We start from the raw sequence: 60948 nt of genomic DNA, 5'->3' as shown, positions 1-60948 counted from the left end.
TTACGTCTCTCTTTTGGCCCCTGGGACTTCAAACGATTAACAAGTTTTGTTAAGAGTCAGGTAGATTCTACAATCAAGCCTGTGGAAGTCCATTACCATCGCCTCGCCACAGAAGAAACATCTGCCGCTGACCCACCAAAAGAACAAGACAACCCCCCATCTTGACCCTTAGACTTTACCTCCCTGCAAAGATCCACCCTGGGGTGGAAATTTTGGCCCCACCCCTCCGAATAATAACTCAGGTCTCCGCGACCCCTCATATAGTATTTGGCTACCAAACATATTTCCTCCAGGATCCTTATGGGGTTTTGACGGTCTTGTTGAGAGCAAAATGCGTTACATTTCCACAAAGTGAGTGGTCTGGTAAGTCAGCGACGGAACAGGTGGCTAAGTCTCGACCCGCCTAAGACAGGACGACCTCGCCGAGAGGAGGCCGATCCAATGACGGGTAAGGGTCCAGCACTGCCCTTCTAACAGGCTCAGACCCCATTTGTGCCCCTTGTTCTAAGGTCAATCCAAATGACTTTATCGAAATCAATGACCTATGAGTAACAACGCTCAACCTACTCTGGGGAATGCTCGCCTCTCTGATGTCAGGTTGATGTCAGGTTGCTCCTCTGGATCCATTTTTACTCTTCAACAAAAATAATCAGCCACAAAACAAGCCCTTCTTTGGGACATCATCAGGGGGTCGCGGTAACCTCCCTATCCTAGTCTTTGTATACAGAAGAGGGGGAGATGTTAGAGACAAGCCCTGAGCAACTTTTGCCCTGAGCAACTTCTGACCTTTCCTCATCCCCCCACCCCACCACACCTAACTGATTCCATCCCACCCCCCCCGCCACACCTAACTAATTAACACCCTGCCTGGCAACTGCAGAGACATGAGAACTGTACCGTGAATTCTCGGAATAACCGCAAACTGTCCTAGGCCAAAGGCCAAGAAGATTCTGTAACTTTCCACCACCTGCCTCCTCCAGCCCCCCTCTCGCCCAAAACCCTAACCCTAACCCTAACCCTTCAAAAGACGACTCCGGCTGAATAAAATTGGACTCTTGACAAGTGTACATTTGCTTGAGTCTCTTCCTCTCTCTCGCCCATCTTATTTCAGGTTAGGGTCCTCCTCGCCCCCATGAATAACTAGGTCCCGTGGAATGGGACAGTACCCTTCCTTTGGCTCTTGCCTTCTTTCTGTCACCTCCTCCACAATGCAACATGAACCTTGGAGGATGTGAGATGTTTCAGTGCTGGATGTGGCCTTTTGGGTCATCCCAATGGTCATCACTATCTGAAAAGAAAAGCTTCTCTAATCAAAAGGGAGAGTAGCATTAATATATGAATACGAACACTAAGTGTAGTGCAAATTCAGGGCAATTTGGTAAGAATAATATATGCATATGGGCATGTGCTACGTTGCTCACTTGCCTCACTTATGTGAATCTGGCTTATGTGGGATATGGAGTGTTAAATCTGTGACCTTAGGCTTCACGTGAAATGCCTTAACCACTAAGACATCTCTCCAGCACGCTGCTTATTTTCTCATACAATTGGCTTTTTGATTTAGGAGACTTCTGATTTCTCAAAAACAAACAGCCACGCCTAGGACTGGCCTGTCACTCAAGCTTCACATGATGAATTCATAAAGCAGTCACTTAATAGATTCTTAGAAAGAGCAAAGGCTTTCTCATGTGTTGTGGATTTTAAAACGTCAGTTGAGATGGTTTCTTTATTCCAATGTAAGGCTGAGATAGCAAATGTATCCCCTATCATATGTATTTATGCATGTAATTAATTTAGGAAAAAAGATAGATTTCTTTTCTAAAAATATATTTATTTAGTATATATAGAGAGAAAATATGAATCATCACCCCAGGGCCACTATGTACTGCCAACAAACTCCAGACACATGAGCCACCTTATGCATCTGGCTCTATGTGGGTCATGGGGAGTAAAACATAGGTCCGTAGGCTTCAAAGGCAATCTACTTAATCACTAGGCCTCCTCTACAGCCCAAATAGGTGGATTTTTAACAGACAAATTGACTGTATACCCATGTATATGTATGCGAATAATTCATTTAGGGGAAAAATGCTTTTGTTAACAGTAGGATTATGTTGGTGGAAATTTTGTATCCTTCCCACAATGGGTATGCAAGGAAATCTATAATAAAATGTTCACCTCATGATATGGAAGTAAATTTTTTTTTAAAAAAGTAAAAAATTAAAAAAAAAACAACAACAATGAGGGGAGCTGGGCTTGGTGGCACACACCTTTAATCCCAGCACTTGGAAGTCAGAGGTAGGTGGATCACTGTGAGTTCAAGGCCACCCCGAGACTACATAATGAATTCCAGGTCAGGCTGGGCTAGAGAGTGAGACCCTACCTTGAAAGACAAACACACAAAAAGGAACAAAGAAACAATGAGAGAGGCTGTAGGATTCCCAAATGCAATTAAGTTTATTTTTATTTTTTAGAGGAGAGAGAGAAAATTGGCACACCAGGGCTTCAGCCACTGCAATAAAACTCCAGATGCTTGCACCACCTACTGGGCATATGTGACCTTACACATGCCACACTTTTGAGCATCTGGCTTATGTGGGATCTGGAGAGTCTAACAGGAGTCCTTAGGCTTTGCAGGAAAGTGCTTTAGCTGCTAAGCCATCTCTCCAGCCACCCCCAAACACAATTAAAGCTCACTCCTTAATGGTTCTGACCTCTATCAATAGCATGAAGATGTTGGGGTACTCTGATGATGTCAAGCACATGACCTGCACACCACCTCATTTGTTTGTCAGTGAAACCTCAACACTCTACAAATGCAGACACTATTCCACTAAGGCAATGGTACCAACGGCAAAATCCTGGATATGGGTCTGGAAAGATGGCTCATTGCTTAAGTTTCTTGTCTGCCAAACCTAAGGACTGAGATTTTTATTTTCTGTACCCATGTAAAGCCAGAGGCACAAGGCAGGGCATGTATATGGAGTTTGCTTGCAGTGTCTGGGGGCCCTGACACCACACCCATTCTCTCTCTCTCTCCCTCTCTCTCTCTCTATCTTGCCCCCCTATTGCTCAAAATAAGAAACTAAATAAAACATTTTATTAATCAATATTTTTGATATAAAAAACTATGTCTAGTAATTAAATTCTTTTTTGTTCTCATGCTTGCCCAGGCTCACCTACTATCCTTCTCTCAATTACTTCTTAGAAATTACACCATCCTAAATCTTTGCAATCTAAAGATCCTAGCCAATGCTCATGACCGAGCCTGACACACAATGGTGAGGGAGGTGAGCCTGTGCAAGGAAAAGAGAGAGACGTTTCCTCTTGTAAATCAAAAGTTGTGCTCATGTACATATACCTTGGACAGATGATGATATATTTTCTAAAATTATTTTTAAAAATTGAGTATGGGCTGGAGAGATGGCTTATCAGTTAAGGTGCTTGTCTGCAAACCCTAAGAATGCATGTTTAAATCTCTAGGTCCCATGTAGCCAGACACACTGTGACACAGGGGTGCACAGGGGTGCACACATCTGGAGTTTGTTTGTAGCAAGCTGAAGGTCTGTGAGTGCCCATTCTCTCTTTCACTCTTTCTTTCTCTGTCTCTCCAAAAATAAAATAAATAAACAAAAATTTAAAAAACAATATTAAAATAATAAAAATTAAAATTTAGTATAAAGCTTGCTTTCTAAGTTAATTGAGGCCTTGGAAGAGACCCTGATTTAAATCAGCATGAGTACATAAACACATGGATGAACAAATTAATGAATTAATTAATAGTTGGAGGCAGAAGAAAGGTTTTAGTGGCAAGAGAAGAACAGTGTCACTAAGGTGAAAGAAATCAGTAAACATTGTATGCATGTTTTAAAACGTCAAAACTAGGGCTTGAGAGATGGCTCTGCACTTAATGCCTTTGCCTATGAAAACTAAGGACACAGGTTTGATTCCCCAGTACCCACTTAGGCCAGATGCACAAGGTGGCACATGTGTCTGGAGTGCTTTGGCAGTTCCTGGAGGCCCTGGCATGCCCATTCTCTCTCTCTTTCTCACAAATAAATAAAAATTTTAAACTATTAAAAAATGTCAAAACTAAATTTGATTTTAAAAAACTAAATTTTATTTAGGACATGCCAAAATTAAAATGATCATCCAAGTATTTTGTGGTGATTTCTTTTTATCTTATTCATTTCACTACAAAGGTCCATCAGAAAAAAAAAAAAAAAAAAAAAAACATATGAAAGCATGGAGAGATTTCTTAATGATTAAGGCACTTGCCTATAAATTCTAAGGACATAGGTTTGATTCCCTAGTACCCATGTAAAGCCAGATGCACAAAGTTGTGCATGCTTCTGGAGTTTATTTGCAGTGGTGAGAGGCCCTGGTGTGCCCATTCTCTGTCTCTCAATCAGTACATAATTGAAATATTTTTTACAAAAACATGTGAATACTCAGGTAAGTACACACCTAACTTTGTTTGTTTGATTGATTGTTTTATGGTATCATCTCACTCTAGCCCAGGCTTACCTGGAATTCACTCTGCAGTCTCAGGGTGGCCTTAAACTCACATAGATCCTTACACTTCTACTATTGGATTAAAGATGAGTGCCATCCCCCTCCTCCACAGGTCTCACCCATGTTGAACACAAGCAAAGGTGATGATATGAATACTCACATAACAACACACCTCCAGAATGAACTTCCAAATATTGATGGCTTGGTATTGTGAAAGGCTTGTGATGATAATGACATCTTCTTTTTCTTTATATTTGAAAGAGAGAGAGATGAATAAATAATGAAAGAAAGAAAGAAAGATACAGCTAGACAGTTAGACAATGGGTGGGCTGCAGAGATGGATCAACCATTAATGTGCTTGCCTGCAAAGGATAAGGACCCATGTTCAACTCTCCAGATCCCATGTAAGCCAGATGCACAAATGTCAGGCAAACACAAGGTCTCATATGCCCACTATGTGGCACAAGAGTCAGGAGTTTGATTGCAGGGGCTAAGGCCCTGGTGCACCAATTCTCTATATATCCTCTCTTCTCTCTCTCTCTCTCTCTCTCTCTCTCTCTCTCTCTCTCTCTCTCTTAAAAAAAGAGAGACAGAGAAAGAGAGTGAGAGAGGGGAGACAATGGGAGCACTAGAGCCTTCAATTGCTGCAAACAAACTCCAGACACGTGCAGCCACCTTGAGCATCTGGATTACATGAGTCCTGAGGAATGTAACCTGCATCCTTTCACTTTGCAGACAAGCTCCTTAACTGCCAAGCCATCCCTCCAGCCTGGGAATGACATCTTGAACAACACAATCAGAGGTGACCATGTTAACACTCATGTGACATCACACCCATCTTGAATACAAGCAAACAGAGGTGATCACTGCCACACTGGTGCACTATATCTGCTTTTTTTGTTGTTGTTGTTGAGGTAGGGTCTCAATCTAGCCCAGACTGACCTGGAATTCACTATGGAGTCTCAGGGTGGCCTCAAACTCATGGCAATCCTCCTACCTTTGCTTCCCAAGTGGTGGGATTAAATGTGTGTGCCACCATGGCCAGCTCTGTTTTTTTAAAATATATATATGAAATATATATATAACATTTATACATGGTTATATGTATATTATATATATATTAATTATGGGAAAGAATTTTAAATTATCTTGGAAAGCCACTTCCTGTAACCAAATTTACTTGTTTTATGTATTTATTTGAGAGAGAGAAGGAAAGAATGGTTGGGCCAGAGCCTTCAGCCCCTGCAGAGAAACTACAGATGCATGCACCACATTGTGCATCTGGTTTTATGTGGGTACTGGGGAATTGAACCTGGGTCCTTTGGCTTTGCAGGCAAGCACCTCAACTGCTAAGCCATCTCCCCAGCCCTATAAGCAACTTTAAACATGATTTCATAGCCCTCCACTTGCAGGTCTTAGATTCTAAGAATTAATTGAGGGCATTTGAAGCATATTAGATCATCCCAGCCACTTCTCCAGCATTTTGTTCATCACAGTAGAGACCCTCAGAAAACATTCCAACAGAAATAATATCCTTCCATGTTATATTCATCATGTAGGCATAAGAGAGACCCTGTCTTTAACATGCCATAAAGTTTTCCATACCTAAAATGTTGTGAAAAGAATAGTATAAGAGGCAAAAGATGAAGACATTTAGTTTGGGACACTATCTTCCAGCTTCATGCCTTCCCAGAGGTACCATTACCTTCACAAGACTTTCATGATCACTATGCCATCAACATTTCCATGTGCAGGCTGTAGGAGGGCAAAGCAACAACAACAACAAAAAGGGTCATCAAGGGCTGGAGAGATGGCTTAGCGGTTAAGTGCTTGCCTATGAAGCCTAAGGACCCCGGTTCGAGGCTCGGTTCCCCAGGTCCCACGTTAGCCAGATGCACAAGGGGGAGCACGCGTCTGAAGTTCGTTTGCAGTGGCTGGAAGCCCTGGCGCGCCCATTCTCTCTCTTTACCTCTATCTGTCTTTCTCTCTATGTCTGTCGCTCTCAAATAAATAAATAAAAAATGAACCAAAAAATTAAAAACAAACAAACAAACAAAAAAAAAAACAAAAAGGGTCATCAAATCAGAAGAGAAACTAGCTGGAATAAAAAAGAATTTCAGTTAAAAGGAGGAGACAGTAGGAGTGCAGATGTGGGAGGATCTCTGTGAGTGAGAGGTCAGCCTGAGACTACACAGTGAATTACAAGTCAGCCTAGGCTAGATTGAGACCCTACTTCAAAAAAAAATTAAATTAAGAAAATAAGGAGAGAGATAGAGCTTGAAAGAATGCATTTTGATCAAATTGTGTTATGCTCCTGTTGAGTAATAGTCATTATTATTGTTTTTTTTTTTTTAAGAAGACATGTAAAATATATTCTTTTGCCAGATACATGCCTTTAACCCAGCAATTGGGAGGCAGAGGTAGGGGGATCACCATGAGCTCAAGGCCACCCTGAGTCTACATAGATCAGCCTGTGCTAGAGCAAAACCATACCTCAAACAAACAAACATATATATATATATATATATATATATATATATATATATATATATATATATATATATATATATATATAATTTTTTTTTGAGCATGATGGCTTCATGCTCAATAGACCTACCTGAGAGGCATTGGGAATTCGAAGGACAGGAGAGGAGGAAGACTTGTGAATTGCACACTGACTTTGAGGCCATTTGAAGCTTCCAGAAGCAGACAACTTAGAGGGAAGGGTTAGTGGGATTCACTAGGTGTCATGCCCGCCGGTGTTGTCCTGTCCTGTTACAGGGCAGTTTGCATGGAAGGGGGAGGAGATAGCCAGGTTTTGCATGAGGTTGTGGCTGGGACTGTGATTTCTATAGTGATGGGGTCCTGTTTGCAAAGCACCTATTGGCTGCAGGCTTTGTAAATTCCCCTGGGTTTGGTCCAATCGCCAAGGCAGAGCTGCAGAGTCAGCAGGACCTTTCTGCTCCTCAATCTCTCTTTCTTGCTGAGTCCTTCTCCCCTTTCAGCATCTCCTTTGCACAGAGCCCTCTTTCAACACCCTCCCTGGCTCTGTCCTTCCTGCTCCCATTTCAGATGCTAGGGCTTCTTTTTTTCCCTCCTCCTTCTTCTTCCCCTTTTCTTTCTGGCCACCATCTATTGAGGACAGAAATAAGGGGTTTCATGCAAAACCATAGTCCTTGCATTTCTTCAGATGAGCAGATTTTCTGCTGGAGTACATGTAAAATACACACATCATCCTGAATCATAGCTTCTCTGGGGGTGTGGAGAAGAAACAAAGAAATTACATATCTGTATGTCAACAGAAAACCCCTTGCAGCCTGGCATGCAGCCTTCCTGGAAGACCTAAAAATATGTGCTATTTTCAGCTGCCTCTCTGATGTCCCTCGCCTCTTCTCAGATTTTTTTTTCTTTTGCTTTGTTTTTTTCCTTCATTTTTCAGCTTTTGAAAGTCTGCAGCTGACCCTTGGTCCCTTGCAGATAATTGCACACACAGCCTCACTGACTGCAGACCTCTTGTCTGTGCTTCTCTTCTGACATTACAGATTTTTCTTCTCCTTCTTCTTCTGCTGCTTCTTTTTTAAATGTATTTGACTTGTGAAATCTGGACACAGGACCATTTTCCATTTGTTCATGCATGTCTGTGGTGTGGATGGCTGTGTGTGGACATGGAGGATGTGAATCTGATTGTGGCTCAGTTGGATCCTTAGCTCCAAAGAACCTTGGGTTTATGATGAATGAATGTGTGTTTGGGGGTGTGTGTGTGTGTCATTGTCCTGCTCCTGGTCTCAGTTATATGAAAGGCTTCGGAGCTACCTGTGTGTCATATGTAGGGCTGCCTGACATTCAGATTCAGATAAACGGAAGTGGTGGAGAGACAAAAATATATCAATCTATATATCTATAAATATGTGCGTCTATCTATCTATCTATCTATCTATCTATCTATCTATCTATCCATCCATCTATCTATCTATCTATCATCTATCATCTATCTAGACATCCATTCAAGACAGGAGAGAGATCAGAGCCCTCCTTCTCTGTAAGCCCCAAGGACGTAGAGATGAAGACAGGAAACTTGTGTGAGTCAAATTGTAATCAATTAGGGCTTTCATTTATCTTTTCTTTTATTGCTATTTTTTTCCGGATTTAACAAAATTGTCAGATCTCACTGCCTGCCTGCCTGATGGGGTGCTTTGCAGTGGGGGTGATGTGGTTAACCAGACAGAAACTAGAAAAACAGGCCTCACTGGATTTGCATTAAGCAATTATTTCTTGCTTGCTTTCTTTTTCTTTTTCTTATTTCCCTCATCCCTCCTTCATCTGCTGAGCTGGGATTAAATGAGGGTTTGTGTGATGTAGGAAATAATGGCACACATGTCTGATGCCTTTGCTCTTTCTAAGAATCTATTAAGTGACTGCTTTATGAATTCATCATGTGAAGCTTGAGTGACAGGCCAGTCCTAGGCGTGGCTGTTTGTTTTTGAGAAATCAGAAGTCTCCTAAATCAAAAAGCCAATTGTATGAGAAAATAAGCAGCGTGCTGGAGAGATGTCTTAGTGGTTAAGGCATTTCACGTGAAGCCTAAGGTCACAGATTTAACACTCCATATCCCACATAAGCCAGATTCACATAAGTGAGGCAAGTGAGCAACGTAGCACATGCCCATATGCATATATTATTCTTACCAAATTGCCCTGAATTTGCACTACACTTAGTGTTCGTATTCATATATTAATGCTACTCTCCCTTTTGATTAGAGAGTCTTTTCTTTTCAGATAGTGATGACCATTGGGATGACCCAAAAGGCCACATCCAGCACTGAAACATCTCACATCCTCCAAGGTTCATGTTGCATTGTGGAGGAGGTGACAGAAAGAAGGCAAGAGCCAAAGGAAGGGTACTGTCCCATTCCACGGGACCTAGTTATTCATGGGGGCGAGGAGGACCCTAACCTGAAATAAGATGGGTGAGAGAGAGGAAGAGACTCAAGCAAATGTACACTTGTCAAGAGTCCAATTTTATTCAGCCGGAGTCGTCTTTTGAAGGGTTAGGGTTAGGGTTAGGGTTTTGGGCGAGAGGGGGGCTGGAGGAGGCAGGTGGTGGAAAGTTACAGAATCTTCTTGGCCTTTGGCCTAGGACAGTTTGCGGTTATTCCGAGAATTCACGGTACAGTTCTCATGTCTCTGCAGTTGCCAGGCAGGGTGTTAATTAGTTAGGTGTGGCGGGGGGGTGGGATGGAATCAGTTAGGTGTGGTGGGGTGGGGGGATGAGGAAAGGTCAGAAGTTGCTCAGGGCAGAAGTTGCTCAGGGCTTGTCTCTAACATCTCCCCCTCTTCTGTATACAAAGACTAGGATAGGGAGGTTACCGCGACCCCCTGATGATGTCCCAAAGAAGGGCTTGTTTTGTGGCCGATTATTTTTGTTGAAGAGTAAAAATGGATCCAGAGGAGCAACCTGACATCAGAGAGGCGAGCATTCCCCAGAGTAGGTTGAGCGTTGTTACTCATAGGTCATTGATTTCGATAAAGTCATTTGGATTGACCTTAGAACAAGGGGCACAAATGGGGTCTGAGCCTGTTAGAAGGGCAGTGCTGGACCCTTACCCGTCATTGGATCGGCCTCCTCTCGGCGAGGTCGTCCTGTCTTAGGCGGGTCGAGACTTAGCCACCTGTTCCATCGCTGACTTACCAGACCACTCACTTTGTGGAAATGTAACGCATTTTGCTCTCAACAAGACCGTCAAAACCCCATAAGGATCCTGGAGGAAATATGTTTGGTAGCCAAATACTATATGAGGGGTCGCGGAGACCTGAGTTATTATTCGGAGGGGTGGGGCCAAAATTTCCACCCCAGGGTGGATCTTTGCAGGGAGGTAAAGTCTAAGGGTCAAGATGGGGGGTTGTCTTGTTCTTTTGGTGGGTCAGCGGCAGATGTTTCTTCTGTGGCGAGGCGATGGTAATGGACTTCCACAGGCTTGATTGTAGAATCTACCTGACTCTTAACAAAACTTGTTAATCGTTTGAAGTCCCAGGGGCCAAAAGAGAGACGTAAAAGGAAACCTACAAAAGGTCCTAGCAGACTGGGAAGCAAAGTGGTTAGCCATGTAGATGTGGAAAACCAATTTTTATACCAAGATTCTTGTTGTTCTTGAGTCCTTTTTCTATCCTCTAGATTTCTTTTAACTTTATCAAGACTATTTTGTACTAGCCCAGTCTTATCTGAGTAGAAACAGCATTCTTCCTTGAGGGCTACACAGAGTCCCCCTTCTTTAAGGAAGACTAAATCTAATCCTCTCCGATTTTGAAAAACTACCTCAGAAAGGGAAGCTAATGAATCTTTAAGATCTTGTATTCCCTCCTGTATGAGGCTGAGATCTCTATCCACTAAGGCACTGAGATGTGAAAAATGTTGTTGGGAGGTAACCATTGAGGCAATACCTGTCTTGCCCCCTGCAGCACTAAGCCCCAGGAGCACAGTCAGGGTAATAGCAGTTAAAGGCTCTCTTTTTTGTCTGATGGAGATACCCTGATGCAGAGTGGATAAAAATTCTTCTGGATTATGGACAAGGAATCGCGGTAGCACGATAACTACAACGCAGTAATCTTTATTATTAATAAAATCCTTATTGACTATAAAAGGAGTCAGACCCGAGAAGCAAGCCAAGTAGGTGTTATTAGGAGCCTTAGTATAAGTGGATGTTCTGTTGATAACAATAGTCTGATTACAGACTGATATGAGTGAATGGGGGGGGGGGAGTAACATTTTAGGGCCAACAAGACAGAGTCCAATACCTGAAATGGAACTAAGAGTAAGGCCTCCATCTGGGGCAGCATGCCAAGGCAGGCCATCTGTGTCATTAGTAAATATAGGGGTCATAAGCATTGCAACACCCTCATAAAAGGGAGGTGTAGGAGAGAAGCAGATCCAGCATTCTTGATAATCGGGATTGCTAGTATTATGAATAGCTTCTAGGGAGGCGTTTACTAAAGAAACAATGAGATCAGCCGAACTTGGGGGTCCCTCAGGGATGGTGGGTTGGAACAAGGTATATTTTTGAGATAACTGAGTAACAATAGGGGGTGTGGTAGACCTTGAGATAACTGTTAATTTGGGTCTGGCTGGTTTGAGTAAGACAGGGTTTGGTCCCATGGCTGCAGAATTTTTATTGGGAATAGCTTTGAGTAATTTGATTTTAAAAGTGAGCCCAGAGTCTTTTCTTTCTCTATAGATTCGGAGTCCCCATTCAAATCCTTGGCTGGTCCAATCGTGTTGTCTGGCTCGGGAATTGAATTGGATTAATAGGGGACTATACCAGCCACCTGTAGGGGACTGGTTGGGATCACAGAGTCTTACTAAGTCCCAAGGGGAGTGGTTGGGTGTTGCTTTAGGGTGTACCCATTTTCTTTTTACTGAGATATAATCCCAGGAGGAGGAGGGCTTCCAATAGGTGTCCCCAGTAGTTTTGCAACCCCAGGAGGCACAAAAATAATCACCAGCCCATCCAAACTTGTAATTAAGGGACTTATCTCAGTGGGCTCCTGGGCAGACATAAACACCTTCCGCTGCACCATGAAGGTGGCTTCTTTCGCCAGTGTTTCTACAGCCGGGGAAATCAAGGCTGCGTCTGGCCAATTCAGGTGCCTTGTTGTTGGGCTGAGGCCATAGTTCCTCTGCCGTGCCCCAATCAGGGTGTGCTCCAAGGGCAAGGGCGCAGAGATCCACTTCTAGATGCGGCCATTGGGGCTGGGATCCGACCGAAGAGCTAGAGTTAACATTATCTCCGGCCTGGTTTTCAATGATCCAAGTGTAGTTATAAATTTGATAAGGGGAAGGGGCACTTACCACCAGCCGGGTTACAAGTAGAAATGAAAGAATGCCAAGGCTGAGCATCTTTCTGTAATTAAGCACAATTAAAATCTTTCTCAGGGGTTTCCCTGGGAGAATTAATCAATTTTATTAGTCTCTCTGGGAGCCATCTAGCATTTTGTTCTTTAGAGTCATGTATGCAAGCATGTCCTTTCCCCCAGATTAACACAGGATATGGGCCGGACCATTTGTGAGTTAATGGATCCTTCCATAATGCTTGAGCATAATTATTTGATGTAGAAGGGTGCCAAAATCTATCAGTCATGGATTTACCATCTTTATCAAGGGTCAGGAAATTTAAAACAAACAAAGCATGGTTTAATAATGTTTTGGGACTTGCTGCCTGGGAGTATAATATTCCTCCTGAGTGTTGTAGCTTGGAGAGCATATTTTTAAGAGTTTGATGTGCTCTTTCTACTATACCTTGTCCCTGTGGATTATAGGGAACACCAGTAAGATGTTTTATTTTTAATTGAGCACAGAATTGTTTAAAGCTAGTGCTGGTATACCCAGGGCCATTGTCTGTTTTAATAACTTTTGGCAATGGCATAAAGGCAGAGCAAGCAAATATATGATTAATAACATTTTTAGTAGCTTCCCCCGTCTGAAGGGAAGCACAAATAAATCCACTAAAGGTATCTATAGACACATGGATATATTTTGATTTGCCAAAGGGAGAATGATGGGTGACATCCATTTGCCATAATTCCCCTTGTGTAAGACCATGAGGATTAACTCCCAAGTGTGGCTCAGGCAAAAATGTTATACAGCCCTGGCACTGGCAGACTATCTGTCGGGCCTGTTCTCGGGTGATAGAGAACATCTGTCGGAGAGTTTGGGCATTAAGATGGTGTAACCGATGTGTCTCTTGTGCCTGAGATATGGGGTCAGGTGGGGTGACCATTCCCATTAGGATAACAGAACTATTTTGAGTTGCCTTATCCACAAGGTCATTTCCTTTACTTAAGGGTCCAGGAAGACCAGAATGTGCTTGAATATGTCCTACAAAGAAAGAGTGAGTTCTGGCCAGGATTAGTTGTTGAAGTTTAGCAAAAAGAGGGGAAGCATTGGTAGAGGGATGGATGTAAGGGACCGTCTCAAGCAAAGGGACTGAGCTGGCTACATAGGCGCTGTCAGTATAAAGGTTAAATGGGTGATTGGAGAGAGTCTCAAAGACCTGTATAACAGCAACCAATTCCACAAGCTGTGCTGAAGAAAGTCTAGTTTGGACTTTGGAGATTTTTCCATTGACGTTAAAGGCTGCAATTCCAGATGAAGAACCATCAGTAAAAACTAACATGGCTCCAGGAATGGGAGAAGTTTTAGTCTGTTTTGGGAAAACAATGGACTGTCTATAAAGGAATTGAATTAGTCTGTCTGAAGGATAATGATTAGCTATTTTGCCTTGGAAGGAAACACAATCAACAGCCCATTCATCAGAAGACTGTACTAGCCATTGAACCTGGGAGGCGCTATAAGGCACACTAATGGTGTCTGGGTCTTTTCCAAAAAGTTTAAGAGAACTTTCTCTCCCATGTTTTAAAACCTGGGCAACCAGGGAGGGGTAGGTAGGCAGAATTTTGGGGGGAGGGGTAGCAGGTAAATGGATCCGATATAAAGGCTTAGTTTGCCATAAAAGACCGGTGGGTGTAAAGGTTGTAGGGAGAATAAGTAACCATAACGGGCAGGTGGGAGAGAAGTATTCAATCTTTTGTGCCTGAATGGCCTTTTCAACAATTTGTAAGGAATTTTTAGCCTCTGTAGTAAGCTCTCGAGCAGAGGAGGGGTCAGAATCCCCTCGCAAAATATCAAACAAGGGTTTAAGTTCTCCAGTAGTTAATTTTAAATAGGGTTGTAACCAATTAATGTCCCCCAAGAGCCGTTGGAAATTGTTAAGTGTTTTTAAAGAATCTTTTCTTAACTGGATTTTTTGAGAGAGGATTTTATTGGAGTGTAATTCAAATCCAAGGAAAAGGTGGGGAGGATGGACCTGAACCTTCACTGGGGCTATTTGTAGTCCGAATTTTTGGAGTATAAGGATTAATTCTTGTCCCACCTCATATAATTTTGTTGTCTCTGGGCCTGTTAATAAAATATCATCCATGTAATGAATGCTATATAAATTAGGATATTCAAACCGAAAGGGATCTTTTTCTAAGACACTGAGTAGGACTGGCTTGTGTGCCGGCGGACTGGATAGACCGGGGCCCTGCGAGAATTTCCTGGGAAGAAGCATCACTGGAAGCTTTGCTGACAACCAAGGATGGCAAGCAAAGGGCCCTTGGCCTCTGCGTCTCCTGAAAATTCCAGCTCAGGGGGTCCCAGCGGGACTAGTAAGGGCCCTGGCGAGAACGGAGGGCAGGAGAGCACCTTTGAGTGCAACGTATGTCTGGACACAGCCAAGGACGCCGTCATCAGCCTGTGTGGCCACCTCTTCTGTTGGCCGTGTTTACATCAGTGGTTAGAGACCAGACCTAACGGGCAGGTGTGTCCAGTTTGCAAAGGGGCATCAGCCGGGACAAAGTCAGCCCACTCTATGGCAGGGGCAGCACCGGTCAGCAGGACCCCAGAGAGAAGACCCCTCCTCGTCCTCAAGGCCACAGGCCAGAGCCGGAAAATAGAGGGGGATTTCAAGGATTTGGATTTGGAGATGGTGGATTCCAGATGTCATTTGGAATTGGGGCATTTCCATTTGGTATATTTGCCACAGCACTTAACATAAAGGATGGACGGCCTCCCCCAGCTGTCCCTGGGACACCCCAGTACGTGGATGAACAGTTCCTGTCACGCCTTTCCCTGTTTGTAGCCCTGGTGATCATGTTCTGGCTCCTGATTGCCTAGGGCTGGGCTCCGTCCTGTCTGCACCCATAGCAAAGCCTCTGGACTGGTGATGTGCCACCCCCGTTCCTGGTGTTTGGCTTCCTGGCTACTCCTGACCCCAGAGTCAGATCAGAAACACGTCAAGGAGTCTGTCCTCTCCCTTAGAGCTGCGGAACTCAAGATCAGTTGATGAGGACCCCCCAGTGTCACCACTGCATAAACAGTCCTTTTGTCACCTTGGGCCTTGGTGTTGAGTCCCCTCTCATGGGCGGCAATGTGAGTCGACACAGGGAAGTGATTGGAAAGAAAGAAACAGAATGTTTTTACCCTGAGTTTTATGTTACGGAAACAGAGGGATGAACTAAACGGTATTTATGGAAACTTACTTTTATCTCTTTAAATACCCCTTAATAAGTGGCCACCAAAGTGGGCTGCTTCTACAGAGACGGTCCCTTCTGGATTCCAGTGCTGGTCCGTCTGTCTTTCCCTCTCTCAGCAGAGACATAAGAAATTGCTTGGGCTGGAGAGATGGCTTAGCGGTTAAGCGCTTGCCTGTGAAGCCTAAGGACCCCGGTTCGAGGCTCAGTTCCCCAGGTCTCACGTTAGCCAGATGCACAAGGGGGCGCATGCCTGTGGAGTTTGTTTGCAGTGGCTGGAGGCCCTGGCGCGCCCATTCTCTATCTCTCCCTCTATCTGTCTTTCTCTCTATGTCTGTCGCTCTCAAATAAATAAATAAAAAATGAACAAAAAAATTAAAAAAAAAAAGAAATTGCTGACCTGGGAAGACCATAATTGCATCAGCTGAAGCTGGAGTTGCTTCATGAATTTACCCAAGACTCAGGTCTTTTACTTACCCAGGCTTTGCAGGTTTCTTGGCCCTACAAAGCCGCTTGAATGATCTCCTAGCTTCCCGGTGGAGATTGTCCCTACTGAGACATGTCACTCCACTCAGATTTCCCATCAAGTTTCCCCTCAAAATTAAGTGCATCTGCCTCTCTCCTCCCGAGGGAAGAGAGCCTAGACTACTGCTAACCTGAGACTGGCTGCTCTGCTTCAGAGTTCCGATGAGATGACAGAGGAACAACCAAACAAGCAGGCCCTGCCCCTAGGGCGCAGAAGTTCTGATTACATCTCCCAGCACTCACCCAGAGAAGACTGGAGGCTCTGTCAGGGCCACCCAGTGCATGTGCAAGAACACCAACCTCAGAAGCCCAGTTCTCCTTTTAAAGAGACAGGGAGTTGGGGTACCCACCTGTGATCCTGATTTTGGTATGGCTCCATAGAGTCCCTGAAAACTTGTACGTATGCCAAAGCCAGGAGTAGATGTGAATCAAGGAGAGACTATATTTTCCAGGTCTGATGTGTTTTTCAGTTTCCTAACGTGCTTCCTCCAGATCTGACCACGGCAACGTGGTGCTGGGCAGGTGAGGCAGTTGTTGCGCTGCCCACCAAGCTACATCTTGGAAACTAGCTTCTCCCTGGAGCTGTCAGTGGTGATGTGAGATGGGCTTCTGCTGGGGTCTCTTGCTCAATCCTCCAGCCCACACTGCTCCTGGCTTGCCTGCACCAATAACCACTAAACGGAAGAAAGCCTTACCTGGCACTTTTCCCACATCCAACTATATAATGTATGGAAACCAAGACCTTGAGGATGGTGAGGAAACCCTCCTTCCCACTGCATAGTCCCCGCCCCTCTCCACACACCTGCCGATGCCAGTGTTCAGACAAAACTGTAAAGTATTGAGTAGGTGGGTTGGTTAGGCAAATTCACTTGCTAGGAATAAGCCACCAACTTTATAGTGTGCCTGACAGGTTTTTAACATTCATGGGCATCCCCTCAAGTGTTCTCTTTGTCACCTAGAAATCCCCAGTATAGGGGTCCCTAAGGTATCTCTGTTCTAGAGAAAATTGGTAGGTGGTCTCGTTGTAGTGTGGCTCTAACTAGTACAGGGAAAACTTTAATCAGTGTATTTTAAGATACGAGTTTCCAGAAGAAAGATTAAAGAAGAGTTGTGAGTAGAAAATATTATTTGGACATTTTTGAAATGTGGTGAGCCCAGGAGAGCTCTACCAGCAAAGACATCTGGGAACACACTGCTAGTAAAGCTGGGGTGGCAACATGCCTCTTGTGAACCTTATAGGTCCCCACGCACCTCCGACCAGGAGCTGGGCAGGAGAGCCAGCTTGGGAGCCCCCTGCCCTCGACAGGGTAGCCTCCATAGGATCACCACTCACCCTCGGCCACAGCAGCTTTTCTTTCTTGTGTTGTGTGTTGTGTTGTGTGTGTGTGTGTGTGTGTGTGTGTGTGTGTGTGTGTGTGTGTGGTCTTCTCAACCTCTGTCCTTCTGCCACCCTCATGGATAAGGACCAGGTCCTGACCACAGTCAGAACATGGCAATATGTACAGCAGCACACCTTTTTTTTTTAATTAATTAATTAATTTATTTATTTGAGAACGACAGACACAGAGAGAAAGACAGATAGAGGGAGAGAGAGAATGGGCGCGCCAGGGCTTCCAGCCTCTGCAAATGAACTCCAGACGCGTGTGCCCCCTTGTGCATCTGGCTAAAGTGGGACCTGGGGAACCGAGCCTCGAACCGGGGTCCTTAGGCTTCACAGGCAAGCGCTTAACCGCTAAGCCATCTCTCCAGCCCACAGCAGCACACCTTTACCAGTCACTAATTTTCACTGTTGGGAAAGTGATTTGATTTAGAATTAAATAAATGGTTTTACATTAAAAAAAGAAACCTTTTTCTTAGCCTAGCATGGTGGTGCACTCCTTTAATCCCAGCACCCTTTAGATGTTTAGTCCTTTTCATTTTTTCTGACAGACTCCTCCTCTGACATCCACTCTCCCCACAGTCTTCAGTGCATTCTAACCAGACTCTTGTTAGTATTTCTCCTCAAAATCTATGCTTTCCTTCTCCCCAATTCATTGCTTGGCATTGCTCCTCACAGTCTACATAGTACTCATTGTACATTTTCAGAAGTTCACCACAACAAACACTCTATCGCTTGCACATACGTCTTTCCTCTTACATTCAGTGCTGGCTACCACACACCAGAGGATACAACCACCCACTTCCACACTCACTATGTTTCATTACTCCCTCCAGTCTCTCAGCTCTCTTACAATATTCTCTGCTAGTTATTTCATCCTACAGTCTACCCATTCCTGTCACCCTCAACGCTTTCTATTCTCTCCATAGTGTATGAGTCTCTCCTCCTACACTCATTTATTGACATCATTTTACTCAGTAGTTATTAAAAGCAGTTTGTAGTGGAAGTAACTGCATACTGTTATGGGAGCTGACAAGTGGTGAATACAAGAGGATGGTGCTATAGACTGTGGGGAGAAATGAAAAGCAGTGAGTGGTGGAGCCGGAAAATGTAGATTTTGTTGTGTGGGGAACTTCAGTGAATAGCTGATCCGAGATTTAGACACTGGTGGGTGTGGTATGAGTTAATGAGTGTAATAGGATGGTGGCTATAGACTGTGTGGAATAATAAAAAGCAGTGATTGTTAGCAGAGGATGCTATACACTGTGACAAGCCACACTTACAACAAAAGAGTTTATTATTGCTGGATGAAGGAGAAAAATGCAAGAGTGTGTGGTAGGTATGAGCTGTACTCTAGGATGGTGTGTCCTAGAGTGAATGTAGGAACAGGTGCTGTAAATTTGGAGAAGAAAAGTTGTGGGCTTTCAAAAACTGCTGTGAGGTAATCAGTTCTAAATGTAGGAGAAAAGCCCTGTGTATGATAGGTTTAATTATAAACAGGAATGAATGTGCAAGATCAGATTGTTATCCTTTTGTGTTGGGTTGAAGAGCAGATAATACATCAGGAAGTTGCTGTATGTTTTGCAGAGTAGTGTGAAAGAGGGTGACTGGAATGTGGGTGCTGTTAATGCTGTGTGGGGTGACCACGATTGAGTGCCGAGGAGGTGTGGTAAACTCTGCAGAGTGAATGAAAGCAGTGACTTGGGAAGAATGAAACTGTGGGATGCAGGTTGCAATAGTGACTAATGATTGTGGAAGAACACTGCTGTAACCTAATGGGCCACGTGACCAGTTGTGACTATATGAAGAAAAATTGCAGAGTATCCGTATTAATGAAATGCAGTGAATGTGGGTAGGTTTCTGTGGACAGTGGGGTTTAGTGACTGTTTCAGACAGCTTCGCATTGCGGGTAGAAATCACCCAACCAAGAGCAGCTTGGGGGAAAAAGATGTTTCTTTTGGCTTACAGGCTTAATTAAGCGGAAGTTCCATGATAGCAGAGGAAAACAATGGCATGAGCAGAGGGTGGCTATCACCCCCTGGCCCACATATGGTGGACAACAGGAACAGGAGAGTGTGCCAAGCCCTAGCACTGGGGAGCTGGCTTTAGCACAAACAATCTGCCCCCAATAATACACCCCCTCCAGGATGGATTAATTCCCAAATTTCCATCAGATGGGAGCCCAGCATTCAGAACACCTAAGTTTATGGGTGACACCTGAATCAAACCACCACAGTGACCATCACTGAATGTTATGGGAAGGAACTGTACTCTCTGCTGAGTAATGGAAATCATGTGTTAGGAGGGTGCTGCAAGATGTGTGTGGGGAGCCATAGTTGATGTTGGAGCATACACCTGTAGATGGTGAGGTGAGATCACAGTCTATTACTATGGGAGACAGATGTTGTGCTAGTGGGGAGTAATGAAATATGGTGGGTATGTGAGGAGAGCCCTGTAGAATGTGGGGAGCAATAAAAAAGTGAAGTGAGTAGGTCATTGTTGAGTATTGGGTGGGGTCAGTGGCCTGGAATGTGTCAGGAGAAGCCTGTAGACTGTGGGGAGTTATAAAACAAGTAACTATGGTGGGAATGTCTTGTAGATTGCGGCATGGGATGACAGAGTGTGGGTGTAGGGTGAGACCCTGTGGACTGTGAGAAGTAAAGCAACAAAAGAGAATGTGGGAGGAGGGTGCTATGGACTGTAGACAGATTTGACCAGAATTGAATGTAGCAGGAAGGCCCTGTGGGCTATGGGGAATAATGAAAAGGAGTGAACATGGGAGTAGTGTCCTATAGAGTAGTTGGAGTGAAGATCAGCAGTGAATATACCATGAGGACACTGTAGACTGTAAGAAGAAGGAAGAGCAGGGAGCATGGGATGGGAACTCAGTAGACTGTGTGGTTGAGTGATCGACACAGAATGAATGGAGTGTGTGGGGGGGGTAAGTGTGTGGGTGGTAAGTGATGGCAGTCAGTGTGCGAGGAAGTCCTTGTAGTCTGTTGGGAGTAACTAATGATGGGAGTTTGGGAAGCCAACGTTGTAGACTGCAGAATCCTCTTCCAACCTTTAACACTGGTCACCCCAAACCACAGTCTACGTTACATTCCTATTCTATTCAGTACAATTTAGAGTGTCCACTTCCCACCTTCAGAACTTTGTAAAACCTATCTCAGAGTGATGTAGTTCCCTGAATGAGGAAAATAATTGATTTATTTTGATGGTATCTGGAGAGTGGTATATGAAAAATAAAGTTTTGCCAATGAGCTAATGAGATTCCTGATGCTAATGATGATTCCAGTTCTGGAGTCTCTTCCTGAATCACCAACAATGCAAACAACCCCAACTAAAAATTGGCCACCAGTGGACATTCTAGAAACTAGTGGGCTCATGAGCCAAGTGTCCAGTAACATTGCCCACTAAGAGCTTTCCTTGCTCATGCTGTAGACAGCCCTCCCCTCCAAGGTGCCTCAGCTTCTGCAACACCTACAGCTCTACCTGGGCATCTTAATGCCCACTCTGCTCTTCCTCATTGCTTTCATATGTTTTCAAAATTCAAAGTGTCACCCATGTCCTATGCACGCAGCCTTGCTCTATCATCAATATAGCCCTGCTAAAGTATGTCAGCACTCAGAGTACTGTCCACCAAGAACTCTTTCATTCATAGCCTATCCCTCCTTCGTGCCCAGCCCCGAACCAATTCTACCAAACCAGGATCCTGTGATCCTCCCATTTGAGGCCAAAAGGAACAAGCCTCACCAAAACTCCTGCCTCACAGCCCCTCCCCAAAACTTCATCAGTAGCCTCACCCTGGTCTTTTCTTCTGTTGCCCTGACAACCTCACCTTAGGAAGCCCAATCACTCCTATCCAACATCCAACACTCTTGGATGGCTTCATCCTGACCCTTTCTCTTCCAAACCTTTACCTTCGCCTTCCCTGCTGGAACACCTGCACAATTCTGTCCCACGGTACAGGACCTTCTGCCACTGCAGCTCTAGGAGCAAGCTCTTCCCATTTCTATACAGGTCATCACTCTCCTCCCTTACAACCCACCCCAGCCCATCATGCCTGCATCATGCAGTGCGGGGATTCATTCCAGTTGGAGGTTGGCAGCATCTTTGCCATAACTCTTCCCACTTGTGCCTGGGGCTCTCCTGGCTTCGGCAGTGGAAGTGCTACAAACAATTCTTAGTGTGAGATATTCTAAGAGAGATGTGTTAGCACACGTTCTAGCATGGAGGGTGCCTGTTAGGAAATATATATATGCAACAACAAAAACAAAAACAAAATACTCTTGTAAGGTGTTTCTCCCCCTCACAAGCAGAGAAAAATACAATTAGGCTTAACAAAAGCATAGCTCAAAGTTTCTGAGGGCACTGAACAAGACAATATTAGCTGATGTGCTCCACTCCATGATTCATAAGTTTATGATCTATTTATAAAAAAACTTATTTATTTATTTATTCATTCATTTCAAAGAGAGAGAGAAAGAGGCAGAGAGAGGGAGAGAGAGAATGGGAATGCCAGGGCCTCCACCCACTGCAAAGGAACTTCCGACACATGCGCCCCCTTCTGCATCTGGCTTGCGTGGGTCCTGAGGAATCAAACCATGGACTTTTGTTGTTAAAAGAAAATGCCTTAATGGCTAAGCCATCTCTCCAGCCCTCGCAAGTGTATGGTCTTAATAATGCCTCGCTCAAGGCAGCATCAATTCCTGATCATGGTCTGAATGCTTGTGGCAGTGCTGTGTCAACCTAGGGTGTGGGCCTATGTGTGTGCTTGGGTATGTGCACATGGCAGAACCTAAGGGAAGCGCCATGGGCACTGAGCACACAGACTATTGTCCTCTTGAGTCTGGCACCCAACCTGGGTTTGAGGCCTGCCCCATCCACTATCATTATAAGAAAAGTCAACAGCCTGTCTGGGGTGGTAATAGCCTTCCCCGAATACTAAAGGCAAGTAAAGAGTTATGATCTATGCTTAGAGCTTGTGGACAATCAAGAAGGCAAAAGAGGCACTTGCCCTCATTATGTTTGTCACCTTTCCTTGATTGATGTACTCACTTAGCCTAGAAGGCCTTGAAGGACCAGTGACCATCTGAGTATCCTCCCTTAGACATTTCTGGCTGAACAAGCCTATTCAGAACTAGGACACAAACATTGATAATTTTCCAATCAACTGAACCTGGTATAGTTTGGTTCTCTTCAGATCTTCCTTATAAACTTGCACCCTCGCCTGGCTCAGTGCTTCAGCCTTCAGACCACAGAAAAGCTGTTGCACCTCACTGCTTTCTTTAGTAAAAAACAGTCTGTAGAAATCAAGGCGAGGGTTCACTTTTTCGTTTCCATTACATTTTCCTTACACTGTCATGTTGTGATTATTAAGGCAAGTTGTTGGCTGTGGTTGCCGAGCCGCAGCAGCTGCACATACAATATGTACCTACAACCATCAGCAGCATTGCTGGGTCTGACCATTGCTGTTGTGGCCTGAATGAGGATATGTACTAAACTTTGTGCATGGAAACCTATGTTGCCAAAAACAAGAATCCTCCAATATGGTTTGATATGTCCCCAGTGTTCTCTGAGAAGAGCTAATATGTGAAAATCCTTTCAGTGCTATCTTAGTTTCCAGTAGTTAACAAACAAATGTCTCTGTTGTTACACAGGATGTCTTTGTTTACGCCGGAACAAACCATCTGAATGATCCTTTCTGGCTTACGGTCAGTGTGGAGAATGCATTTCCCCAAAACCTGAGCTGCTGAAAAGGGCACAAAAGCACAAGGTCAAGCTGTACTGAGCAGTCTAAATCAGAAGTTGAGATTATTTATTTAATGCCATGGGGTTTGTGTTTTCTTTGTAGGAATAAACCAGGTTGTAATTAGTAAACAAGAACCTTTTTCAGTGTTCCATGGCCAAGGAACTCACCAACGAGAACTGCCCTTAAGTAGCTCACAGATCACACACTTATTTTGACGGAAGCCCTCCTGTTCTTCCTCATCAGAGGACTCGCTTGTGGAGGAGTCCTCCTCTCTCTCCCCATCAGACAGCTCACTTAAGGAAATGGCTGACATGGCAGCCTTCAGCATGGAAGAACACTTGTTGTAGAGAGATATCACTGAACCCCAATTAGGGAACCATGAGGACCTGATGCTCACCTGCCCAGACCCCTCAATTTTGTCACTAGCTGGAGATAACACGGTGCCATTCTCAGGGGAGCATTGTCCACATGGGACACTGTGCCCCTGAGGAGGGCATGGTGGTACAGGGCATCCAGTGATGCCAGTGGGAACTAAGGTGTCCTGGCCTACTGGTGCCAGGTCGTTGGGGGCTTCCTTCAGGGAGATGGGGTTTTCCTCCTTCTTCTGAAGGCATGGAGAGCGTTGGGGAAAGATGACCTTCCTTCTCTTGCAGCATGGATCTTCCTGAGCAGAGCTGCATCCGTCTCCTCTTCTCCAGATGTTCTGTAGCAGCTCTGGTTTGTCTCTCTGAAAGTTTGCATTTTGGTAGATCTGAAAGGAAAAGGAAGCTTTTAGACCTGATGTAAAGTGTGTATGGCTGTCACATTGCCCCATCGTACTCAGCTGATTATGTGATGGAGAAAATGATTTCAGTTGCCTGCAATGGTCCTGGTGCCCTTCAGCATGACCTCACTAGAAACAACCTACTCACAGGAGAAGACTGTGATCCAAATGCAGGCCATGACCAGGCCTCCAAGAATCCTCCTATCCTCCACCTTCCTAAGGGGATGGCACACGTTTTAATATCAAAGACTCTATTTTTGTACTCTATACAGTTACCATTCAGTGAATAATTTCAGTTTGCCTTGAAAATGAAAGCTGATAGCCCCTTGGTCATGGCGTTGGAAGTGGGAATCTAAACTAAGATGTTTTTCTCTCATAGAAAATTCAACACAAAAACACTCTACTTTACCATCATTGTCTGCTTTCCATAGTGCACTGGTGTATTATCTGGGTGGATATTCCTGAATCCATGAAGATTAAGTTGACAGATGAAACACTTTAAGCTGTCCATTTCAAAAATTTTATCTGCACCACTGCGTTGAAAGACCTCTGTTTCAAAAAGGTCTCCCTCAATCTTCACGGTGTCTCCTTTCTCACTCCAGCCCACAGACTTGAACGCCTCGTTCTCCACTACTGCCCAGAGTTTTCTGGGAAAGGAAAGCCCCAGGAGGCTGCTGGTGCCTTCCTCGCTGGCTGCATGTTGGTCTGGTTCTTCTGCTTGGAGGTTCTCTCTGAGGCTTGGATCGCGACTCATGCCTTGGGCACTCTGAGCTTCTGAACCTGCTCCTGTGTCCCCATTTGGATTACATGAAGCCTCAGATGGGGCTGCCCTAGCTGGCTCTTCACCAATCACTGGTTCTCTGATGGTTTCATCATTCTCTTTGATGCTCTGAGTGTCCATAGTCCTACACTAAATCCGTGCTACTTGTTCTGAGGATCACTAATCATGTCCTGCCTGGTCCAAAGCGCCTCTGTTCTAGAACCTTGGTAGGGAAGCAACAAACTGCTGATGTCACCATGGGCTCTGACATGTCATGTCACCATGGTGACTCTTAATCAGTTATAGGTGAAGCAAGTGCCCAAATGTGTAGGAGTGCTTGACAGGATCTTGGCTATAATACTTTCCTCAGTAATGTGGATAAAAGTGTAGTTTACATTTTCAGAATATTCCCCTGATTTCTGACAGGTAATTTTTCTTTATTTTATTTTTTGTTTTTATTTATTTGAGAGTGAGTGAGAGAGAGAGAGAGAGAGAGAGAGAGAGAGAGAGAGAGAGAGAATGGGCACGCCAGGACTTCCAGCCACTGCAAACAAACTCTAGATGCGTGTGCCCCCTTGGGCATCTACCTAACGTGGGTCCTGGGGAATCGAACCTTGAACTGGGGTCCTTAGGCCTCACAAGAAAGCGCTTAATTACTAAGCCATATCTCCAGCCCCCTGACAGGTAAATTTTGACACAGTCTAGTCCTGCAAGTGTTCAGAAAGGGATCCCATTTCTTATCACACACCTGAAGAAGAATGGGAACTGCAAAAGCAGTTTTCATCCTCTCTGTTTAGCTCAGGGCTCAGCACCTACTTGGTCAAAGTGTGGGCATAAGATCGCGTGGATCCTTTCTGTGTTGCTCAGATGTCAAAGACGTTGGCTGGCAGAGCCTCCAAATCTGGGCTCGGTTCATAACATTATAGCAGCAGGAGACCTTGGTGCACTCATTTGTATGTGTGTTAATGTGTGTGCACACATGTGACCTTTCAACTGTACCAGCAGGCTATTTGGGTCAAAGCATTTATATACACATATGAAAATATATCATAATAAAACCAGCTATTTTAAAAGTCATTTAGTTATTTATTTGCAAGGAGAGAGAGAGAGAGAGAGAGGCCAGGCAGGGTGGGACACGCCTTTCATCCCAGCACTCAGGAGGCAGATGTAAGAGGATTGCCGTGAGTTAGAGGCCACTCTGAGACTACATAGTGAATTCCAGGTCAGTCAGAGCTAGAATGAAACCCTACCTCATCCCACCCCCACCAAAGAGAGAGAGAGAGAGAGAGAGAGAGAGAAACCAAGAATGGGAGGATAAGGATAAGCCTCTAACCACTGCAAAATTCTCCAGATACATGCCCCACTTTGTGCATCTGCTTTACATGTGTACTGGGGAATCAAACCTGGGTCATTCAGCTTTGCATGCAAGCATCTTATACACAGAGCCATCTCTCCAGCACAAACCAATCTTTTTGTACAGTTAATATATACTAATAACTAACTGAGCTATGTAATAATCAACCTTACCAACTGTGAGACATCTCTCATTATTTGTAACAATATTTTCTTAGTATTCAGAATTTTATAAACAGACTACAAAGTCATCACATAGCAGTGTTATTTTAACTTTATGGAAAAGGCTAATTTGTGTAGAATAATGATGGTTTCTAAAACAAGATTGCATCATATGGTCATTTATACTTGACTTCACTGGAGGAAAATTTTATCTTTCTTTTCAAAATATTTTTATTTAATTGTAAAGAGAGAGAGAGAGAGAGAGCAGTGGATCTCATAATGAGATTGTTGTGACAGGGCCTGATACCTCTGTAAAAAATGCAAGGCACATGTTCCAGATTTATGTACCTGCTTTGCCATGGATAATGGGGAATCAGACTCAGGCCCCCAAGCTTGGGAAACAGGTGCCTCTAAGCAATGAGCCATCTCTTCAGCCCCTCATCTTTCTTTTTATGTTACGCAGTATCTCATATAGTCCAGGATGGACTTGGTCTTACTTACACTAGGATTACAGGAGAGGTTTTGTGCAGTACTAGAAAAGCACTGTACCAAATGATCTGCCTTCACAGCTCCATATTCAACCTCTTAATCATTGCCTATTACTATGACCATCTCATTATGGCATCCTGCATCCTAAAACCATTTAAGCCAGTCTCGATAGAGAAAATGTCCCCCAAAATGAAGGCAAGTACAGTAGGACTGAGTGAATGGAGCAGTCCCATTTCAGACCTACTGTTGTGTGTGAGATCATAATCAGTTTCTCTTCATGGAACCTTGCTGAGAAATAGTTCTGTGCTGGATGTTTTGGTTTCTGTGATGTTTCCTGCACAGATAAGTAAATGAAATGGATTATGTCCAAGACAAAATGTCCAAAGAAATAAATTCTGACTTAGCTCCTCCACCCATTAAATTCTCACAGGCATTACAACATGAATGATGTGTTGATTTATTGGGAATATTTCATGTTTCTATGGCTTCTATCTAGTCCCAAACACTCCTGGAATCCACTTACAATCTAGCTAACCACACTTTTTCAGTTATCTGTGCTCACACTGAAGTACCCTTATCATAATCATTGGTATTGTGAAGGTCCATTTACAATATTGATGAAGCTGGATGTGGCTGTGCATGCTTTTAATCCCAGCAGTTGGAAGGCAGAAGTATGAGGATCATTGTGTGAGTTTGAGGCCAGCCTGAGACTACATAAAAAATTCCTGGTCAGCCTGGGCTAGAGAGACACTGCCTCAGAAAACAAAACTAACAAACAAGTAAACAAAAACAAACAAAATGTTGAATGGAAGACCCACTGTATGGAACCATGCTCCTCTTGAAAAAGCAACATTTGCCTTGTTCTACACAATCCCAGGTGCTACCTTTGTTCAACTTTTAATTCAGCCACATTTTTCTTTTTTAAATCTAAAGGCAATGTATTAACTACCTGCAGCCATAAAACTCACAGCATCACCATGACGATTTCAATGTGAAGTCATTCATGCCTGTTGCCATGAGAAATTGGAAATCTTACTCCAGAACCACTTTCTTTCTTAGAATTTTAGATGTACACCCCCCCCCACACACACAGAGAATGATTTATTTATTTACTTTTTGGTTTGCGAAGTGGGGATTAGTCTAGCCCAGGATGACCTGGAATCCACTATGTAGTCACAGGGTGGCCTTGAACTCATGAGGGTCCTTGGACCTCTGCCCTCCAGTGCTAGGATTAGAGGTGTGTGACACCATGCCCAGCTGCTTTGTTTTGTTCAATGTAGGTCTCACTCTAGCCCAGGCTGACCTGGACATGCTTAAATCATTTCCCCATTTTACTGCTGCATATGAAATGTTTTGGACCATTGTTGAGTGGGCAAGGTCTCCACTTGCCATCTTAGAGAAGAATAAAAAAAAAATCACTCCTCCACTTTCACATTGTGTGGGGCACTGATTTTGTTGGGTAGTTGTTCCTGATATTTGGTTGCTGTGGGTTGGAAATATTTTCCAAATATACTTTTCATATTTTAGCTGCAAAATCAATATTTATTTTATGTTTTAATTAGGATACAGAGCTTTGGGGATCACCATAACATTTTCAAAAATTCATAAACCTCTTTTGGATCTGTGCACATTTAAAATGCTCTATTTCAGGTTAACTATGTGTAGTATACATATTTTTTTTGAAGTAGGATCAAAGAAAATACAAAAAGATATAGAAATGATCGTTATATCATCGTGAAGACCTAAGGATTGCAACCCAGCGTTCTCTTCTCTTTCCACTTTTCGGTCCTCTAATGAAAACTGTTCTATCTGGCCCATGAGGTTTGGTTGTACTCGACAGTGAGAATTCAAAGCCAGGATATAGACAGGGAAGATGTCTTAGTGTTTAAAGTTACTTGCTTCCAAACACAAGCATATGACCATTAGTTAGGGGCTTTTTAACCTATCCTAATGTTTTTGGTTTTTATTCATGCTATAGTATGGGCCCAAAATCTTGTTCTAAAATCACTTGACTTAAAATTCTTCAAATTCAAAAATTATTGAAATTCCTGTTGTATAATGCATTCTTTTATATGCTAATACTGCATATTTGTTTTATTTTATGGTGGCCTTTTGTTTATTTTGAGGTTGACATGCACTCATAATAAGTTTAGTTCAAATACATTTTATATAACATGTATGCATGCTTGCAAAGGAAAGTTTTGGGGTTTGATGAAGACTGCTACCATTTCAAACTGTGCCAACATGTCATAAGTGAAACAATACACACATGATTTTAAGAGAACATTGTATTCATTTATTTGCAAGAAGAGAGGAGAGAGAGAGAGAGAGAAAGAGAGAGAGAGAGAGAGAGAATTGGCATGTGAAGTCCTCTTACCCCTACTAATATATTCCAGATATATGTGCCACTTTGTGCATATGGGTGACATATGTACTGGGGAAGTGAACCCAGGTTGTCTTTGTAAGCAAGTGCCTTTAACCTCTGAGCCTTCTGTCCAACCCCACATTCCTTTATATTTGGGTGATCAAGTGGTCATCAACATCTGAAAAAGGAAGCTTCTCTAACCAGAAGTGAGAGTAGCATTAAGATATGAATATGAACAATAAGTGTAGTGCTTTCAGGGCAAGTTGGTGAGTATAATATATTCATTTATCCAGAGAAAGCAGGCTTTATACCTCTAAGGCTCATGACCTCCCCTGCTATAGGCTTTTGATTAGGTATTCAGTACCAGCCAGCCTTCAGTCCAAATCTAGAGCAGTTCATTTCCCCCAGAGCAGACACAGCACTATTGCACTCATTCAGTTATTTGGCCTCTCTGATGAAACTTGAGTCTTCCAGTGCACACTGTTTTCACTGCTGATGACTTTTTTTTTTAATTTATTTATTTATTTATTGGAGAGCAACAGACACAGAGAGAAAGACAGATAGAGGGAGAGAGAGAGAATGGGCGTGCCAGGGCTTCCAGCCTCTGCAAACGAATTCCAGACGCGTGCGCCCCCTTGTGCATCTGGCTAACGTGGGACCTGGGGAACCGAGCCTTGAACCGGGGTCCTTAGGCTTCACAGGCAAGCACTTAACCGCTAAGCCATCTCTCCAGCCCACTGCTGATGACTTTTGTCTCCCATACGGCTGCATGCAGTGCAGCCTTTTCCAGCTTTCAATTGACTGCTCTACACAGAGGTTTTCTGCTCAGTACCAGCTTGATGTCTCATTGAGTTTGCTGCTCAGTTATGTGAGGTCTTTAAAAATATGATCTCACCATCTGTTTCTCAAGGGAAACCAAGGGCCTTGGCAATAGATTGTAGTGTTTTGGAGGCCACAGGGAACTCTCTGGCCAACAATTCACTGATAGGTATCTCATCCGTGGCACTGAAAATTTTCTAGTAACAATGGGTGGCTTCTTGATGTGCCATTATTCACAAAAGTAGCTTTACATATGCCTTATTCAGAATACCTTGAATTTTGATTGACCCTGCCCCCACCTTGTTTTACACAATCTCTTCCCCTAGCTTTGCTTAGGCCTTTCCCCTCCATGTAGTCTGTTCTTCTCCTTAAATATATACAATGACGTCCTCTAAAGTCCTTTCCTCTCTTCCCTCCCCTACAGACTTTTTCTAGCTTACTGGCCTCTGCTACCAATTTTTTTTTTTTATTTGAGAGAGAGAGAAAGAGGGAGAAAGAGAGAGATTATGGGCACACCAAGGACCCCAGCCACTGCAAATGAACTCCAGACACATGTGCCACTTTGTGCATCTGGCTTACATGGGTCCTGAGGAATGAATCCTGGGTCTTTGGCTTTGCAGGAAAGTGCCTTATCTGCTAAGCCATCGCTACAGCCCCTCCTTATTTAAAAAAAAATTATTATTTATTTGAAAGAAGAGAGATAGAGAGAGAGAATGGGCACACCAGGGCCTCTATCCACTGTAAACAAACTCCAGACACATGCACCACTTTGTGCATATATTTATTTGGGTACTGAAGAATCAAACCTAGGCTGTTAGGCTTTACAAGGTATCACTTTTAACCATTGAGCTATCTTTTCAGCCCCTATCATCACCTTTTATTTGCATTATGAATCCTCACATTAATCGAAGGAACAAAACCATCTTAGCATTTTCTTTCTCTTTGTGGCTGTAATGGGTGAAACTGAATTTCCTGGACACAGTGATTCATGGATTTTCTTTCGACTCCCAAGTCATGTCCTTCAACCCACCGGTAAGCTGATTATAATTTGTCTTTAGGGCTGGCGAGGTGGCTCAGAAGTTAAGGCTCTTGCCTGCGAAGCCTAAGGACCAACATTTGACTCTCCAGATCCCATGTAAACCATATGCACAAAGGTGATGCAAGTGTGCAGGGTTGTACAAGCCACTGGGAAGCACAAGCATCTGGATTTTGATTGTAGTTGTTGAGGCCTTGGTGCCTCAATTCTTTCTGTCTCTCTCTCTCACTCTCTCTCTCTCTCTCCCTCTCTCTCGCTCTTCCTCTCCCTCTCCCTCTCTCTATAATTAAACAAAGAAAATTCTTTACTTATTCTTGCGTTTTGTTGTTGTTCATAGTAAAATGTTGCTTTCTTTCACATTTGTAGAAGCAAGTGGTAGTGATTAAAGCATGTGAAACTTCAAGCAATGACCACAGTTTAGAGAATGGCATGAATTATGTGAAATTACCAGCAAATTTGCCTCTGCTTTGGAAGGCATATGATAGGAAAGAATCAGAATGGGAATTCACAACATAGCTCTTTTCATGGTTGATAATTCCTTTTAAAATGTATTTATTACTGAGTAACATCTCGATCACACCTTCTGAGGCTCAGGGTCTAAGGTCGAAGAGGTGGTGGAAGGAATATAAGAGCCAAAGGAAGCGTAGGACTCCTTACAACGTGGTCCCTCCGTCATAAAATGGTCTGGATATCCATGTCCTCACAGTGCCTGACACTACCTACACAAGACCATCATAATAGGAGGAAAATATGATGACATCAAAATATAAGAGAGACTGATTGAGATGGGGAGGGATTATGATGGAGAGTGGAATCTCAGAGAGGAAAGTGGGGGGGGGGAAGGGAGGGTATTACCACGGGATACTTCTTATAATCATGGAAAATATTAATAAAAATTGAGAAAAAAATAAATAAACAAAAAAATGCATTTATTTATTAGAGCATGAGAAAGTGGCAGAGAAAGAGAGAATGGGATCACTGGGGCCTCTAGCCACGAAACAAACTCCAGACATATGCGCCTTTTGTGCATCAAGCTTTATGTGGGTTGTGGGGTACCAATCTCTGTTCTTATCCTTCTTAGAAAAGTGCTTTAACTATTGAGCCATCTTTCCAGCCTGATGCACAACTTCAATACCGGGAACTGTTCAGGTCTATGTGTTTCCTTCCCCAACCCACATGCATTCCACCAAAACAGGTAAATCCCACCTGGAGGTCATGCTGCACATGACTTTCAAACGACTTATCAAACCTCAAAGAATGCAGCAACCTAGATCATGCCATAGAGGAATGTGTGCCACCTGTTGCAGCCCCCAGAGTCGCAGATGTGTGGAAATATCACGCTATCCCCATTAGTATGGAATTCATAGATTATTAATGTCTCTTCCTTGAAATATTAAAAAATAAACTAGAGTGGTAGAGATGGCTTAGCAGCTAGGATGCTTGCCTGTGAAGCCTAAGGACCCAGGTTCAACTCTCCAGAAGCCACCTAAGCCAGAGCACAAAGGTGAGGCATCAGCAAGGTCACACATGCTCACTAGGTGATGCAAGCATTTGGAATTCAATTGCAGTGGCTGATGCCCTGGTGTGCCAACTCTATCTATCTATCATTCAATCTATCTAAATGTCTGTCTGTCTGTCTTTCTGTCTGTCTATCTAAAAAAAGAACTCCAGGAGGCCCAGTAATGGGGTGAAGATTTATTTCCTGCTTTGTTACTTAGTTCCCCTGTCATGAAGATCATGAACCTGCTTTAGTCTGATGCAACAACAGGGAAAACAACAAAAGCTTAGTTACCAGAGAAAGAGGGAAGGAAGGAAGGGACAGAGGTGGGAGGAAGGAAGGAAAGAAGGGGGAGGGAAGGAGAGGAATGAAGGGAAATAGAGTGTTGAGGAATAAAGGAAGAAGGGATAGAGAAGGACGGAGAGAGGAAGGAAGAAAGGAAGGAAGGAATGGAGAAAGTGTGGGAAGGAGGGAGAAAGAGAAGGAGGTAAGGAGGGAAACAGATGAAGACAAGGAGTGAGGAAGGAAGGGAGAAAGGAAAGAGGAAGGGAGTGTGGAAAGAAGGAGGGAGGAAGGGATGGAGAGGGAAAAGAAAGAGGGGGTGGAGGGTGGGAGAGAGAGGAGTAAAGGAAAAAAAGGAGAGAGGGAGGGATGAAAGAAGGAAGGAAGGACGAAAGAAAGAAAAAAAGAAAGAAAGGGAGAGAGGGGAAGAGAAGAGTGAAAGGAAATAAGGAAGGAATCAAGGAGATGGGGAAGGGGAAAGAAGGGAAGAGAAAGGAAGAGGAAATGTAGAAGAAAGGAAGAGCGAAAGATAGGCGAGAAAAACGTCAAAGTAAGAAGTGGGGTGGTGGTGCATGCCTTTAATCCCAGCACTAGGAAGACAGAGGTACGAGAATAGCCATGCGTTTGAGGACACCCTAAAATGACCTAGGGAATTGCAGGTCAGCCTGAGCTGGAATGAGACCCTACTTTGGAAAAAAATTTTAAAAAATAGATTTATAATATGGAAATATAAAAGAGATTTTCATATTTTATCATGAATATACCAAGACGCTGGTCACATAACATTGAATATGGGCAGTGTCCTGTATTTCCATACACTTAAATATATTGGCCGGGCGTGGTGGCGCACGCCTTTAATCCCAGCACTCGGGAGGAAGAGGTAGGAGGATCGCCATGAGTTTGAGGCCACCGTGAGACTCCATAGTGAATTCCTGGTCAGCCTGGGCTGGAGTAAGACCCTACATCAAAAAAAAAAAAAAAAAAAAAAAAAAAACTATATTGTTTGTTTATTTGCAAGCAGAGAAAGTGTAAGAAGAGACACAAAGAAAGAGAATGGGTGCTCCAGGCCCTCTAACTGCTGCAAACAAATTCCAGACACATGCACCACCTTGTGCATGTGGCTTACTTGGGTTCTGTGGAATCGAAGCCTGGCCAATAGGCTTTGCAAGCAAGCATCTCTAACCATTCAGGAATATGACCAGCCTCTCCATACACTGTTTTGTCCCCAACTCTAGTCTTGGTAACAAAGCAAACATGAGACTGATAATACAACACTTATACTGAAGGGCGTCTATATTCTCCTAAACACTAGATGCCCATTCAAAGACACTACAAGCACACGACGTCTCCCAGCACAGAGCAGTGGTAAAGGTCGGAATGCATGGAGGTGCTATTTACTCAGACTTGGCCATTACATGTCAAGAATGGGTATCAGTTATGTTCGTGCCCTCCATGCACGTGTAGAAATATTACTTATCCAGGAGAAATTGGTTCAAAGGGGCTGGGGATATGGCTCAGAGTCTGAAAGCCTTACCTATGAAGCCAAAGGACCCAGGTTTGATTCCCCAGGAGACACATAGTCATATGTAGAATGTGGTACACTTGTCTGGAGTTCCTTTGCAGTGGCTGGAGACCCTGGAGTGCCCATTCTCTCTGTCTCTCTCTTCTTGCAAATTGAAATAGAAAAAAATAAATTTGTTCAAAAAGTCAATGTCACATTAAAACAAATTGAAAAAAAACCTAAAACCCAAGTCTAGTAGACATTCCTGGAATCAGCTTGTCTTGTTCACCTTTCATAAATATAACCAGACATTTGTATAATAAGCAAATTTTGAACATGTTGTGTCATTGAACAAAGGAATTGTTTCCTTTGCCTGTTGCCTTGGTTTTGGACAATTATTAGAGGCAGGAGGCATAAGGGAGAGAGATGCATGTTCCTGTCCCATTGAGCTGCTCTGAGGAGAATGGGGGTGCCAGGAGACTCACAAGGGATTAACAGAGTGCATCCTGATGCTCAGCCTTTTTTTTTTTTGTTAATGTGGGTGCCAAGAATTCAAACACGGGTTCTCATGTTCCTTGACAAGGTCTTTTCCCACTGAACATTTCTTAAATCTACATTTGAATTTGGGGGAGGTATTTCGAGGTAGGGTTGCATTCTTAAAGTGATGCAAGTGTGTGATACTGCACGTGCTCCCAAGGTTCTGCACACATCAGCATTAAATTGCAGTAGCTGAAGGCCCTCGTCTGCTAAATCTCTCTCTCTTGCTCCCTCTCATAATAAAGGGGGGGGGACATTCTATTGCCTAAAAAAGTGTGAGTCTTCTATATATACCTAAATATAGGAATACTCTCTCTCTCATACATATATACACACTTATATGTGATTACATAAATGACATGGTTATAAAATTAAGACACATGTTGGGCCAGGCATGGTGGAACATGTGTTTATTACCAGTACTTAAGACAAGGCAGAGGTTTGAAGATCACTGTGATTTTGAGGCCAGCATGAGACTAAATAGTGAATTCTACAATTCTAGATTAACCTTGGGTAGAGTGAGACCCTACCATAAAAAACAAAAAGAAAAATGTGAGTCATTTATATATACCTAAATATTTTTATATACAACATATATATAACATGTATATATATGTATATATATACATGTATATATATGTATATACATATACATATATATATGCATATATACACACATATATATATTTGTCAAGATACACTCACACACACACATTCTGATGTATGTATAAAATTAAGATATATGTTGGATCAGCACTTGGGACACTGAGTTGGGAGGATCACTGTGGGCTTGAAGTCAACCTGAGATGACACAGGGGATTACAGGTCAACCTGGGCTAGAGTGAGACCCTACCTTCAATAGAAAAAAAAAAAGAAGAAGCCAGGCATGATGGTGCAGGTCTTTAATCCCAGCACTTGGGAGGCAGAGGTAGGAGGATCACCATGAGTTTGAGGCCACCCTGAGGCTACATAGAGAATTCCAGGTCAGCCTGAGCTAAAGTGAAACTCTAAAGTGAAATTTCAAAAAAACAAACAAAAGAACAAAAAACATATTGGACATACAGAGAAATGAAAAATTCTTCACTGACTTCAGTATTTGTAACTTAAATAAGGCTGTAATTGGCATATGCCATCCATCCCACCTATCTCTGGGACGTGGTGTGGCATTTCAGTACAGATGATCCTCATATCCAGCAAACTGGCATTTCCATCACTTCAAACCCACATCACATCATTGTGTTGGGGACATTGAAACGTCTCTTTGCTAGCTGTCTGGGGTAAGATGCAATTAATTGGCAAGTGAAGTTACCTCAGGAGGTGAGTCATCACACACGTGGCACACATTTTACTTATTTATTTATGAGACAGAGAGGATGGTCCTGCTAGGGTCTCTAGCCACTGCAAACAAAGTCCAGACACGTGCCCGACCTTCTGCATTTGGGTTTATGTCGGTACTGGGGAATCTAACCTGGATCTTTAGGCTCTGCAGGCAAGCACCTTAAGTGCTAAACCATCTCTCCAGACCCCTGGTTTGTTCCCCATTCCATATAACCATTCCATTTTCTTCCTAGTCTAAGAAAAGTGCCCATTTTCCCACTGTTCTACACAATGGCTCCAATAATTCCCCCAAATGTTCCACATTCCCTGTTCTATGGAACCATTATATATTTTTCATCCTTGGTGTATTTTCCAAAAGAGCTACTACATATATATTTCCTTCCTGAGTCTGTTTTGAAAGTTTTTTCATTCTAGTCCAACAGACTACCTAATGTGATGTGAAAGGGAGAGAGAGAGAGAGAGAGAGAGAGAGAGAGAGAGAGAGAGAGAGAGAGAGAGAATTGGCACTCCCAGGAACTCCAGCCACTGCAATTGAACTCCAGACGGTTGTGCCAACTAGTGGGCATGTGCGACCTTGTGATGCCCTCAATTGTGTGTTTCTGGCTACGAGGGTTGTGGCGAGTCGAACCTGGGTACTTAGGCTTTGCAGGAAATTGCCTTAACTGCCGAGCCTTCTCTCTAGCTCTGTTTTGCAATTTAACTGAGCAAGAAGCCTGTGTCTGTGTCCGTCCTGCTGGGTCCCACTGAGTTGGAAACTCCAATCCGTGTACATCAATACAAAATTACACATACATAACCGAGTTTGATTTCCAAATAACCACAGAACCAAATGCACATGGTGGCGCATGTGTCTGGATTCCTTGGTAATGGCTCTGACACACTCTTTACCTTCTCGTTCACTCTCACTTTCTCTCAAATGAATAAATAGATAAAGTAGTTTTTAAAGAAGAATAAGTACATCCGGACATCAGGTGTTGGCCTGGTATCAGTCTCTTTCTATTTTTTTACCATGGTTTTCATTCCCTACCAGTTGTGCCTGATACTCTGAAAAGTGAGGTAAGATACCTCATGTTTTCCCACTACATGGGCTTGCATGCAGCCATATTGATGATACATGAACTAGTGTGTTCAAGCTTTCTTGGCCTTGGATTGGAGTGAGCCTGCTCACTCAAGTTTGGATCTCAAGTACAACAACAGAAAGGCATCTGGTAGGTTAAGGCTTCTAGAATTTCTTATCAAACATCTTAGAATGCAACATTAAGTCTGTTTGGCTGAAGAGATTGCTCAGTGGTTATGGCACTTGCCTGTGAAGTCTAAGAACCCAGGTTCAATTCCCCAGTACAAGCCTAAAGCCAGATGCACAAGGTGGTGCATGTGTCTGGAGCCTGTTTGCAGTCGCTGGAGGCCCTGATGTATCCAACCCCGTCTCTCTTTCTCAAGTAATTTTTTATTATAAAATAATACGTTTTAAAAGTTGACTTATTTATTTGAGAGAGAGGCAGATAGAGAAAGAGAATGGGAATGCTAGGGACTACAGCCACTGCCACAAACTCCAGATGCATGCACCACTTTGCACATCTGCCTTTACATAGGTCCTGGAGAATACAATCAAATATTTTCCACAACAAACTGCATAATGGATGATGGTGTTTGAGACAAGTTTGTCCCTTTTCAGGATATTTTGAAAGAAAAGTTTATTTCACTCCCTTCTAGTGAATTACTTAACTGAATTACCTAACCATACTTGTTGATTTAATTTTGACTTTTTTTTTATTTATTTGAGAGAGAAAGAAGCCAAGGGCAGGGGGGAGAATGGGTACACCAGGCCCTCAAGACACCACAAACGAACTCCAGACACATGCACCCCATTTTGCATCTGGCTTACATGGATCCTGGGAAATCGAACCTAGATCCTTTGGGTTTCCAGGCAAGTGCCTTAACTACTAAACCATATCTCTAGCGTGTTTTCCTTTTCTTTCTTTCTTTTTTATAAACATGGACACTCATGTGCCTCAGAAACCTCAACTCCTGATCTCCTTTGTTAGCATGCGAGTACTTGGATTATATACCATGCACAATAAATCATGAATTAATTACTAATTTTTTAGACATTTTTATCAGAGATAGAGAGACATAGATGGAGAAAGGGAGAGAGAGAGACAGAGTGAGTGAGTGAGCAAGAGAATTGGCATGCCTGGTCCTCCAGCCACTGTAACAGAACTCTGAACCACTGTGATATGCCATCTTGTGTGCATGTGCAATCCTGCAGGCTTGCATCACATTGTGCATCGGGCTTGGGTGAGACCTGGAGAGTTAAACATGATTCCTTAGGCTTCACAGGCAAACACTCTATCCATTATGCCATGTCTCCAGCCCCCTATAAATTTTCAAAAGGCACAAAGGCAAAACATTAATTAATGAATCTGCGAACATTACTGTGTATTTATATCTCATGGGCAATCACATCTTTTTTTAAATCCACAAAATTGATTTAGAGATGTATCTATTCATATTATTTATTAAAATGAAAAGCATGGTTAAAACATAGGGCTTTAAACATTATTTTCTTTAATTCAACCAGATGCCCCAATATGTTATCTGAAAATGCTATGAAATCCTCATGAAAACTTTTCTTTTTCCCTAGGATCCACATAAAAGCAGATGCAGAAGGTGGCCACATTTGTCTGCAGTTTGTTTGCAGTGGTTAGAGGCCCTGGTGCACCCATTATATCTCTCTCTATTTGCCTCTTTCTCTCTCTGTCTCTGATAAATAAATAAAAATAAAACAAAATGAAAGCATTTACACATGCTTACTGTACATCTGTATAAGGACAATGAATTGGATTCCTTTTCCATAACTGACATATAGAAGATACTAAGTAAAAGTGATGAAAGAGGGAGCCGGAGATACGGCTCAGCCGTTAAGCCGCTTGACTGCAAAGACTAATGACTCGGGTTTAATTCCCTAGTATCCAGATAAAGCCAGATGCACAAGGTGGTGCATGTGTCTGGAGTTGGTTTTCAATTGCTAGGGGCTCTCTTGCACCCATTTCTGCTCTTTCATCCTCTTTCTCTCCTTGCAAACAAATAAGTAATAATTGATGGGTGAGCTGGGCATGGTGGCATAGGAAGCAGTAGGGTCACTATGAGTTTGAGGCCAGCCTGGGACTACATAGTGAATTCCAGGTCAGCTTGGGCCAGAGTGACAGGTTACCTCAACTCTGTATCCTCTATGCCTCCTAAAACACACGGATGAGAATTCCGGGGAGATACTTCAGTGTTAAGAGGTGGTGCTTGATTGCAAAGCCTGCAGGTCTGGGTTTCAATTCCATACTTCCCATGTAAACCCTGCCCCCAAACCCACAAAGAACCAAATGAATAAATAAATAAATGGACTGGAGAGATTGGTCACTGGTTAAAGGTACATGTTTTTGAAGTCAGATGGCCTGGATTTGATTTCCCCGAACCTACATAAAGCCAGATGCCCAAGGTGGTGCACGCATCTGGAGTTTGTTGGCAGTGGCTGGAGGCCCTGGATCACCGATTCTCTCTCTCCCTGCTTCCAATTAAATAATTAAAAATAATATGATAATTTTTTTATTACAGAGAGAGAGAGAGAGAGAGAGAGAGAGAGAGAGAGATAGAGATTGGTACAACAGGGCCTCCAGCCACTGCCCTGGAATTCCAGATGCGTGCACGACCTTGTGTGCTTGGGTCACCTGGTGTGTCTGTGCATCTACCTTAGGTGGAATCTGGAGACTCAAACGCGGCTCCTTAGGCTTTTCAGGACCCATGGAAGCCAGATGCACAAGGTGGTCCATACCTCTGGAGTTCGTTTGCAGTGGCTAAGGCCCTGGCATGTTCATTTTCTCTCTCTCTCTCAATCTCTCTCTCTCTCTCTCTTCTCCATCTTTCTTTCAAATAAACAAATAACTAAAAAATACAGCATGGGTCTGTATTTGGATACCCATCCTGAATTTGAAACTCAGTACTCCAAAAATACCTAAAGTTTCAGGCCAGGCACAGTGCTGCTCACCACTGTCATCCCAGCACATGGGAGGTGGATGCAGGAGGTCAAGGACCCTGGCTATGTAGCAAGTTTGAAGCTAGCCCGGATTACGGGAGACCCAGCCTCCCCTACCCTTCAACAAACAGAAAGTAATGTCAACTTTACAAATCTCCTATAAATAACATTAGGTAGAAACAAACACATATTGGAAATAGGAGATGGGGACTGCAGGGAAGGCTGAGAGGTTAAAGCACTTTCCTGGGTGACTCATGTTTTGTCCCCATACCCACGTAAAGCCAGATGAACAAGGTGGCACATGTACCTGAAGATTGTTTGCAGTGCCTGGGGGCCCTGGTGCTCCCATTCTCTCTCCTCTCTCCTCTCTCTCTCCTCTCTCTCTCTCTCTCTCTATGTATATAAAATATTTAAAAAATAGGAAATGGTTTAAGGGAATGGTTTTCATCACCAGTTTCAGGCGTTGAACCTTTATACAATTATAAATGTCCACAGGCACAATTTTATCTAAATATGTGCACAGAACATGATATAGATTGAAGTGTAACTGCACGGTGTATTATTGTCCATATATTCAGATGCATATTCTATCATTTTCCTGTTTTGATGCTGGTCATGGATCCAGCACATTAAGCTTACACCCCTTAGAACCGTATAAAGGATATCTATATTCTCTTTAGACAGTATGCATGATTAAATCTTCTAAGATAAAATTTTCAAATAAAAGCATTCTATGCAAAGAACGCTTTTTAGATGAACTTGCCGGCCCCAGGTTCAATTCCCAGCACCCTCCAACCACAGCAAAAATAAATATATAAATAAAAATAAATAAATAAGCAAAAGAAATAAATAAATGGATAAATAAATCTAAATAAATGGGTAAATGAAATTTTTTAAAGAGAGAGGCTATTGTAACTCAATGTTTGTTCATTGAAAGTAAACTTATTTTATGTTGCTATCTCACCAGTGCAGGAGGAGGATGGCTTCCCCTTTTGGCACAGCTCTGTGGGCATCAAAATTTAAAGATATGACTCTCCAAAAAAAGAAAGCCACACAAAATGTTTCCCAATTCAGGCTTTCCCAGAGATGGCTCGATTTTCATCCCAGTAAATCTAATTTTCCATTTCCAGTAAATACAGGGGCCACATGCATGTTCACAAAGGGTGGCATATTATTATAACTATAGTTTCTCATACACACTGATCATTTTTTTTTGTTTTGTTGTTCTTTTTGTGTTGTTCTTCTTAGTTAACCCCTCATGTAGCCCAGGCTGGCCTCCAACTTACTATGAAGCTGAAGCTAGCCCTTCAACTCCTCATACTTCTGCCCCTACTTCTTTGTTTGTTTGTTTGTTTTTTGTTTTTCAAGGTAGCATCCCACTCTACTCTGGGCTGACCTGGAACTCACTATGTAGTCTCAGGGTGGCCTCCAACTCATAGTAAACGACCTACCTTTGCCTCCCAAGTGCTGGGATTAAAGGTGTGGACCACGATGCCTGGCTCATGTCCCTACTTCTTAAGTGCTGGAAAGACAAGCATATGCCAACTATGCCCAGTCTCACAGAATTTAATCTAATTTATTGGGACATCTTAAAAAGACTTCTCATGGAAGAAATAGATCCTAGCCAAGTTTGTTTTTATTAAAAATTATTTTAACTGCTGGAGAGATTGCTTGGCAATTAAGGTGGATGTCTGTGAAGCCTAAGGACCCAGGCTTGATTCTCCAGGTCTCATGTAAGCTAGAAGCACCTGGTGGTGCATGTATCTGGAGTTCATTTGTAGTGGCTAGAGGCCCTGGTGCACCCATTCTCACTTTTTCTCTCTCTCTCCCTCTCTCTGTCTCTAATAAATAAACAAAGAAATAAAATTAAAAAGAATTAGGGCTGGACAGATGGCATAGCGGTTAAGATGCTTGCCTGGGAACCCTAAGGACCTATTTTTAACCCTCCCATGTAATACACTTGCAATGTGAGGAAAATGCACAAGGCTGCACATGGTCACAATGTGGCACAAGTGTCTGGATTTCAATTACAGTAGCTGGAGATCCTGGTTCAACCATTCTCTCTCTCTCTCTCTCTCTCTCTCTCTCTCTCTCTCTCTCTCACACACACACACACACACACACACACACACAAACACACACACAAATGGCTAGTCTGTTGCACTGAGCCTCAAAAATTATTTTAAATAATTTTATTTATTTATTTATTTATTTGATGCACACACCCAGAAGGGGCACACCAGGGCCTGAAGCCACTGCAACGGAACTCCAGACACGTGCACCACCTTGTGCATCTGGCTTTAGATAGGCCTGCGTATTTGAACCTGGGTCCTTAGGCTTCGCAGGCAAGCATCTCAACCACTGAGCCATCACTCCAGTCCTAAAATATTTATTTTTGGATTTCTTTATTCATTTATTAGGGACAGAGGGAGAAAGAGTGATTATGGGTGCACCAGAGCCTCTAGCCACTGCAAACAAACTCCAGCCCCTGTCCAAGCTGTTGTGTGCTCACATTGGCATATGAATAATCTTACATGTGTGCACACTGGTTCTTTCCACAGGGCTTATGGCTGTGGGAGACATACTTGCCTCACTTAAAGAAAACAATTCACTGTGATGATTTTTATTTAAAGTTTCAAAGGCATGGGGCTCCCATGGGGGTAGTTTCATGGATTAAAGTGCTCACTGCACAAGTGTGAGGACCCAAATTCAAAATACCAAGCACCCATGTGAAATCTGGACATGGTTTTGCATGCTGTCCTTCCCAGAGTTGAGGAGGGGGAGACAGGAGGACTCCTGGGACTTGCTGGCCGTGTAGTGCAAACTAATGGTTAGCTCCAGGCTCAGTGGGATACCGTGTCTCAATAAATTAGAATGGTTTTCCTAAAGATGACACCCATTCTTGACCTCTGACACACACACACACTCACATAACTTAAGTGTGGTATTTGGATGGCTCCCCTATCACATCTTCATGCAGAGTTATTCCCATACTGAGTAGTAAAGATATTCATGGTGCCAGAGAGATGGCTCAGTGGTTAAAGACACTTGCTTTCAAAGCCTAAACACCTGCGTTCAGTTTCCCAGTACCTATGTAAAGCCAGATGGACAAGGTGGCACATGACGTGGAGTTTGTTCACAGTGGCTGGACACCCCGGTGCTCTTCCATTCTCTCTCTCTTTGCTGTCTGGAGATCCGCTGTAGTGGCTGGAGACACTGGCATGCTCATTCTCTCTCTCTCCATGTCTCTCTCTGTCCAATCAATAAATAAAAATAAAATATTTAAAAATGTAAAGGTATTCATGACACTGGGTTCTCTAGTCACCCCACCTGATGGTCCCTCATAAGACCAGCCTGGATACTGTAAGCTTACTTAGCACCACCTCCACAATGTAATAGGACCAAATGTTGATGGCCTTGAAACATTTAACATGGAAAATGACACTCTGGGCCCTGTGCCACTTCAGCCACTTCTCCAGACTCACAGCGCAAGGGAGATGCCTGTTGATCATGACCAGGAAAACAAATACCAACCAAAGTTTCACTCTTTTGTTCAGGGACAACCAGTTTCCCTAATGTGGGCTTTGTGTCTTTGAAATTTATGTATTGATTTGCAAGGGGAGAAAGAGACAAGCAGAGAGAATAGGCACACCAGGGCTGCTGGCCACTGCTAACAAACTCCAGTTGCATGTGCCACTTTGTGCATCGGGCTTTTTGTGGTACTGGAGAATTGAACCCAGGTTGTTAGGCTTTGCAGGCACACAACTTAACCACTAAGCCATCTCTCAAACTTGATTGTTTTTCTGTAAAGGACCCCAAATCTCTTTTTTTTAAAAAAAATATTTTATATATATATATATATTTATTTATGAGAGAGGAAGAGAGAGAGAGAACAGGTGCAGCAGGGTCTCGAGCCACTGCAAAAGAACTCCAGACACATGTGGCACCTTGTGCATCTGGCTTTACATGGGTACTGGGGAATCAAACCTGGGTCCTTAGGCTTTACAGAGGTAAGTTCCCTAACTGTTTAGCCATCTTTCCAGCCCCATAGTTACTTTTAGTATCAATGGAAGGCTATATTTTACATTTTAAAATGAGCTGCATTTTTCAAAATACATGTCCATGTTCTACTCCATCTCAAAAAAACATACAACAGTGTTTCTTGGTGGGTAGTGTACTTGACTGTCATGCACACAGGCCTTGGTTCAAGCCCCAGCACCATATAAACTAGGAATGGTGAGTGAAGGGAGAACATGCCCATCTTCCCAGCAGTAGGAAGGTAGAGGCAGGAGGATGGGGAGTTCAAGGTCACCCTCTGCTGCATAATCAGTTCAAGGCCAGCCTGGGCCACAACAGACCTTGTTTCAGAGGAAGAGAATAAAAAAGTTAACAAAACCAATAATCAAACCTGGATAAAGGGCTGATATGAGGACTGCAGAAGTGGCTTATTAATTAAGGAGCTTCCCTGAGGAGACTACCAACCAAGGTTTGGTTCCCCAGGAGCCAAGTAAAGCCAGATGCACAATGTGGTGCATGTGTCTGGAATTCGATAGCAGTGGCTGCAGGCAGCCCTGATGCACCTATTCTCTCTGTCTTGCCTCCAATAAAGGGTGGAAGAAGAGGAAAGGTCATAGATGGTATGCATGGGATGGGTGTCCAGACGTGAGAAATCAAATTGCATCTTCATGTGCGCTGTCAGGAAGAAATAGAGAATTCTGAACTTGACTCCTTTACCAATGAAGAATCTGAATGTTCCCACCAACCAATCAGCTTCTCTCATGACCCCACAGCTACTCTTCTTCTCACTGGAGTCTATCCAAATCCTACTCTCATGACATATGAGAAATATATTTCATAATGCATCGTATATGCATAGTTATGTATAGAATTATATATAAATGATGCATATTATGTGATATATATGAAAGACAAACATATGATATATGACATATATGTATGATACTATTCAGGTTTGACTTGTTTATGAAACATACATAAGATATGTAGTTTATTTACATGTATATGACGCTGTTCAGGTTTGATGTGTTTAGATATCATTGGTATGTATGCATGCATTCATCTATACACATGAATGCATTCATATTATATACACATTATTCACATATGATCCAAAAGGGATATATACCATATATATATACCATATAAATATAAATTTAAAAATATATATATATGTAGTATAGAGATATATATATACCATTTCTGGAAGGAGTAAAAGTACATGGGGGACCTGAAAGATTGGTCAGCAATAAAAGTGTTTGCCTGAAAAGCCTAAAGACCCAGGTTCAATTTGTCAGGACCCATATAAAACCAGACGCACAAGGTGGTACTTGGGTCTGGAGTTTGCAATGCCTGGAGGCCCTGGGTTTCCATTGTCTCTGTCTATCTCTGATTAAAAATAAATAAGTAAACATATTTTTAAGTACGTGGGCTTCTGGATATGCTGGTACACAACTTAAATCTGAGCACTCAGAAGGCTGAGGCAAGAAGATGGTTGTGAGTTCAAGACCTATACTACAGAGTGAGTTTCAGGTCAACATAGGGTAAAGTGAGATGCTCCCCTAAAAACAAAGGAAAAAATTGATGTTTGTTAATTTTAGAGAAAGAGTGAGAGAGAGAATTTGAGTGACAGGGCCTCAGTCATTGCAGTTAAACTCCAGATGCTTGTGCCAGTTAGTGAGCATGTGTTGGTTTGGAGAGATGGCTTAGTGGATAAGGCACTGCCTGTGAAGCCCAAGAACCCATGTTCAGTTTGTCCAGAACCTATGTAAGCCAGATGTGCAAAGGTGAGGGCAAAGCAAGGTCAAAAAGAGTTCATGAGCTGGAGAGATGGATTAGCAGTTAATGTGCTAGCCTGCAAAGCTTAAGGACCCAAGCTAGATTCCCCAGCACCTGAATAAGCCAGATGCACCAGGTGATGCATGTATCTGGAGGTCATTTGCAGTATCTGGAGGCCCTATGTACCCATTCTCATTCGTTCTTCCTCTCTCTCTCCCTCTCTCTCTCTCTCTTCTGCTTGCAAATAAGTCAATTTTAAAAAGACAGCAATTTTCCAGACATTGGGGCACATGCCTTTAATTCCAGCACTTGGGAGGCATAGGTAGGAGGATCGCCATGAGTTTAAGGCCACCCTGAGACTACAGAGTGAATTTCAGGTCAGCCTGAGCTAGAGTGAGACCCTACCTGAAAAAACAAAATAAACAAAACACACACACACACACACACACACACAGCGAGAGAGAGAGAGAGAGAGAGAGAGAGAGAGAGAGAGAGGGAGGGAGATTTCATGACATGTTCTGCAAGATTTGATGGAGAAGGGATTGGCTGGTTTTCCCAGAAATGTTTGCTTTCCTCAAGTTCAAATTCTGCACTCACTAACCCCTTGGGGCAGATCAAGGCAATATTGCTAAAACGGTTCATCACAATCCTGAGACCAACGGGCCCATGCATGTACTCATTTTAGAAGCTTCTCATTTATTCATTTTTCTGGGTAGTTCGAAATCCCCTCTTGTGGAGAGAACGCATACATTGACGCATGTATACACACATAGGTAGACAGTGAATGCACAGGTGCCACTATGTGAAAGTTGTATGTCGTGACTGAGCAAAAACTTGTTTTGTCTTAAGTTTTTTAAATTTTTCTACAAGATGCTGATTTTTTAAATTGTTTATTATTATTTCAGAAAGAGAGAGAGGAAGATAGAGACGGAGAGAGAGAAAGAGAGAGAGGGAGAACGAGTACACCAAGGCCTCCAGGCACTGCAAAGGAACACAAGACGCATGTGCCACCTTGTGTATCTGGCTTACCAGGGTTCTTGGGAATCAAACCTGAGTCCTTGGGTTTCAGAGGCAAATGCCTTAACCACTAAGCCATCTCTCCAGCCCCCTTGTTTTTCCTTTTCTATAACAAGCTGATTAAATAAAACCTTGTCACTGATGAAGTTAAGAAAGCAAAGTTATTCTTACAAGGCATAATCTACTTGAGAATTTATCATCTTAATAATGAAGTCTCTGCTGTGAAAGTAAGATCCAAAAAGTACAAAGGGAGGAGGCACAATTCATTTAAAATCGATTTTTCTCATTTAAATTATAAGGGACAGCGTTAAAAAAACAGAATGCCTGCAAAACCTAAGGACCCATGTTCATTTCCCTAGGACCCAATTAAAGCTAGATGCACAAGGTGGCTCATGAGTCTGGAGTTTGTTTGCAGTGGCTGGAGGCCCCAGCATGACCATCTGTGCCTCTGTCCCTGTTCTTTCTCTGTTTCCCAAAATAAATTAAAAAAATAATAATAATAACCAAATGAAAATGGTGTTTTACTAGGCAAAGTAGAATTTTTATAAAGCTCCTCTAAGTTTTTCTGTCCTTCCCACTTTCACACACCCATAAATTTTATAGTCCCTGGGAAGTACAAAGACAGTGAGAGGCAAGGATCATAAAGTTTAACAAGTCCACCTGTCTCCAGCAGGGATCTCTGTGCTGCCCTGTGATTTCTGAATTCTAGTTTTCCCTTGAGATACCCCACATGTCCTGAGCCCACAACCTCCTGTGGTGACCACCACCTTGCTATAGAGCTTCCCCACTCCTTCGGTCTGGCTTCTAGACTATGCCCTGAGTTCACCTCCCTCACATCAATGAGAGGGATTACATTGAGTGTCAAACAATAAGGTCATAAGCTGTGAACATCATATTCTAGCCTCCAACAAGAAATTACTTTCTTTGGAAATTTCCATTATTTTGTTTTCTAAAAATTTATTTCTTTCGGAGGAGAGAGGAAATGGGCACACCAGGGCCTCCGGACCCTCCAAATATCTCCAGACACATGTGCCAGCTTGTGCATCTGGCTTTATGTGGGTGCTGGTGAATCAAACTTGTGCCTGTAGGTTTTGCAGGTAAGCACCTTGACCACTGAACAATCTTTCCAGCCCTCCTTTTTGTTTTTAGTCAACACCTAAATGTTTTGCATATATATTGTAAGCTGTATGAGACTTTGAATCCATATGCTCTCACATTCTCTCTCTCAAATAATTAAATAAGGAGCTGGGTGTGGTGGCACATGCCCTTAAGCCCAGCTTTAGGAGGCAGAGGTAGGAGGATCTCCATAAGTTGGAGGCCACTTTGAGACTACGTAGTGAATTCCAGGTCAGCCTGGGATAGAGTGAGAAAAAAAAAGGAAATGTAAAATGAAGATTTAATATTTCCAGCTATCTTTAATGATACAGTGAAAGCAAAGAGTTGTTAAATAAAGTCTTCTTACTGTAATCAATGTGTTTGTCTAGCTGTATTTCTTAAGTCAACAATCATCTTTTTCCCCATCTGTTCTTCACCCTAGCCTCTGGGATACAGGGAGAAAGGAGAGGAGGAAAATAAGGAAAAAGGGATGATGTTCTGGGGAGATAGCTCAGCGGATAAAGCACTTCGCTTTTGAAGCATAATGACCTAGTTTTTATTCCCCAGGACCCATGTAAGCAAGATGCACAAGGTGGCACATGTGTCTGGAGTTAGTTTGCAGTGGCTGGAGGGCCTTTTGCACCCATTCTCTCTTTCTCTCTCTCCAAACAATTATTTAAAAAAGAAAGAAAGAATGAATGAATGATGAGGGGGAATGAAAAGAAGAGGAATGAAGGACGGGAGGGAGAAAAGTTATGAGTGAGGAAAGGAGGGAGGGGGGAGGGGAAAGAAGAAAGGATGGAAGGAAGAAACAGGAAGGAATAAGAGAGGAAAGAGGAAGAAAGAAGAAGGGATGGAGGCATAAACTAAGGGAGAAAAGAAGGAAAGACAGTATATTGAGAAGAAAGGAAGGATGGAGGAAATAAAGAAGACAAAAATAGCGATGCTTGCTGGACACAGTGGCATATGCCTTTAATCCCAGAACTCGGGAGGCATAAGTATCAGGATCATGGCCATGAATTCATGGGCAGCCTGAGACTACATAGTGAATTCCAGGTCAGCATAGGCAGCATAGAGAGAAACCATATCTCAAAAAATACCCAAAAATATTATAAAATAAAAATAAAGATGCTTGAGAGAAACAAGAGCACATCAGCATCAGAGGTCTTACACATTTAATTCTAGTTGGCCTTGTGCCAATACATCTCCATTTTATTAGCTCAATCCTAGAAAAATACTTCACTTTGCAAGAACAATTTTTTTTTGCCAATAACGTTTATAATAGGTATTCCATAAAGAATAGTCTGAAAGAAGGTGATCTTAATACAGACATTCTCAATTTTGCTCAATATATGGTCTCTCTCTCTCTCTCTCTCTCTTTTTTTTTTTTTATGAAGACATGAGGGAGCTGGACAAATGGCTCAGTAGTTAAGGTGCTTGCCTGCATAGCCTAAGCATCCAGGACAGATTCCTCAAACCTCACATAAGCCAGATCCACAAGGTGGCACATGCATGTGGACTTCATTTACAGTGGCTGTAGGCCCTGGTACACCAACTTTTAGTCTCTCAAATAAATAAAAATTAAATACTTTAAAAAATAAATAAGACTTCAGGAGTTTCTTTTTATTCCTTCATTTGGTAAATCTGATTAAATAATAAAGGTTTCTCATTCTTGTATGTGCATTTCAATACTACAAACCCAGAAGAATACAATCCCTGTCTTGTCAATCAGTTTGGGTTGTTCAGAGGAAGAGAACTGGTACAATGAAGCTGGAAGGTTCCTGGAGAGACACTGGTCCATATTTGAAGTTGGAGGGCTGCAGAAGGTTCAGTCCAGTGTTTGCCAAGGACAGCAGCAACAGGGTAGATATGCTCACTAGAAAGTAGCACGGGCAGCCAGGAGAAAAAGCACTACATTTTCCTGGAAACTATATCTGTATATGTATCCATAGCTATCTTGATACATATGTCTATATAGATGGATATCAATACAGCAGTTGCATAGCACGACACGGAGGGATTAACGTGGGCACCCAGCATTGGTGACATTTGAAGCCAACGCAAAAGGTCACGAGGCGGACTGACAAAAAAGCAGGTATATAGGCCTACACTGGAAGTGTTAATCTCTCTTTCCATGTCAGGGCAGGTTATGGGTTACATGTTCTTGGTGGCTTTACCATTCTCAATTAAACTGTATTTGGGGATTGACCATTGTTGCCTTTGATGCTTTCAGATTCAGATAGGGCCTTTGTCTTATTCGTCAATCATCACTGGGGGCATGGTCTGATTCAAACCCAAGTGGCCTTGGAACCCATTTCAGAACAGAAATCTCAACCTCACAGCTGACAGGGTTAAGGGTGTAGAGCAACACACACCCTTAAGGATTTTTTTTTTTTTTTTGAGAGCGACAGACACAGAGAGAAAGACAGATAGAGGGAGAGAGACAGAATGGGCACGCCAGGGCCTCCAGCCTCTGCAAACGAACTCCAAACGCGTGCGCCCCCTTGTGCATCTGGCTAACGTGGGACCTGGGGAACCGAGCCTCAAACTGGGGTCCTTAGGCTTCACAGGCAAGCGCTTAACTGCTAAGCCGTCTCTCCAGCCCACCCTTAAGGATTTTGACTTTATAAGGTTATCTCTTTCTTTCAATCCCTCAAGCATCTCAGTCTGAAACTTCACGTTTAACTTTAAGTCCTGTCCCTGGTGTAGATCAGCTAACACATTCACTATTGCCATTGTCCAGGGTTTGGTGGCCTGAACACCACACTATGAATGCTGGACTCTAAGACTTTGGCAACAAAGGGCACTACATAGAGCAATTCCTGTCGTCCTTAACATAAGCTTCTAGCAGCAAAATTTCACATCCAAGTCAGTGTGTAAGGTGGGTTTGTTTTTAGCTAATGTGATCATTCCTAGCCAATGTCCCAAGTTCTTTATCAAAGAACAATATGTGAAATTGGCCAGAGCTTTATCAGTGGACAAGAACACTTTCAGATTTCTGCAGGACTCATTAGGAACCATCTTGTTAAACTTCAGGTTCTTCAATATTCCAAGAAAGTTTGAATACAGGCTGTGAAAGTTGGACGATCTTCATAACTAGATAATGTGAAATTCAAGTCTTAACTTCTTCCTTCATGGTCCATTTTAGCTATTTAAACATCTGTGTCATTTTTGACTGTGACATTGTTAAAAATAAAAGCCATTTTCTCTTGAATATTTCAGGGGGCTCTACTATTCTCTCAGTTTGACTTCTTGCTAGAAGCAATACATCAATATTTGTAGTATTTATAGAAGGTGGCACATATATCTTATAGCTGACTCCTGTTGGTTGGGAGACTGAAACTGTTGTAGCAACAGTGGTGGTTGTTGATGTGGCAATACCGGTGTGACCAGCAAGGGGAGCTTTTGCTGGAACCTGGGCCTAGCCTGGGCCTGAGGCAGTGCAATACTTCCAGGGGTTGTGATAGAGCCTTGTATTTTCACAGGAGGATCTCTAGACTGCTGTCCTTTCTCAATATACTCCTGTAATGATGTAGAAACTGCATAAAGTGACTGATGGAAGCCAAGTGCTGACAATATTGGGGATAGTCCTTCAATCTATTTGTAAATCCATCTAGTGCAGCAATCACAAAAGAATACATTTTGGATCCAAAAGGCTCATTTCAGGCTTCACGAACATATCACAGGGCCACACTCAAGGCCATGTAGTTGATAAGTCCTTTTTCAATTATATGCAACCAAATAGGAAGGCTGTTATTTTAATTCTTTATAAGGGTACTGGGGAAAAACCCATTCTCTTCAAACAAGTTTCTTACTATACAGTTAAACACTTCTCATTCCCATGTCATAGTAGAATCTTTGAATCTCAGTGGCATTTATAATACGTCATCAGCACACACAGTGGGTGAGGTGGGTGAGTACAGGTTTTCTGGAAAACAGCTGGTTGCTTCTTCAACTATCTCTTTACAAAGTACTGATTTGCCTCTAGCCACACCTGAGACAAGTCCGAATGTTTCATCTTAGTCTGCTGGAATATAGGCTGGTTGAGTCCAGTGGTACCCAGGTTCCTTTGTACAACAGGGCCATTATACATTAAACCAGCGTTTCCACTTTTCCAAACAGGGTCCTGTCCTTGGCACTGGAATGATATCTTTACTTGCCAGAAAATGATAGCAATGTCTTTGGGTCAAATAGAAGTCATGTACATATTTCTCTCTTGGATATCCCTGTTGAAGGACAAACATTTAGGCCTGTTTGTAACCTTTGACCCATCTTGCATAGTTTTCACTGAATCTCCGATTTTCAATGATCAGAGCAGTTGAGTATCATCAACACAGACGGGGAGCTTGAAGTCAGGGCAGGCACCTTACTGCCAGCATTGATGAGAGGATGAACGTGACAAGGCAGGCATCCCGTGGCTCCATCCTGAATTCCAGCTCACCCAGTACTAGAATTCAAGGATCACTAGAGAAAGCAAGGGAAAAGGACATTGGCCACCGGCATGGCAAGAAGCGAGAAAAGGCTTAGAGGTTAGAGCTTTTGACTCTGAAGAAGAAGGACCGCGGTTTGAGCCTCCGGGACGCAGGCAAGTCCGAGACACAAGGGGGCGCTCGTGTGTTCTAAGTCACCAGGTGGCGGAAGTACCACGCCAAAGCAGCCTAGGGGGGAAAAAGACAAAAAAAAAAAAAAATCAGCAAAATACACACTTTTACTAAAAAGTGAGGTGTATAGGAAATTGAAGCGGCAGCAGAGAAGTAGAAGAGTTCCAGAGCATCCAGAGCCTGCACAGGCGGGAAAAGCGGCTCTGGCAGCTCGGCCAACCGCCGTGGCCACGGCGCACGAGAAAGCCAGAAAGCCGCCAGACTCAGCTCAAGCCGCAGGAAAAGCCAGGGGCGGGCGCTTCCCTCACACCGTGCTCTCCGCAACTTGAAAACATGAGGGGAGAGCGGCAGTGAGCAACGGAGGAGCAGACTGCGAGGTAGAAGAACACGTGGAACAGCGAGAGAACCGGAGCAGCTGCGGCTCCCTCCCCTCCCCCACCGCCTGAGCCCAGCTCCAGCGAACAGAGCAGCAGCCCAGGACCTGGCCACGCCAACAGCGGGACCCAAGCAGGAGGAGAGTTCAGTAGCAACATCAGCGGCTCCAGCACCGGTAACAGCAGACCCAGGAGTGGCAGCAGCGGCAGACTCAGCAGCAGCAGCTTCAGGGGGAGCAGCGGCAGTGGACACAGCAGCAGCAGCTTCTGCAGCACTGGTGGCTCCAGCAGTGGCAGCTACAGCAGCAGCAGAGGCAGCAGCAGCGGTGGGTCCAGCAGCAACACCTTCAGCAGCAGTGGCTACAGTCCCAGCAGGGGCAGCTTGAGCAGCAGCAGTTCCAGCAGCAGGGGTGCTGATCTGCAGGGCCACACTTGCCAGGCTCGGTTTGCCCCACAGGAAAAGCAAGTGTCCAGCTCCAGAAATCAGAACAGCAGCCCGACGACCCAGGCAGCAACTTGACTGAGACCAAAATCATCCAAGGTAACTGGGATTGCACCAGGGAAGGGTCTCACTTGGTCGCAAGCTGACTTGGATCCCTCAACAGACCAGAAATCTTAACCTCTTTGTTGATAGAGGATCTGGTCGTTATAATAACTACTCTTGCATACATACTCGGGGCTGTTTCTGATTGAATGTGTACAGTGTTTAGTCAAATTTTAGAATCTACCAGTATTTTATTCCACTCAGCCTGCTTGAATACTCCTATAGCAGGGAAACTCAACCCCTAAGAACATCTTTGTAGATACTCTGAGAGTCTTAAGAGCCACACCTAACACCTTAAGGTCCTACCGTGAAAATATATAACATCAAATCACTTGATACAGCTAAGAATACCCAGCTAGTTAGAAAATCCAAGCATTTACTTAATCCAAGATGCAAAAATATATACATTATAACACAAGAAACACTAAAGAGCAAGATGATATAAATCCACCTAAAAGTATTAATGCATCAGAAATGTCCTCCAGTGAGAAAGAGTTAGAGGAAATGCCTGAGAAAGAGTTCAAAAAATGATTATAAATATGTTCAAAGAGGTCAAAGAACACATCAAAACAATCAAAGAAGAAATCAAAGGAATCAAAGAAGATGCAGGACACCAATTCCATGAAATAAAGAAGGCAATACAAGACATAAATAAGGAAATAGAAATAATAAAGAAAAACCAGTCAGAATTACTAGCAATGAAGAACACAGTTAATGAAATAAAAAACTCTGTAGAAAATCTCACCAGTAGGATGGATGAGGGGGAGGACAGAATATCTAAGCTAGAAGACCAGGTGGCAGACCTAATGCAGTCCAACAAAGAGAAAGACAAACTTATAGAAAAGTATGAGTGGGAATTTCAAGATATTCGGGACACTATGAAAAGATCCAATATAAGAATTCAGGGCATAGTAGAAGGAGAAGAACTCCACTCCAGAGGCATAGTAGGTGTCTTCAACAAAATCATAGAAGAAAATTTCCCCCAAATTGGGAAAGAGGTGCCAATGCAGATACAGGAAGCCTTTAGAACCCCAGCCAGACAAAACCCAGAAAGAACATCTCCTCGCAATATTATAATCAAACTTCCAAACACACACACCAAAGAAAAAATATTGAAAGCAGATAGAGAGAAAAATCAAGTTACCTACAAAAGCAAGCCCATCAGGATTACAGCAGATTATTCAACACAAACTTTTAAAGCCAGAAGGGCTTGGAGTGATATATTCCAAGTTCTGAAAGATAACAACTGTCAACCAAGGTTACTTTATCCTGCAAAGTTATCCATTCAAATAGATGGAGAAATAAAGACATTCCATGACAAAAGCAGGTTAAAGGAGTATTTGAAGACAAAACCAGCTGTACAGAAAATACTTGATAGAATCCTCCATGCTGAAGAAAAGGAAAAGCACACATATAAGGAACCTAGAAAAAACAAGCAATACTCAAATACTAGTTAACAGAAGAGAGCGCAGGTAGAACCAGAAACACACTCACACACACACACACACAAAAAAAGGCAAACATAAATACACACCTTTCAATAATATCTCTTAATATCAATGGCCTCAATGCCCTAACGAAAAGACACAGATTTGCAGACTGGGTTAAAAAGCTGGATCCTACAATTTGTTGTCTCCAAGAAACTCACCTTTCTACAAAGGATAGACATTATCTTAGGGTGAAAGGTTGGAAGACGGTGTTTCAAGCAAAAGGGCCTAGAAAACAAGCAGGGGTTGCTATCCTAATATCAGACAGGGTAGACTTTAGTCCGTCGTTAGTCAAGAAAGATAAGGAAGGTCACTTTATATTGATTAAGGGCACACTCCAACAGGAGGACATTACAATCCTACACATATATGCACCTAACATGGGGGCTCCCAAATTCGTCAAACAAACACTATTAGAACTAAGGTCACAGATAACACCAAACACAGTGGTGGTGGGTGACTTTAACACCCCACTCTCATCAATTGACAGGTCATCCCAGGAAAGAATAAACAGAGAGGAATCTGGACTAAATGGGGTCATAGAAGGAATGGACTTAACAGATACATACAGGACATTTCATCCAAAGGCTGCAGAATATACATTCTTTTCAGCAGCACATGGAACATTCTCTAAAATAGACCATATATTAGGACACAAAGCAAATCTTAACAAATTCAGGAAAATTGAAATAATTCCTTGCATTCTATCTGACCACAATGGAATTAAACTACAAATCAGTAGCAAGAAAGGCTATAGAGCATACACAAAATCATGGAAATTAAACAATACACTACTAAATGACGAATGGGTCAATGAAGAAATCAAAAAGGAAATCAAAAAATTTATAGAGTCAAATGATAATGAGAACACAACATACCAAAATCTCTGGGACACAATGAAGGCAGTTCTAAGAGGTAAATTTATAGCCTTGAGTGCCTATATTAAGAAATTAGAAAGGTCGCAAGTAAACGACCTAATGCTTCACTTTAGAGCCTTGGAAAAAGAAGAACAAGGGAAACCAAAAATCAGTAGACGGGAAGAAATAATAAAGATTAGTGCAGAAATTAATGAAATAGAAACAAAAAGAACAATCCAAAGAATTGATGAAACAAAGAGTTGGTTCTTCGAAAGGATAAACAATATTGATAAACCCTTAGCAAATCTGACCAAAAGAAAGAGAGAAGAGACACAAATTAATAAAATCAGAGATGAACAAGGTAACATCACCACAGATTCCAGAGAAATTCAAAAAATCATAGGGACATACTCTAAAAGCATATACTCCACAAAGTATGAAAATCTGAAAGAAATGGATGATTTCCTTGATCTATATGACCTACCTAAATTAAATCAAAATGAGATTAATCACTTAAATAGACCTATAACAAACATGGAGATCCGAACAGTTATCAATAATCTCCCAACTAAGAAAAGCCCAGGCCCGGATGGATTCACTGCTGAATTTTACCAGACTTTTAAGGAAGAGCTAACACCATTGCTTCTTAAGCTTTTCCAGGAAATAGAAAAAGAAGGAATTCTACCAAACTCCTTCTATGAGGCCAGCATTACCCCGATACCAAATCCAGGCAAAGATAGAATAAGAAAAGAAAATTAGGCCTGTTTTTATCCTTTGACCCACCTGGGATAGTTTTCATTGAATGTCCGATTTTCAATGATCAGAGCAGTTGAGTATCATCAAAACGCAGTGCTTAAAGTCAGGGCAGGTGCCTTTACTGGCAGCAGAGATGAGAGGATGAACAAGGTGACAAGGCAGCCACCCTGTGGCTCCATCATGAATGCCAGCACACCCGGTAGTAGAATTCAAGACTCGCTGGAGCAAGACAGGCCAAGGGAATCCAGCCACGGACTTGCTGGGAAGCGGGAGATGGCATGGAGGTCAGAGCCTTTGACTCTGAATTCTAAAGGCCCCGGTTTGAACCTCCGGGATGCAGGCACGCCCGAGACACAAGGGGGCGCTCATGTGATTTCGGTCACCTGCTGGGCCCATTCCCTCAAAGGGTCCTTTTCTCTTCTCAATCTCTCACTTTCTCTCTCATAGTTAAATAAATCGACTACTTTTTTTTCTCCTTGCCTGGCGCGGGGGGCGGAGCGTCCGCGATGAAACCCTGCTCAACACGGGTTTGCGAAGAGAGAGGGCCTCCTTGGGCGGCAGCTGTCATGTGTACTTTGCCATTTCATTCTGATACAAGGTAAGCAAATCAATTCCTATTGAAGACAGGTTAAGAAAGATTGCAGAGCCTGTCAGAGTGGCCTTCAACCCACAAGCAACAGTCCTCGTGCCTCTGTCATTGGGGGGAAGAAAACCCCACTCCTTTGAAGTCCTGGACTTGTCAGGCTCTCTCTCAAGACACCCCGACCAGCATCCCCGCACGTTTCAGAAGAGGTGGCGCCTAATCATCTCCAGTGTCAAGGGTAAGTGAGCAGTCCACGAACGTGGACTCAGATGTTCTCAACGATTTTGGCATCTCTGAACGTTTGATATTTGAGGCAGGCTCTCCTGCTCTAGCAGCCGGCCTAGCGCTCGTGGAGGCACTCCTCCTGCCACCAATTAAGGGACACTTTGCGGAGCTGTCTCATTCCCAGAGAAACCCACCCTCCGCGCCCTGCTCCATCACATTTCACACAGTCCCGTTCCACTAGGCTCCCCAGTTGTAAGTGTGGGGGTTAACCCGCAGAAATTGTTCCCTTTCAACAAGAACGCCTCGGGCTGACCCATGGCCGTGCGTTGGCCATCTTTGTGAATTATATAAATCTGACCCTTAGTGTGAAGTGAGCCGATTCTCTAATCTAGGGTGATAGCATTCGCTCTCACCCTAGGTTAGAGAATCGGGAGCTTTTTGGCCAGAGAGAAGGCCACGAAGAGGCAGGGGATCTCCATGTGCTAGGGAAAGGAGGCCCCTGACAGACATGTGACTCAAATGGTCACATCCGCATGGGACATGCAGAGCTTCCAGGTGAAGTGAGAAGCTACCAGGGAGTCCTGTGCCCCTTTCTAACAGGAGGACAGACGTCTCTTTGAGGCAGTAGATACGCAGGAGTCTCTCGAATATAGGACTGACATCAAACCCATAGGCAGGTAGGGACATTCTTTATGCCCTTCAGGCATAGATCAAAATTGCTAAACCCATTCCAGAAAGAATGAGGTGTATTTGGGTCCAAACATGTATTCGGAGGGTTTGGGTGCCCACTCGCAGGCTCTGGACTATGTTCCTGACCAGACCATGGAAGCAGGGGCAATGAAGGAGCAGAAGGAGAAGTATTGGATAATCACGGACGTGCCCCTCCTTCATTGGGTCACGGTCACAGATATCAAGAGAATACGGTAAGTACGTAAGACACGGTCCACCGTGAACACTTGTAGAATCTGTTGTGGCCTTCCATTCTCCTCACAGTCATGAGAAGTTCCCATGAGATGTGGAAGAAAAAGAGCAGCCATGGCTATGCTGTATGGTGACATTGCAGAGGACACTGCACACCAGCGTCTCCAGTTTTCCACACAGGTTCCTGTCCTTGGCACTGGAATGATATCTTGACTTGCCAGACAAGGATAGCAATGTCTTTGGGTCAAATGGAATTCACGTACATATGTGAGGGGTAGCCAAACCAGCTGTATTTAGAGATGCCATTCCAGCAAGAGGATAAATCTAAACAGGAGACATGGCATCTTAGCTGCTAGCACTAGGAAGGCAACCACTGGGCACAACTCCAGGAGGTGGCTGTCTGGTTTATCCATGACATTGTGACAATTGTGTACCAAGGTGAGGATGATCTCTGATAACTCCTGACAAACACTTCCTGCACAAGCCTGTAGAGATGATAGCATTGTTGCCAGAGTTTCAGTAGGAAGTTGAGCACTTTGGGGCTGACCTTTCTCTGGGGCAATTCCATCCAAAATAGAAGGCCACCTTCTCTTTAAAAAAGTCATGCATGCTTGGATAAAAGGCTCCCTGCACTCTCTTATTTTGTCTGTGAGCCACTTGTAAAGTATGAGGTATTCGTGATGTGAAGCCAGTGCAGTGAGCAAACGGAGTGCCATTTAGCAGCATTGACAAGGCCTTTAAGACTTGGGCCACGTGAGGTATTGAAGACAATTTGGGCTGGTCATACTGCTCCCCTCTCAAATACCGTTCTGCTATTGCATGCATGAAAATTGGGCAAATTGTTGGGGACTGTCCCTGCCCATGACATGCAGAGTGCAAAATAATGGCACAGTTAGGATGGTTTCAAGGAAAATTGGCACCAAAGTGGAGATGAGTTCATGGTGTAAGGTGTGCCAAGAGGTTTTGATTTGTAATAATGCCAATACCCATATATCTGGACAGTGTTTGATAGGGAAGCTGAAGAGCTGCTTAATTTGCTCATAGTGTCCAAACTCTGCAATCATCAGCAGAGACTCAACCAAACCCAAGCTCTTTCATGTGGCAGCTTCTCGATCATCATCTTCTGGTGGTAGTTTCAGAATGGCAGTGGCAACAGCATGACATGGACAGTCAGCAAAACAGAAGATCTCTGGATTTATTAGGGAATGTGTAATGAAGGAGAACTGGCCTTCTGGGTTTTTCCAAGGTCTGTATATGAAGTCCACTGAGAATATTTCCCTGCCCAAACCTTACCATGCCAATGCCAAACACTACCTTATGAAGTCCTTTACTATCATGAATTTGAAATCCAGGATGGTCCAGTTCAAAAGTTACTTCCTTGAAATTCAAACTAGTGTTCAGGTCTTTAATGATGTCAATCAGGACTTTGGCATTCCATGTGTGCGCCTGTGTTCCATCAATTTTATCTTTCCCATAACTCCCGATCCCACTGCCAGAAGTAGAGATACTCTGTAATGGAACACCATCTGTTCATTGTGAAGGAGCTTGAGCCATCATTCCCAAAACCCGGGCATCCCGAGCAGCTGTCAACACCCAGACACCGAACTGCATGATCATATTCCAACATTCTTCAGTACTCCAACAAAAGCCATAGCCTACATCTTGCATGGAATCAGTGAAAAATTTCTCCATCACGTTTTAGTTACCCCTCCAGAATCAGGCAAGATCCTGACCATCAGAATGGCCCATTTTTCAGGGTATAAAAGTGGTGCAAGCACCACCGGGCAATGTTCTATGGGAATATCTCTGTGTGGCTCTGTAAGAAGAGCATCTATCTGTTCCTGTGCAACTCTACGGGCTCCCTTCTTCCCAAGGAGGAGAAGGGAGAGGAGGAAGTACAGAACCTCTATTGCTGTATCTTGGAAGCCTCTTTCTTGACTTCCACTGACATCTGGGTCAATGTAAGTATGCAGAAGGTCGAGAAACTTCTCTTTGATAAACTGGGCAGCAGAACCTCTGAGATCTGAGCTGGAAGAATTCAAGATGGCATGACCAAAACTTGCCTCTTGTCCTTTGCTTAATGTGAGAACTTTACTCAGCTGGGCAAGTAAGTGGGTCATAGGCTTTAAACTCTTCTGGTAGGGCCATGGATTATCAATGGCATATGACAATGTCGAGATATAATTTCACTTTGTAATTGAAGCACACTCCTGAATCAGAAACTTGAGTCTGATGGGAATCTTTGCCACTGCTTTTATGATCACCACTTAAATCCACATGTGAAAATAGGCAGCATAGTAAATGCCTGTCTGCCTCAGGACTGTGCTGACTCACGATATGCTGTCTTTCTGCTGGTTGGCTTTGTAGTTTTTCATGGTTAAATTGTCCATCAGTTATCTTATTTGAGATAAGGCCAGTGAGAGTGAGTGATGATTCATTGCTGGTTAGGGCTGAAGCTGGCAGCTGAGTACAAAATCAACATTATTCTCCTTTGGTCACCTCAAAGACAGCTGAATTCCTTTGCTTTGT

The 60948-nt window shown here is 43.2% G+C and overlaps 1 protein-coding gene and 2 pseudogenes across 1 annotated transcript; 1 reads left to right on the top strand and 2 right to left on the bottom strand.

Moving 5' to 3' along the window:
- The first annotated feature begins 14626 nt into the window (after nt 1-14626).
- LOC101597174 lies at nt 14627-15320 on the top strand (annotated as a pseudogene).
- Nucleotides 15321-23399: 8079 nt separating this feature from the next.
- Nucleotides 23400-24900, bottom strand: LOC123457211 (heat shock transcription factor, X-linked member 3-like). Its single transcript, XM_045141202.1, has 2 exons — nt 24409-24900; nt 23400-23987 (listed from the first exon to the last, which is right to left on the bottom strand). Exons 1-2 carry the CDS (start codon nt 24898-24900, stop codon nt 23400-23402), a joined length of 1080 nt encoding a protein of 359 aa, XP_044997137.1.
- A 24913-nt stretch (nt 24901-49813) lies between these two features.
- LOC123457210 lies at nt 49814-60857 on the bottom strand (annotated as a pseudogene).
- Between the last annotated feature and the right edge of the window lie 91 nt (nt 60858-60948).

Source organism: Jaculus jaculus (genome assembly GCF_020740685.1).
Source record: "Jaculus jaculus isolate mJacJac1 chromosome Y unlocalized genomic scaffold, mJacJac1.mat.Y.cur SUPER_Y_unloc_3, whole genome shotgun sequence".
NCBI classification, from domain to species: Eukaryota; Metazoa; Chordata; class Mammalia; order Rodentia; family Dipodidae; genus Jaculus; species Jaculus jaculus.
Note: the sequence above shows the minus strand (reverse complement) of the source record. Positions and strands in the feature narration are given on the sequence as shown.

Excerpts from the sequence above, each read along its gene's own strand:
- LOC123457211 (XM_045141202.1), bottom strand. The coding sequence starts at position 24,900 with ATGGACACTCAGAGCATCAAAGAGAATGATGAAACCATCAGAGAACCA. Across the intron at positions 23,988-24,408 it reads ATGGAAAGCAGACAATGATG|ATCTACCAAAATGCAAACTT; the intron begins GTAAAGTAGAGT and ends TTTTCCTTTCAG.